This window comes from Cibotium barometz, chromosome 24 (assembly GCF_041138505.1).
Source record: "Cibotium barometz isolate CiBa-2024 chromosome 24, ASM4113850v1, whole genome shotgun sequence".
In the NCBI taxonomy this organism is placed as follows: domain Eukaryota; kingdom Viridiplantae; phylum Streptophyta; class Polypodiopsida; order Cyatheales; family Cibotiaceae; genus Cibotium; species Cibotium barometz.
In genome coordinates this window covers 50,544,662-50,616,750 of record NC_141069.1, presented here as the reverse complement: position 1 = coordinate 50,616,750, position 72,089 = coordinate 50,544,662, and the positions used below count along the sequence as shown (strand labels likewise).

Here is a 72,089-nt window from a genome sequence, read left to right as displayed (position 1 = left end):
TTCTTCTTTCAAAAATCTAGCTTCTTCTTCCTATGTTAGTAGGTCTTTGGGCTTCTTTTCTTGAACTTATGTTCCCGTGCTACTTCCCTTTCTTTTCTTCTTTCAAAATTCCAGCTTCTTCTTCCTATGTTAGTAGGTCTTTGGGCTTCTCTTCTTGAACTTATGTTCCCATGCTACTTCCCTTTCCTTGTTCCATTGGCTGGACTATCAACACCTCTGGATCATAATTTGAATGATCCTTTCCATATCTACCTCAAATAGTGACAATATATTTGGATTTTCTCTCAGGATCTACTCTTCTTCATCATCCTCCAACCTTCTAAACAATTTAATCCTTCAACATATGGAAAGGTCTAGTTTGCTAAGTTTAGTCTATCCTTGGCTTTGACAAAGACCCTCATCTTCTTTTTGCCTTCTCGAATGTTGATTTGGTCTATTTCCTAGTTATGCTTAATCTTTCCACTCCTTACCTAGTGTTTAGGGGATGAACTTAGGAGGATTATTATTTTGTCATATGATATGTAACCTTAGGGAAATCAAATGTGACTTTTGGGATCTTAGGAGAAGTTGGAATGTCTTTTGGCATTGGATATAAATCAGCAGTTATGCTTGTGCGGCGCAAGAAAAATGTAGACGGATAGAAGTCAGCAAGTTTGTCAATTTGTCGGTTGATGTTTATGTTTTTGAAGCTTTGATAGTAATGTTTATCAGTCTCATTAATGGAAGGTGTTTCTCTCTTTATAGTTCTTTGTACAATGTTGTTCATCTTTGTTTATCTTAGAGAGAATGTGGAAGTTAGAGTTTCTTGTGTCAGATCAAAAGTCAGGTTATTTGTCATCCTGTTTAATCTGCTAGGAAGTTACACTAGTTTACACTGGCGATCACGGTGCTTGTGATGGATTGTCATGGTTGAATTCATTTTCTTCTGTGAGATTGATGAATGCCAAAGTGGTTACAAAGCAGTTGTTTGGGATGACGTTTGGAATTCTTTCAGAAGTTGTATGATTCCGACGGCTATTCAGTTTCGACCTGGAGGATTTGGGAAGACCATCTCATCCTTATTTTACAAGATCAGTAGCAAGGCGGCAAAGTACACAATAGGAGGAAGATGACGAGAATCAGGTATTGCAGGAAGGAGGTGAAGAAATTAGGATGAAAAGTGATAGTTTTGAGGAAGAATCAAAGCTGGATATAGAAGAATTCGACGAAATGGAGGAGTATGGTGGTGAACCATGAAAAAGAGATGTGTTAGAGGAAAATAGGCATATAATTCCGCAATTCATAGGCGTAGCAGTATTAAAGCAGGCATTATTGGCCATGAGGAGATTGCAGTTTGATCCTTTAACAGTAGGGAGAAGAGCAGTGTTGGAAGCACCTCGACCACCATCACCGAGGTTAGCATCATCAATCATCATCAGCATATCGACACATGTAGGGCAATTATCCCCAAATACGCTTCAAAACATGGCGGCGGCTAGAGCAGATTTACGCATCAAGTTCGAGACCTTTTCGGGAAAGAAGACCTTGATTGCCATGTAGCTCAATTTGAGACAAGATGGCAGGCCAGAGGATTTGATGGAGTATATGATGAACAAGCTAAGATGCATCAGTTTGAGGCAACATTGGAGGGCAAAGCCATGCAGTGGTTGAGCAATTTTAATGCAGGACATTTTGCAGATTACAATGCATTGAGGAATGGATTTTTGAATCGGTTTCGGAAGGAGAAGACTCTGAATGAAGTGCTTTCTAAGCTTAGGGACATTAAGCAAAAGAGGATGTTTGTGGAAGATTATGCACAGAAGTTTAATCAGTATCTGAATAGGCTCACAAATGCGGAGAGACCTATGGGTGAAATGCTGGCAGGATATTTCATGAATGGGTTGTGCAAAGAGCTACGAAATGCAGTAGAGCAGGTGTGGATATTGTAGCTGGTCTGGATGCATTGGTGGACACTACCACAAGGGCAGAAAAGAGATTTGGATTATCAAATCCAAGTTCAGCACACAGAAGAGCTCCAGGGATAAGAAGAAGAAAAAGTTGAACGGGAAGAAGAAGAAGAAGTCAAAAGATGATAGCAGCGTGATGAGGATTCAGAGGAGGAGTCAGACACAGATTCAGACACTTCGGATTCGGAAGAGGATTTAGAATCGGATAGTGAGGATGATTCAGAAATTGATTCAGGTTCAGATGAAGATGGGAACAGAAAGAAGAAACACAAAAAGAAATCTAGTAAGAAGTCTAAGAAGAAGGTGTAGGATAGCTTGGTTGAAAAGATGGTAGAAAAGAAATTGAAGAAACTAGGAGTCAAGAAGGAGTCAAGCAGTAAGACAACTCACTCTGACATCTGTGAGTGATAAGGATGGCCATAAGATAAAAGGCTGTTGGTATAATCCAAATTTTAGGGGAGTAATCCCTGAAAGGATATAGCAAAAGATTCAACAGAACATGGCGCAAGCCAATGGAGTTTTTCTGGAAGCTTTAGGACAACAGAGATCATTTAACAACCAAGGATGGCAAAGGCAGCAGCAGTAGCCATATTCAAACTGGAGACCACCATTCAACTCTGGAAGGTCACCATTCAGAGGAAATTTCAATCAAGGAAGTCGACCAAGATTTGGCGGATGCAAAATTTCAGACCATCATAGGGAGGAAATTGGGGTTAACAACAGAGTTGGCCACAACAACAGAATTGGCAACAACCACCTAATTGGAATCAGTAGGGTTGGAATTTGCAGGGTTGGAATCTGTAGGGTTGGAATCAGCAAGGGTGGAATCAGCAGAGCAAGGACCTAGTGAGCAGCTACCTCAGTTACCTGCACCACCTGCGCAACAAGGAGAAAAGGATAAAGCACCACAAAGTAATTTGATAGAAGTAGAGATTCCTTAGGATCATGGGACAAATCAAGTATCGGCGGATTGTTCTCCTAAATGTGATTATTCTCAATGTTGGCTAGAGGATCCGGAAGTGATGGTTGTTACACGTGCTAAAGCAAAATTAAAACCACCTTTGGATTGGGAAGAGCAGAAGGATGTTTGTGATGAGGTAACAGAACAAAAAGAAGATCCGATTCCGAAGGGAAAGGCAAAGTTACTGAAGAAGGTGGAGAGTAATGGGGAAAAGTCAGAAGCATTGTTTCAGGAATTGCTAAATACCCCAATGCATTTCACATTGGATCAATTGCTTTCGTTGGTTCCAATATTCAAAGAGCGATTTTATTCGGCCGCTCTGCGAGGAAGTCAAAAGTTCTAAAAATTTTGAATGAATTGGAGCAAAGTGTGGGGAGTTATCAGATCAGTCCTGATGATGTGGATTTTACTGTTCCAACTATTCAACTAGAATTTGATGATCGAATGTTTTCGGATGTTTTGCTAGATGGCGGTTCTGGAGTGAATATTTTGTCAGAAACTGAATTTTTGAAGTTGAAAAATGCAAAGTTGGAACCAGCACCATTTCAAGTGAGAATGGCAGATCAACGAAGGGTCCAACCAATTGGAATGCTTAGATGCCAATCTCTCAAAGTGCATGGATTGCAGTTTCAAGCAAATTTTGTTGTCTTAAAGATGCAAGATGCAGGGAATGCCTATACAATATTGTTGGGAAAGCCATGGTTTAAAGCAGCAAAGCTCAAGCAGGATTGGGAAAAGAATGAAGTGATATTGAAAAAGGGGAAGAATTTGGTAAGATTTCCGATGGGTTGTTCTAGGAAGAAGTTGTTGATGTCATTGAAGCCGATGATGGCTCAGATAATCAATTTGGCAGAAGAAGTCGAGGATGATGAAGAGGCCTGTTTCTTGGTGGCTAATCCGACTGTAGTTCCTGTATTTGATGTTGATGTGGAATGGATTATTGATTGATATGCCTTGCAGCAGGAATCAAAGATGGTGTCTAGTCAACCTGTGGAGAATGGTTCAGCACAAGATCAGACGTAGAAGTCGGATAAGGGTGTCCAAGATAACCTAAAGGAGGGTACGGATTGTTTAGATGGAGATGTTGCACCAAAGGAGATAATCAGTCGAGCAGAGTTTTTGTATGACAAGTTGATGGACAAGGTTTCAAGAGTCAAAGAAGATGATCTACAGGATCTAAATCTGGGATTAGAGGAAAATCTGAAAGTAGTCAAAGTCAATGTCCATTTGGATGAGGAATTCAAGGAGGATTTGAAGGAATTGTTAGAGGAATTCATTGATGTGTTTGCTTGGGATTATTCTGATTTGAAGGGTATGGATCCTGAAGTGTATAAGCATCAGATCAATCCAAAAGAGCATGCAGTTCCAGTGATTCAGCAAAGGTATCGGATGAATCCGAATTATGCCAAACAAGTCAAGGAGGAGTTGGTGGATAAGCTTCTGCAAGCTCGTTTCATAAGGCTAGTGGATCAGGCAGAGTGGTTGTCACCAATTGTAGTAGTGCCAAAGAAGTCAGGAAAAATCCGTGTGTGTGTGGATTATAGAAAATTGAATGCAGCAACCATTGCAGATCCATTCCCATTGCCATTTATTAATTCAATTCGAGATGATGTAGCAGGACATGAGACGTATAGCTTTCTTGATGGGTTTTCAGCGTATAATCAGATCCGAGTGGCTGAAGAGGATATAGCAAAGACTACGTTTATTATTGAATGGGGAGCATTTGCTTATACAGTTATGAGTTTTGGTCTCAAGAATGGACCACCTTCATTTTCAAAAGCAACTTTCAAAACTTTTGAGCCATATGTGACAAAGTTGAAAGCATATGCAATGAAGCACGAATGTCACTTAAGGAAGAAGAATCAAAGAACCAAGCACAAAGTGGCAAAACAAGGAGTGCCATGCCCATATCAAAGAACCTATCAATGAGCCAAATAGCAAAGACCAACAATCTAGGAAGCAAAAAGGGATATTCATCAAGAAAAACCAAGCAAAAGCAAAGAGATCTGAAGCCAGCAGAACCATTAATAAGTAACATCAAGCAAGGAGATCTGAAGCCAGTAGAACCACTAATAAGTAACATCGAGCTACCACCCACTACCCTAACCAAAAGTATATGTTGTAAAATCCACCAAATGAGTAGGCAAATTGATATGAAAAGGTAAAACACTCGACCACCAGAGAGTAGCCAAAGTAGCATCGTGGGGGAGTGAAATTCAACCCGACCATCTCTAAAAGTAACCTATGAGCTAGAGAGTAACCAAGCCAAAGAGCCTCTGAGTTACCTAGCCAAGTTAGAAAATGAGGGGGGGTGAAAATATGTTTAAAACTCGCATCTGACCACCTTGTACTAGCCTAAAAAAATGGCATCAAGGGGGAGTGTTGAGAAATGTGGTGCCATTGAGCAGCACAAGGAAGAGGTATGGAGTGAGAGTAAGTAGCCAAGCAAGAGCAAACCATAGCATGTAGCCACATGAGCAAATGGAATTATCCCACATTGATGTACAAGCCCAAGGGTGTACCTCCTCACATAAAAGGGAACCATTTCAAGAAATAAAATCATATCACTTGCACTTATCTCAAGTTTCTCTATGTGTCCAAGTTAATCTATCTTGGAGTTTAATTAATTTGAGTGCAATTTTATTAACACACACTCTTCATCATAAGTTCACTTAGGTATCATCCACCTTAGATTAGTCATGTTAATTTTGTAGTCATTAGAGTAGGATTAGTATCTCATTAGGAAGTTGATTGTCATTAACATTGCTTGATCTATGATTATCAACACATGGGATCAATCCTGACTGGAAACCCAATGCGTGTGGACCAAAACCTCGCTTAAAACTTACTGCCAAATGGCAAGACCAAAGAGGATGTAAAAGAGTCAAAGCCCTGATCCAAGCTGCTAGGGAAAAAGAGGAAGAGACCTTATCAAGCGGCATATCAATTTGGGAATAAGGGAGTGGAGGTTAGCTCCAAGGCCACACCTAGTGTTGCCGTACACAACACGAGCCCTATGCATGTGAAAAGCCCTGTACACATGGGACCAATCTTGATTGCCAACCCAATGCTTGTAACCCAATGCTTGTGGACCAAAATTTTGCTCAAAACTTACTAACAGATGGCAGGACCACAAATAGAATGTAGAAGAAGTAAAAGCCCTTGTCTAAGCTACTAGAGCGAAAGAGGAAGAGACCTTACGCCAATCTCAACAATGATAAGTGGCCCAAGCTACACAAATTGGACAAGCCACCCAAGCCTTGTTGAGATATCGAGCTTAACTAGTGCTACGGTGGACATTGATGACCCGCTTGGGTGATAGCTTGTGCATCTACACCACTGGCATGGTTGGTAAGATTATGGATGATATGTAGCCAGTGGGATGATAGGCTATGTGACAGCCTAGTTATAACACTAGCTCATTTAGTCGGGGGTTCACATTATGGACCGACCCTTGTATGTTGTAGTAGTTGAGTACTAACCCATATAGTGTGTACTCTTATCTTTATGTTATGTTAGTTGAGTAGAGAAGAAGAAGATAGAAGAAAATTTAGCTATCCATCTCTCTCTTGTGTCTTGCTCTCTCTTGTGTGTGTGTGTGTGTGTTTGCTTGCTAGGGGTTTGAAGCTCTCCCTCTCCCCCACATTCTCTTTAAGCCTCACCGATTTCCCAGGCAACTGACAGCCTAGAGAGCACCATATCCAAGGTGGATCTAGGTATCAGATTCTTGAACACATTATTGCAAACCAAGAACAATGAATTCGATACCACACCAAGGAGACCTTGGTGTGGTGGATCTAGGTATCAGATTCTTGAACACATTATTGCAAACCAAGAACTGTGAATTCGATACCACACCAAGGAGACCTTGAGACAGACCTGGCTATATAGGCCTCATTTATGCTGTTAGCTCTGGGAGGAAATCAAGAAATCCATTTTGAGTTCCATGGGCTAGGAAGGGAGAATTTCAATGGGATATATTCAGGCTATTGTAGAGCAAGAGAGGCTTAGACAGAGAATCACCATGCCCATGCAATTTTTTATGACATAGGTCGAGACAAGTGATGCATGAGGCCCTACCTCGAGTGAGATGGGAAAACCATGAATGCCCTACTGACCCCACATAGGTGGTGATGCTTGGCTACATGAATGGATGAAGCCCTGATTGACACTATTGTTCCTCAAGGTTACACATGACTCCAAGAGTCTCCTAGCATGGGCTTCACATTCTGAGACCGTAGAGAGGTACCCACTTAAGATGCTATTAGCACAATCCTAGAATCTTTGGTATTGGGTAGTACACCACTAAGGACAAGAAGGCTATTGGATGCAAGTGGGTGTACAAAATAAAGTACAACTCAGATGGAAGTATTAGCAGGTATAAAGCAAGATTGGTTGCCAAAGCTTATGCTCAAACTTATGGCATTGATTATGAGGAGATGTCCAACCCCCCGTTGCAAAGATGGCAACAACTGTGAGATATGTTATTGTGGTGGCTACATAAAAAGGATGGGTTTTACAACAAATGGACGTTAAGAATGCGTTCTTGCATGATGAGGAGAAGTGTATATGTATCAGCCACCAGGTTATGAAGATGTCGGTAGCCTGATTTTGTATGCAAGTTGCGTAAAGCTTTATATGGCTTAAAACAAGCACCAAGAGAATGGTATGATAAGATAGCACAATATCTTATCACCATTACCTTTCATGTGGCATGCTGATCATTCACTCTATGTGCGGAAGAGTGATAAGGCTCTTGTGGTCATATCAATCTATGTGGATGACTTGATTGTTGGGGGTGATAGTGGAGAGGAAGTTTTACGTGTGAAATGTCTCCTCAAATAGAAATTTGACATGAAGGATTTGGGAGAGCTAAGGTACTTACTTGGCATTGAGGTTATTAGGATGGCTAAGTGCATATGGCTATCATAGAGGTAGTATGCATTGATGCTGTCTAAATATGGTATGGCTGGTTGTAAGCCAATCTCTATGCCATTAGATTCAAATGGCAAGTTGAGTGCAGTTGTTGCGGGTGAGATTTTGGAGAACCCCACAATGTATAGGAAGATAGTGGATAGCTTGATCTACATGAGGATCATCAAGCAAGATTTGAACTATACAATTGGATTGGAGAGTCAGTTTATGTAGGTTCCTTAGAAGCCACATTTGGATGGTGTGAGGTGCACATTGAGCTATGTGAAGTCTATAGTAGACTATGGTCTCTTTTATGAGGCTGCTGGTACACAGAGTTGCATGTGTTTGGATACTACACCGATGTAGATTGGGCTGGTAGTATTATAGATAGGAGATCTACCAGTGGATTTATATTCTCCTTTGGGAGTGGTGCTATGACATGGAGCAACAAGAAGCAGCCACAACAATTTCCTTGTCAAGTACAAAGGTAGAGTATAGGGGTGCCACAATGGCAGCATGTGAGGTCACTTGGTTGTGCAAGCTACTTGATGAGTTGGGGCTGTAGTTTGACAGACAGGTTGTCATCTATTATGACAACCTTAGTAGTATACAATTGGCGAGGACCCTAATTTTTCATGCGCTAACCAAACACATAGAGGTCCACTATCACTTCATCAAAGAGAGGGTCTTAGTAGGAGACATTGATCTCATGTATGTTAGCATAGACAAGCAGGTAGTAGCTGACATTTTTAAGAAAGCCCTGGGAGCAGAGAAACTTCATAGATTTTGGACTATGCTTGGAGTCCTAGAGATAGACTTGATCTTGAGGGAGAGTGTTGAGATGTCATTCTTACATCCATTCACATCATTCTTATATCCATTCACATCATTCTTATATCCATTCACATCCATTCAATATTTTCACATTATTTCTCAGATTTTTTAAAATAAAATACGCTCCATATTCTTCTTTTTGAATAAAAGATTCATGGGATTTACAAAATCAATTATATTCATATTTTTTCTTTTAGTGTATAAACACCAATCTATTTATCTAAATGAATTATTTTCGTAATTCTCATAAATTGAATGATGCTATAAAATTTGTGCATAACCTTCTTTATTTTTTTGACTATTGAATAATGCTCAAAACTCCACTTTTAGCATATTATGCTTGTACATATATAAAGATAAATATAACAAAAATTTCTCTTTTCTCTATTTAAGCAATTACGCATGAATACTATAAAAGTATTTTTCTTAAATGTAACAAAAATCATTCTTTTAGTATAAAAATATCTATGCCTAGAATATGATGGGAATTCCTCTTTTTTCTTTATTAAATTTATGCATAAAAATAAGATTTATCTTTTTTTAAGGAAAATTTTGCCATAGCTTTGCTGCAGCTTCTGAGAATGTTCAATTTTCTAACTTTAAATGAATATTCATAGTTGAAATATGATAAGAAATCCTCTTTTAAACTAAAATTTATTTATGTATACATAACATAATTATAATCATAATTATAAGCATAATTATGATTAAATCCCTTGTATGCATACATAACATAATTATGTTATGTATACATAACATAATTATAATCATAATTATAAGCATAATTATGATTAAATCCCTTGATTATTCTTAAATATCCATTCCTCATTTCCAAAAATGTTAGCATAACCCTCTTTCAACTTAAAAAATGAATTAATATGACTTTTCTTAATCATAAACAAGCTTAAAGAAATTAATCATCATTTTTTAAATAAAAATACCTAATCTTTTTCTCTAGCTTGTCAAGCCTAGAGTTTTGTTTAAGATGATGAGAACCATCCTTCTAACAAGGATCTAACCATAAAGATGATTAATCTTTCCAAAAAGAGAGATTTACTAATAAAAATACTATAAATAAGCATAAAGATTAGTAATAAACCATTTAAACATTATGAATCATTAGAAAGCTTGATTTCAAGAAAAAACCATTCATTTGAAAGCTTCCCAAGCATTAGAGGGGTTGGGAAGAAGAAAGCCATTGAGAAAGATAGAAAAAACCATTGGATTAAGCTTACCTTTGATTTTGGATTGATTCTTTTGGAGAGAAGTGAAGCCCACAAAGCAAGCTTTGGCCACCAAGTTGGAAAGGATGGAGAATTGTGAAGCTCCAAAGCTCCCAAAGTAGAGGCAAAATAGAGGGATAATAAAATTACACTAATTTTGAAGATAATATGGGCAAATACACAAAAATGGAAATACAAAGGAATGAGGGTCTATTTATAGGCGAGGGAGGCCACCAACCAAGTCCAACTAGGATCATGCTTTTAGCTTTAGTTTGATCCATTTTAGACAAGTTTTGGACCAGTTCAGCTCACTTTATGATCCACTTTGCAGGAGGAGAGAAGCGAGATAAAAATATCTCATTTTTTTGAATTAAAAACGCAAAGCAATGATGAATGAGTACTAACCCATATACTGTGTACTCTTATCTTTATGTTATGTTAGTCGAGTAGAGAAGAAGAAGATAGAAGAAAATTCAGCTATCCATCTCTCTCTTGTGTCTTGCTCTCTCTTGTGTGTGTGTGTGTTTGCTTGCTAGGGGTTTGAAGCTCTCCCTCTTCCCCACATTCTCTTTAAGCCTCACCGATTTCCCAGACAACTGACAGCCTAGAGAGCACCATATCCAAGGTGGATCTAGGTATCAGATTCTTGAACACATTATTGCAAACCAAGAACTGTGAATTCGATACCACCAAGGAAACCTTGAGACAAACCTGGCTATATAGGCCTCATTTATGCTGTTAGAGCTGGGAGAAAATCAAGCAATCCACTTTGACTTCCATGGACCAGGAAAGGGAGAATTTCAATGGGATATATTCAGGCTATTGTAGAGCAAGAGAGGCTTAGACAGAGAACCACCATGTCCATGCAATTTTTTATGACATAGGTCGGGACAAGTGATGCATGAGGCCCTACCTCAAGTGAGATGGGGAAACCATGAATAAGCCCTAATGACCCCACATATATGGTGATGCACATGAATGGATGAAGCCCTGATTGACACTATTGTTCCTCAAGGTTACACATGACTCCAAGAGTCTCCTAGCATGGGCTTCACATTCTGAGACCGTAGAGAGGTACCCACTTAAGATGCTATTAGCACAATCCTAGAATCTTTGGTATTGGGTAGTACACCACTAAGGACAAGAAGGCTATTGGATGCAAGTGGGTGTACAAAATAAAGTACAACTCAGATGGAAGTATTAGCAGGTATAAAGCAAGATTGGTTGCCAAAGCTTATGCTCAAACTTATGGCATTGATTATGAGGAGATGTCCAACCCCCCATTGCAAAGATGGAAACAACTGTGAGAGATGTTATTGCGGTGGCTACATAAAAAGGATGGGTTTTACAACAAATGGATGTTAAGAATGCGTTCTTGCATGATGATTTGCAAGGAGAAGTGTATATGATCAGCCACCACCAGGTTATGAAGATGTCGGTAGCTTGATTTTGTATGCAAGTTACGTACAACTTTATATGGCTTGAAACAAGCACCAAGAGCATGGCATGATAAGATATCACAATATCTTATCCTCACCATTGCCTTTCATGTGGCATACTGATCATTCACTCTATGTGCGAAAGAGTGTTAAGGCTCTTATGGTCATCACAATCTATGTGGATGACTTGATTGTTGGGGGTGATAGTGGAGAGGAAGTTGAGAGTGTGAAATATCTCCTCAAACAGAAATTTGACATGAAGGATTTGGGAGAGCTAAGGTACTTACTTGGCATTGAGGTTATTAGGATGGCCAAGGGCATATGGCTATGATAGAGGTAGTATGAATTGGACATGCTATCTAAATATGGTATGGCTGGTTGTAAGCCAATCTCTATGCCATTAGATTCAAATGGCAAGTTGAGTGCAGTTGCGGGTGAGATTTTGAAAAACCCCAAGATAATGGATAGCTTGATATACATGAGGATCATCAAGCCAGATTTGAACTATACAATTGGATTGTAGAGTCAGTTTATGCAGGTTCCTTGGAAGCCACATTTGGATGGTGTGAGGTGCACATTGAGCTATGTGAAGTCTATAGTAGACTATGGTCTCTTTTATCAGGCTGCTGGTACACAGAGTTACATGTGTTTGGATACTACACCGATGTAGATTGGGCTGGTAGTATTATAGATAGGAGATCTACCAGTGGATTTATATTCTCCTTTGGGAGTGGTGCTGTGACATGGAGCAGCAAGAAGCAACCACAACAATTTCCTTGTCAAGTATATAAAGGTAGAGTATAGGGGTGCCACAATGGCAGCATCATGTGAGGTCACTTGGTTGTGCAAGCTACTTTGATGATTTAGGGCTGTAGTTTGATAGACAGGTTGTCATCTATTATGACAACCTTAGTAGTGTACAATTGGCGACGAGGAACCTAATTTTTCATGTGCTGACCAAACACATAGAGGTCCACTATCACTTCATCAGAGAGAGGGTCTTAGTAGGAGACATTGATCTCATGTATGCATAGAGGAGCAAGTAGCTGAAATTTTTAAGAAAGCCCTGGGAGCAGAGAAACTTCGCAGATTTTGGACTATGCTTGGAGTCCTAGAGATAGACTTGATCTTGAGGGGAGAGTGTTGAGATGTCAAGCTCAACACGAGCTAGCACTTACGATATGCTTGGGTGACCATTTCCGTCACTTAAATCACTGGTGTGTTTGGTAAGATGCTGACATGATAGATCTTCGCCAGTGACTCTACAACTATACTACACTAGCTACTAGTCCACCATTGAGTTGTGGCATACTTATCTTGCTAGCTCACTCACTTAGCATGTTCACATTATGGACTACATGTACATAGTACTTTAGTACTTATGTTGTATTTCCATTATCTTTTGGTGGAACCTTTTTGTTGAGAAGAACAAGAACAACAATTTTCAGCCTCTCATCTTGTTCTCTTCTAGGGTTTGTGTGAGTGTTTGTATGCTTGCAAGAGCTTAATCTCTCTTCCTCCTCCCTACATCTTTTCATCTCCTTGGTCCTTCTCTAGTTCTCAATCTCGGTCCTCCTCTCAAAGAAGAGTGCTTTCTCCTCACTTGATGTAGTTTGGGTTGTCTTCCCTCAAATCTGCTTCTCTTATTCTATGAGTGTTGCTTCCACTCCTGTAATGGTTGGATCTAGGAGGTTCTTCAAGGTAGCCACACCAAGGGGCCATAATCCTTAAGTGTCATTATTTTTAACAATATGGCTCTATGACCATCTTATTCTAATAGTGCCCCAATGCTAGGAAATTTTGTGTTATGCTCTTCATTTTGTTAAGTTGTGCTAAAAGTGAGTCACTATTTTTTATGTCCAAGCTAAATATATATTTTTTGAATTCTTTTGCTTTGCCACAAACAATGTCTCTAGCTCATCCCAAGCACCCTTAGATGTATCTTATGATGCAATATGATGAATAAATTCATCTCCCAATCCTAATGCAATGATGGTTAATCACTTGTTCTTTTCATCCCCTTCATCCTTTGGACACTTTTCCCTTCCATTTACAATGCCCCATAGTCCATCCTTCATTAACATAAATTTGATCTTAACTTGCCATGTGTGGAAGGACTCCCCTTTAAACTTCTCAATCACAAACGAAGTAGTCATTTAGGGTTTTGAGAAGATCTTAACACTTGAGGGTCACTTAAGGTCAGTGTCTAATCTCACTACAAGACTGATTTTAATGGAATGATTAGTGCTAATGAAAGTAATTTATCATGAAAACCCAAAACCAAGCTCCCTTTTTGTTGAGAAGATGAAGAACAACAATTTTCAGCCTCTCATCTTGTGTGTTCTCTTCTAGGGTTTGTGTGAGTGTTTGTATGATTTTGCAAGAGCTTAAGCTCTCTTCCTCCCTACATCTTTTTATCTCCTTGGTCCTTCTCTAGTTCTCAATCCCGGTCCTCCTCTCAAAGAAGAGTGCTTTCTCCTCACTTGATGTAGTTTGGGTTGTCTTCCCTCAAATCCGCTTCTCTTCTTCAATGAGTGTTGCTTCCACTCCTGTAATGGTTGGATCTAGGAGGTTCTTCAAGGTAGCCACCAAGGGGCCATAATCCTCAAGTGTAATGCTTTTTAACAATATGTATATGACATCATCTTATTCTACTAGTGCCCCAATTCTAGGCAATTTTGTGTTATGCTCTTCATTTTGTTAAGGTGTGCTGAAAGTGAGTCACTATTTTTTATGTCCAAGCCAAATATATATTTTTTGAATTCTTTTGCTTTGCCACAAACAATGTCTCTAGCTCATCCCAAGCACCCTTAGATGTATCTTATGATGCAATATGATGAATAAATTCATCTCCCAATCCTAATGCAATGATGGTTAATCACTTGCTCTTTTCATCCCCTTCATCCTTTGGACACATTTCCCTTCCATTTACAATGCCCCATAGTCCATCCTTCATTAACATAAATTTGATCTTAACTTGCCATGTGTGGAAGGACTCCCCTTTAAACTTCTCAATCACAAACAAAGTAGTCATTTAGGGTTTTGAGAAGATCTTAACACTTGAGGGTCACTTAAGGTCAGTGTCTAATCTCACTACAAGACTGATTTTAATGGAATGATTAGTGCTAATGAAAGTAATTTATCATGAAAACCCAAAACCAAGCTCCCTTTTTGTTGAGATTCTGAAGATGAAGAACAACAATTTTCAGCCTCTCATCTTGTGTGTTCTCTTCTAGGGTTTGTGTGAGTGTTTGTATGCTTTTGCAAGAGCTTAAGCTCTCTTCCTCCCTACATCTTTTTATCTCCTTGGTCCTTCTCTAGTTCTCAATCCCAGTCCTCCTCTCAAAGAAGAGTGCTTTTTCCTCGATGTAGTTTGGCTTGTCTTCCCTCAAATCCGCTTCTCTTCTTCAATGAGTGTTTCTTCCACTCCTATAATGGTTGGATCTAGGAGGTTCTTCAAGGTAGCCACCAAGGGGCCATAATCCTCAAGTGTCATGCTTTTTAACAATATGTATATGACATCATCTTATTCTACTAGTGCCCCAATTCTAGGAAATTTTGTGTTATGCTCTTCATTTTGTTAAGGTGTGCTGAAAGTGAGTCACTATTTTTTATGTCCAAGCCAAATATATATTTTTTGAATTCTTTCGTTTTGCCGCAAACAATGTCTCTAGCTCATCCCAAGCACCCTTAGATATATCTTATAATGCAATATGATGAATAAATTCATCTCCCAATCCTAATGCAATGATGGTTAATCACTTGCTCTTTTCATCCCCTTCATCCTTTGGACACATTTCCCTTCCATTTACAATGCCCCATAGTCCATCCTTCATTAACATAAATTTGATCTTAACTTGCCATGTGTGGAAGGACTCCCCTTTAAACTTCTCAATCACAAACAAAGTAGTCATTTAGGGTTTTGAGAAGATCTTAACACTTGAGGGTCACTTAAGGTCAGTGTCTAATCTCACTACAAGAGTGATTTTAATGGAATGATTAGTGCTAATGAAAGTAATTTATCATGAAAACCCAAAACCAAGCTCTCTATTTTATGCAAAAAATTGCCAATGTTCAAGTGATTGATTGGCCCTTCAAATGAAGGGGTAAATTGAATGCGATGATATAGACTTGTAGAGCAACTCCCAAACTTGTGATTTGAGCTCTCACTTGCCCAAAAACACCAAGAAATGAATGAATTAAAGGCTTGTTCACAAAGAATATTTTTGAGAGCAGAGCCAGTTTTGAAATTCAATTTACAACTTGATTAGCTCACCAAATGGTATGAAGCATGCTAGGCATACTCAATTAAACAATGGAAGGATCAATTGTTACCAATGGTGAGAGAAATCTTCCACATATACTCAATTAAACAATGGAAGGATCAATTGTTACCAATGGTGAGAGAAATCTTCAATTGTACACCTTCCTACTAAGATTTAGAGCTTTTTAAGATGGATATGGTGAGCTTTTTGATGATGATGAGCTTTCCTTTGATGTTGCCTTAGCTCATAACTCCAATGTGCTTCGAATGTCTTGATTTGATGAGAACTATCTCACAATGAGCAGAGTGAAGAAGAGGGATTAGTGGTGGTGGGTAATTAGTATAAGATTAGTGATACCTATTTCACTACTAGCTTGAGATGGCATAAGTTAAGAGTAATGGATTTGATACCATGTTGGAAAATCAAGCATTATTGAGTGTTGGATATATCACCCAAATCCATTCAAAGGTTGAAAGGGGCTATATAACCTTGATTACATTACTCAAGACACATCCTCAAATGGGCGCCTACTTCAAATATAGCCTAGAGGGCATCTTGCTCATTTATGGCATACCCACATGGGGGAGATGGCATACCCACATGGGGGAGATGGCATCTTATGCTTGTAAGACATCATAGGTGATGTCATGAGGTTATGTACTACTTGCCTATATAAGAGGCTCTTGCTAATGAAGATAACAACTCGTGTGTTTCCATGTTTATGCCTAAGCCATGTCTCATTAGTATCTCCTAATCCACTCTTAATCATGTTTCTAATCATGACCTAACCATGACTATAACCATGTTTGATCCTCCTTAGATTTGCTAATCCACTCTCAACACCAAGAATTGGTATCAGAGCAGGTTTTACATCATCCAAATCTCACTTATTAGGGATTAATTAGCACTTCATTAGCACTTCATTAGCTTAATCATATCTTATCCTCTCCTATTATCTAGGCTGAAAGGTAGGCAGTCCATGGAGCATCAAGATCTCATTGCCCACTTCAAGATTCACCACAAGCTCTTAGCCAGGCATTCTCAACTCAAACACGAAGCTGCTGACGGGCAGAATTAGCCAGAGAGCGCCTGGAGCCAACGGCATTGCAGCAAAAACCGGCGCCTTTTTATTTGGGGGAAAACGCTGCCCCATCGCCATCGCTTCACCAAACTCTAATTCCTCAGAGCCTCAAGGGTTTTCGTAGGCTGCGAACACGCTGATCTGGTCAGAATTGCAAATGGCTGCGTGGTTTGGTGGCTGTAGGACTGATAGAGCTTCTGGAGCTTCAGTTCTTAACAGTAAATGAATGGGTGATTATTCCACTTAATCACCAATGTTTTGTGCTTAAAATAGTCTCAAATCACTGATATTTAAAGTACTTAAAGCATTAGATGCTTGGACCTAGGCCTCTACTTCCTTCATTTCTTTGTTATGTTCGGAACATGAAGTACATCTGCAAGGTACTTAACTTTGCTATCCTGTATAGACAATGGTACATCTCCAACATGGGCAATTGGATGAGCAGTGTCATCCTCTGTTTCCACAAAACTTGGTCTTTCAAGGTTCTTCATCTCCTTGAACCACTCCCCCCATGACTTGTCATGTGGTTCGAAAGCACTTGAATCAATGTACCATACATCATCTTTATGTGTTGCTTCAACATTTTCAGACATGGCATTCACAACAAGCTGCATAACAATCAACATTTCATTATCCTCATTGTTTCTGCTCGAGGATGCATAGTTGTTTTGTTGCAATTTTCCATTTTGCATGTCAACCTGCTTCTTATAACAATCTGCCTACACATGTCTAAGCTTACCACAGTAAAAGCATCCACGTGTATCATTATACTACCATTGCCAATTTCCACGACCTCTTTGACTCCCCTGTCTCTGAATTGGCCTCTTCCACCTACGTGTTGTTGTTGTTGTTGTTGTGAATTCTGGGACTGTTGTTGCTGCTGCTGCTGGCCATAATTCTGATTACCTGTTCGGCCACCTCCTTGACCGCGTCCACGGCCTCCTCTACCTCGTCCTCTTCCTGATTTGCAGAAAGAGGTGTATATGTTGCAGCCACCTGGTTATGAGGATGTGAGTCACCCCGAGCATGTTTGCAGGTTGAAGAAAGCCTTGTATGGCTTAAAACAAGCACCAAGAGCATGGTTAGACAAGATTTCTGAATATCTTGTCACTATTGGCTTTCATGTAGCCAATGTAGATTTCTCGCTGTATGTGAGACACGATGATAGAGGGGTTGTGCTTGTTGTCATCTATGTAGATGACTTGATCATTACGGGGGACCATGATGCAGAGATCTTTGATGCAAAGATCTTGCTTAGACAAAAGTTTGAGATGAAGGATCTGGGGGAGCTCAGATATTTCTTGGGCATTGAGGTGATTAGGTCACCACATGGTAATGGATTTTACTACAGCGACAGTATGGCTTGGGCATGTTGTCCAAGTATGGTATGAAAGGCTGTAAGCCTATCTCAGTGCCATTGGATCAGAAATTAGATCAGAATGGCAAGTTGAGTGCAGATTCAAGAGAGATCTTGGAGGATCCTACTATGTATAGGCGCATAGTAGGAAGCTTGATCTACATGATGATCACCAGGCCGAATTTGAGCTATGCGGTTGGGTTGGTGAGTCAGTGGTGAGTCAGTTTATGCAGGTTCCTTGGAAGTCGCATTTGGATGCATTGAGATGCATACTGAGATATGTGAGGTCTACTTTGCATTGTAGACTATTTTATGAAACTGGGACAGAGATATGTGAGGTCTACTTTGCATTGTAGACTATTTTATGAAACTGGGACGGAGATATGTGTACATGGGTACACAGATGCTGATTGGGCTGGTAGTATCTCAGATAGAAGATCTACTAGTGGTTTCATGTTTTCTTTGGGGAGTGGTGCTGTGACTTGGAGCAGCAAGAAGCAGCCTCCTACGGTTGCTCTATCCAGTATAGCCGAGTACAGAGGAGCTGCTATGGCAGCTGTCATGCGTTTTTCTGAGAGGTGTTTTGGGCTTGTGTACATATGGATGCATGGCATGTGTGAAGGTTTTGCTTTTGAGGGCGTTGCCAGGTGTACAGGGTGGATGGTTTTGTTCTGGGCTTGTGCAGGCCTGTCCGGAGTAAGGTCAGCTGCTCTGCAGGTGGTATCAGCTGTTCGTCAGCAGCTTGTTCGTGTACGCGTCCCTTTAAATGAATGGGCACTAGCAGGTTTTACTTGAAGGTGTGTGAAAGTAGCTGGGCAATTAATGGTTGGACAGTCAATTTAATGAGTGTATGAGTTAGAAAACCAGGGTGTGAAAGCATTGTGGTGGCCATTACTGAGACTTTAAAGGAAAAAATAAATAATAATATATATACCAAGGTGGCCAGCTTGCAGAGGGGGACGTGGAGGTTCATTTGGTTGCCAGCTCGAAGTCTAGAAGGTTGGCAAGCGTGGAGCAAACGGAAAGCGTGGGGTGCCGCCTTGCAGGATAAAAGGAGTTGGGGTACTAAGGTGATGCGGGCGGCCTTGTGAAGGGAGACCTCTCTTGTGGAGAGAGCCAACAGCGAAGGGCTGGTCGTCAGCTCGACAGAGAAGGGCTGCTCGCGGGCTGTTGGCAAGGACTGAAGAGGATTGGCACAGAGGGTACCAGAAGGTCACCTAGCGGGTGATCTGCAGGCGTAAAGAGTGGTAGAGCAGCGGCCTTGTTCGCAAAGGACGCCTGAGGGGGATCGCCTTGCAGAGGTGCTACAGATACGAGAGGCGACTAGAGGTGAAAAAGGGTGTGGCCGCCTTGAAGTTGTGGGTAGCCGAGCAGGTACTGTTGCAGCAGCCAGAGGGAGGCGAGTGTATGCTGCCTCGTATATGACCAAGGACTGAAGGTGCTGCAGTTGCAGAAGGTGCCAACGTGTGGGCTGGTAAGGTTGGCATGGAGGCACCCTGGTCATAGAGAGAGAAGAAGGCGCAAGGGGTCCGCCACCAGAGGAACTGAAGTCAGGTGGGCAGAGAGAGATGTTTGGGAGCCACTTAAGTGAAGAGTCGTGTGGCTGGTGGACGTGAGAGAGGCTGGATGCCCAGGAGGGCTCGCGACCAATGGAGGTTCGCCGTGAAGAAAGGAGAGGGAAGCGTGTGTGGAAGGCTGGCGGCTATGAGGAGGTTGCCTAGGAGACAGGGATGTGGACAAGCGAAGTGCAGAGGCTGGTGGGGCTGATAGCACATCAAAGATAGAGACAAGGGACAGGTGGTGCTTGGGTTTGTTGTGAGGCTGGTAGACGATCAGCACAGAGACAGAGAGACAAAGAGTGAGAGAGAGGTGTTTGATGTAGTTGCTCTGCTGGCGACACATACAGAAGTGATGGGCTGCAGAGAGTTGAGAGTTAACTGGTGGGGCGCCTTCTGAAGAGAGAGAGTGGCCGGGTTCTTTCTGGTGTGGTTAGCACAGCAGGCAGGCGAGAGGTTCGTGGTGATTGAGGATGTGGTGTATCCTTGGTAGTAAATCCAGGCCTGAGTGTTTTTATGGTTGTGTGAGTGAGGCTTCTGTGTCGGGAGAAGCTTGTATGAAGTGTTTTAACTGGGAATATTATTGCTGGGTGTTTGCTCTGTCTATGGTGCCCCTGTTTTGTGCTGTCTTTCTGGCGTGGGTGGTGTGGTGAACTGTGAGAAGTGTTCCAGCCGCCCGGTGGGCTGGTGGTGCCTCCATTGTGTTAGTATTTCCAAGTTTGGGAGGTGAAGGGCTATAGAGGCGTAGTTCCTTTTTCTTTTTTTCACCTCACAGCAGCATGTGAGATAGCTTGGTTGAGAAAGCTACTTACAGATTTGGATCTATCAGTGTGGATAGACAAGTTGTCATTTTCTGTGACAACCGTTTAGCAGTATACAGTTGGCTAGGAACCCAATTTTTCATGCTCGTACGAAGCATATAGAAGCCCACTACCATTTTGTCAGAGAGTAGGTCTTGGCAAGGGACGTTGACCTTGTTTATGTCAGTACACAGGATCAGGTAGCTAACATCTTCACCAAAGCATTGGGTATAGAGAAGCTCCGCAGATTCAGGGCTTCGCTTGTTGGTGTACGTGAGATGGAGTTGAGCTTGAGGGGGAGTGTTGAGATATCGAGCTCATCTGAGGAGGTGGACACTGATGACCCACCTGGGGGATAGGCCCCACACTTACACCACTGGCATGGTTGGTGAGATCATGGGTGATATGCGGCCAGTGGGATGACAGGCTGTGTGACACCCATTCTAGATACTGGCATAGTTATAGCGCCAGCTCATTTAGTTGGGTTCACACTATAGAGAACCCTAGTATGTATTTGGTTGAGTACCTTTCATATGTGAGTACTCTTATCTTTGTATATGGTGTGTTGAGTGTTGAGTGAAGAAGAAGAAGATTTTCAGCCTCTCACCTTGTGTGTTCTCTATTAGGGTTTTGTGAGTGTGTGTGTGCTTGCAAGAGCTCAAGCTCTCTTCTCCCCTGTATCTTTTTCATCACACACATAAGAACTCTCAATAGCATGCCTTCTAGAAAGAAATGGAAAGAAGAAGCAAGCAAATTAAATACCTCTCACACATAAGAGGAGCTCAAACCAACAAAGCGTCAAACACCCTAAACTATACACACACTCAAGACTCACAACAAATGAGCTCACAAGAGTGGATTCCACAACCAGGGCTAGAGGGGAATGAGACCTCCTCCCCCTACCATGTTATTATATAGCTAAGGGAGGCTATCTCCTATGCCACATGTCAAGCATAGGAGATTACCATAGATTATAACTAATAAGAGGTGGCTAATGCCCATCACCCCTCTTTCCTAAGTCTAAACCTTAGGAAATGTGTACTAAAGTATTACCAAAGGATGTGCAATGTGCCAAATTACTTGTACAATATGTGATGTACAAAGGATGTGGCATGAAGATGTGATACATGCAGTTTGTCAAAAAACATAGGGGTATTACTTTTGGATGTGGACTGCTCTCATATCTTGGCAGAAATATCAAAATCAACACAGTAGTAGAAGAAGTATAATGGTGTTATGAGCTACCACACCTCTCAAGAGGGAACTCCACACAACCACAATCAGGAGAAGCAATAGACAACAACTATCGTTGGGTACTTACCAATGCTTCGAGCTCACGTCCCTTGAGGTTCCCGACGCTCGCTTTTGGAAGCTCCACTCCTCCAATCTCCATCTCCACGCTCTCATCGCCGCGGAGTTGCTCGCACTACAATGCAAGGCCATCTACCTCTCACTCTCCCACACATGTACATAGAAGAGGAACATGCACTAGAGCACACTCACTCTCTCTCTCTCTCTCTCTCTCTCTCTCTCTCTCTCTCTCTTTCACACACACACACACACAAGACAAAGCAAGAGATCTCATAGCACAAAGGGGGATTGTGTTCTTTCATTATAAGAAATTGCCTTTTATACATATGATCCAAGTGCAAGTCCTTTCCTTGATCTGACCTCGGAACTTACGAGTTCGGTCGGATCAGTTCAATTAGTTAAGGCTCTTGACTACGTTAGAGTAAAAATATCCCATGGAAGAATCGCCCGTGCTTTCTGGGCGAGGGAAGTTTTTTCGGGTTCGTGGTTTTGGAAGAACTGAGGGATTAGTCTCTTGTCTAGATATCCGTAATAAGTGAGGCCCCGAGTGAGAGAACCTACCCGTGCAAGAAGTGCTACTTCCACTGCTAGCACCCCTGAATTCGTTGCGCGAAAAGGGTAGGGATCTTTCAGCTGGTATCAAAGCGACGAACTGACTAGTGGATCAACTGAGAAGCCAAAAATGTCAAAAATTTATGAAGTAACAGTAAAAGGTTGGAATTGTGTGATGAAATTCATACAAATTGATATTCAGACTGAAATTCATGAATTGGTAATTGGATCTTCATATGGAAGGACCGCAATTATATGGAATCCCTGACTTGCTTGAGGCCTAGACATGATGGTCTTTACCTTATAATTTCAAGGACCGTGACTATTCGTATATGCCGAGGGTATAACTGCAGCTCTTTACTGGCAGTATATACGAGTAAATCTAAGACCTTGAAATTATAAGCAAAAATTCTATTCAGATAATGAATTCGAATGTGGTTGATATGATTTTAAAATTCAGGTTGAGAACTGATGAGCTGATTTGGATTTTGATTGAAAAATGATGATTCCTGAACTTTGGTTGAAAAGCGATAAAGTGAGCAAAACCACAATGAGGATGAATCGGACGATTCCCTGTGATGATGTTCGTAACTGGAATGACGATAATGACTTCAGCAAATCACTATAAGATTAGTGGATTGTACTGACAAATTGCTACTGTTAACACTTGACCCAGTAGATCAAGTTAAGGGATGACAAATTAAAAATCTGTATAGTTGAAATTCCCATGGAGGACTGTTCAGATGGAAATTTAATCCAAAATGGTTCTCGTCCTCATGAGACCGTTAATGCTTCACGTCGTGAAACGATCACATTCTCTCCATCATTCATAGAATGCCATGTGGCATACCTCATTAAGATGGCCGCTGAGGCCGGTGGCTACTCTATAAAATCGACTTCTTTCCTTTTTTGTGCATTTTGCTTGCGCGAATCCTTCAACGATTGCATTGCTCTTGAGTGGCTACTCATCGCTCATAATTTTCCCAAGTCATCTTCGACCCGCATTATGTGCAACATCGACTTGAGGTGGGAGCTTGTGCCTTCACCTTGTTTTCTTTCTTTTTCTTGCTTTCTTTACTTTGTGCTTTGGTAGCACACAAAACACATGTCATGTTAATTCTTATGATTGGTGAAACCATTTTGCAAGTGCTCTATCTTGGGCTGATTGCCACATGTGTGCATACATTCATTTATGAAATGTGCATGAAATGCTCCCTTGTTTGCAACTGATTTTCCTATAAATTGGCCACCGGATAGTTCACGGCACCCACCTAGCTATTTGGAAAGAAGCCACATAATCTGACTCACAAAATGATGACCCATCTAAACTTTTTAAAATCAAACACGGGATTAGGACCCTGCTAACTCACAGGTCTGAAACCTGCAATTTCATGGGATTAGGACCCTACTAACTCACGGGTCTAGAACATGCAATTTCATGGGATTAGAACCCTGCTAACTCACGGGTCCAGAACGTGCAATTTCATGGGATTAGAACACTGCTATCTCACGATTTAACCCTTCTCATGACTGAACCATATCATGTAGTAACTGTCTTCATGGTTTAAGCCATCTCACGGGGTTGAACCATCTCATGTATTAAGTACCTCACAACTTAACCATCTCATGGTTTAAGCCATCTCATGACAAACATTTCACGTATTAACTGCCTCATGGCTTAACCATCTCATGGTTTAAGCCATCTCATGGCTAAACCATCTCACGTATTAATTGCCTCATAGCTTAACCATCTCACGGGTGTAAAACCCTGCTATCTCATGGTTTAAGCCATCTCATGGCTAAACCATCTCACGTATTAATTGCCTCACAGCTTAACCATCTCACGGGTGTAAAACTCTGCTATCTCATGGCGGGCAAAATCCTGCACTTCCCGCATGGCTTAACCATCTCATGGTTTAAGCCATCTCATGGCTAAACCATCTCACGTATTAATTGCCTCACAGCTTAACCATCTCACGAGTGTAAAACCCTGCTATCTCACGTATTAACTGCCTCATGGCTTAACCATCTCGTGGTTTAAGCCATCTCATGGCTAAACCATCTCACGTATTAATTGCCTCACAGCTTAACCATCTCACAGGTGTAAAACCCTGCTATCTGGCGAGCAAAATCCTGCACTTCTCGCATGTATACGTGCACCTTGTTATTGCTCACCCCCCATCACTAACACCCTTCTCATCAAACATAACACACACATACTCATTTACATATTATTATTTTTTAAAGAAAAAGAAAAAGAAAAAGAAAAAGAAAAAGGGGCAATGACCACATGCTCTCACTAGTTAGTATGACTGACTCTCTTATCATTGCTACAGATGTCAACCTCTACAACCCCAGAACCAAAAGTCGAGGAGACTCCGACTGTCACACAAGCTAGTGCTACAGGATCACCTATAGATAGGAAGAAGAGACCATCACGTGGTCCAAAAAGTGAGCTATTTGGGACAATATGCATAGATGTTCCATGGATCAATCATTAGCAAGGATGTCTAAACTACCCATGGGAAGATAGCTTTGCAGTACCATAGCCCGGAATGTTTGCAGATTTTGGAAGAATCAGAGGTCAAGGAGGACAAGCTAGAGAAGGTAGGCCTGGGATGAATGGCAGTGTCTCCCTTGCACTATCAATATAGAATTGTGTGCGGAGTATCTAAATCCCTATGACAAGGCCACTAAGAGAGGGAAAGTAACCAAAGCAGATGGAACCACTGAACAGGTCTTACTCTCATCAAAGGACTTAATCTAGGAAGCCTTATAATTACCACTGCCAAAAAAGATCCACACTCACAACTTCAAAAAGATGCCTTTGGATGCAATGCTAAAGAAAAGCTCATACAATCTCAATGGGGCTGAATATGAAAATATCAGGGATGAGGTGACAGAGAAAGCTTGCAGAGCCATGTCTCTCATTATGCACAAAAAACTTGTTGACCGTTACAATAGGGTTCCTCTTAACATAATTGCCAAGGTGCATGAAGAAAAGGAAGATGATTGGGCCTAGTATATACATAGGGAGATGGAAACTACTTAAAGGTGCACCAATCAAAGTTTTGTAACCCCTACTTACTTAGCAAGGTGCTAAGTCATGCAGCACAACTTCCCATTCCAGATCCAATGCACGAAGAATAGGAACAGCAAGCAGCATAGGTAGAACCACCAGCACTTACCTCTAGAGAGCTGCAAAAGAAGGGCAGGCATTATTAAAAGACACAAAGGAAATCATGAAGGAGCTCAAGAAGAGTAGAAGAAAGAAGACGGATAAGAAGATGAGGGGCATAATTCCTGTAGTCGTCCTCACTGAGGAGTCCAAAAGAATAGAAGCTAAACTGACCGAGGAAATTGCTTCCTTCCAACATGTGGTGGAGCAGCACAAAGCACTAGATATTGGCTCATCTAAAGCCCCAGAAAGTACAACTGCCGAATTGCCCCAACAAACACCTCTGCCTAGCCCAACACATATAGTATTCAAGAACCTATCACCACTTAGAGATCCTATCCTTTCACACCAGAATGTCTCAGCACAGCGGAAATTTGTGTAGAGCAAGCCCATGACAAAGTAGTACCACCAGAAGCTGGGAGCCTAAGAAATGAAGAGGCAACTTTAGCACAACTGGAGGCCCCCGAAGAGAGCCAAGAAGCAAACAAAAGGAAGAGGGATGAAGAAGATGCAAGCCCGAGCAAAAGACGAAGGCTGAACGATGAACATCCAATGATGTCCCTATCATTTTGGCAGGATATCGATGTTGATCATTTCCTTAAGGAAACTATGGAGGGTTTAGACAGCCTACTATAGTTGCCATTACATAATTTCAAGGGATTAGCCTCAACAAACACCTCTATATGGGAACAAGAGTAAAGAGTGTGGCAAAAACATTTGTTAACAACACATATGCTTCACGATCAAAGTGCAACACTGTGGAGACAGGTCCAAGAAGCCACAGAGCAAGTTCAAATGCTCCAAGAACACTTGGCGCAGTAGTAGAAGAAACCCATAAAGATGTGATCTTAAAAAGCTTAAAGGCTGCCGAAGACCAAGAAGCAAGGTACCAGGTACTAGAGAGCAATAATCAAGTCCTCAACCAAGAAATAATACAAAGAATTAAAGAAAATACAGAACTAAAGGTGCAAGTGGAGCAAGCCAAAGAAAAGATTCGAAAAGAAGTTGCGCACACTAAGAATAGGCCAGCATCCATGCTCAAAAGCTTCAAGAGGTACAAAGTACATTCCAAGACAAGGAAGAGGAACTCACAATAACTTGACATCTATATCTGTAGCCCTCAAAGATGCTGACCCAAAGTGCTCTAACTTTAGATAGAACGAGAACAAACAAACAAAGCAAATGCAAAGAAAGGGCCTTAAATGAGACAATCAATGCCAAATCTTTGGAGATGGAGAACCTGATCAATACCCACAAATAGGAAATACTACAGATTACTCAGCAACTCCAAGCCAGCCATGCATTGGCACTGAAAGGCATAAGAAGATTGAAGAGACTCACGAGTTGGAAGCATCAGCCACACAGAAGGGCACAAGAAGCTACCACACGAAGATTTGAGGAATTGGATGCAACCATGATGGTTAGAGAAACACCAATTTCAGATCTTCTAACAACCAAAGACTCAAGGATATAGGAACTAGAGCACCAGCTAGCTGTTCGAGAACTAAGTGAAAGACAAGAGCCTACAGACAAGTTGTGCTTGCTTTTTGAGCGAGCTTCGAAGATAGGTTCATTGCCAATGACTTTTCAGGCCCCTCCTCAAACTCTTACTCTCTTTTTGTCTACCCTAGTAAATATACAATCCATACCTTAGTGTTCCTCCTACTGAAAAATCTCAAGTAGACTGTATATTCTCTCATCTTCCTTCTCTTCCTTTAAAATTTCCCACTGACACTCTTGCCCCTGAGAAGTTACCGGCACCCCACCCGTCTCCACCATGGCCAACTCAAGAGGTACGTCACACTCTACCACAAGATAATATTCAGCCTTTTACTAATGATATTATGCTTGAGTCTTTGTCTGCTAGGATTAATCAGAGCATGCAATCCATTGTTGAAGCCAAAGTTAATGTTCAAAGTGTTGTGCAAATCACACCATTTGAACCTACCAAGCATATCTTGCCAGAAGCTTACTCTGACATAACATCTACAAAACAGCATTATATACCATATCCTCTCCAAGCAACAGTGCTCGAGTTAGAGGAATTATTGCCCGTAGATGGAGAAGGCACCTTATGGGCAAATGTGGCAAGGCATATGAAGCTAGCTAACCCTCATTTGGCAGATTTACTTGAAATACGGATTGTGACATTTATGATCAGCTCTACTGCTTCCGCCGATGGAGAAAGGAACATCCAATACATACACAAGGGGGATATACAACAATTGTCACAGATGATGCATACCCCAAAATTGAAGATTTTGGTATACAACTAGCATGGTGGCAGGAGTACAGGACAATCAGTATAGTCACCACCCAGTACATGTGTGCTCTGCCCACACAAAGAGCGGATCCATTGTATATGCCACTAAAACAAAGATTGATGCCACTGGAATTCCATGATGCAAAGCAGCGAGATTCACATATATCCTACAACTTTCCTCTATTTGTGCCAACAATCTTTTTAGATATAGGATAGTAAAGATAGTATACGTGCATGGCACCCCATCCCGGATCTCGCTATTATGGCTAGTGTCCGATTTTTGAAGTTGATCATGGTACTTATTGACCAGGCCAAAGAGAGATATGATGGATTTAAAGCAGATCAACTACTATTCGACATGAACCAAGGCCCCACTGAAAGCGGCATAATGTTATACTACCATTGCCTTAGGTGTCTACTAGCTTACATGCATGTAACATTTGAAGATATGGCAGACACCGGGTTCTGGAGATCACACTCTGCATTCAGAAGAACCCTGAAAAAGCTTGAGTCATGCCGTAACTTCTATCGTTCATGAGTTCACTGAGACCAGGTCTTTAGGCCTCGATTTTGACAGGTTTTGAGGATAGAACCTACATCAGGTAGGGGGCGATGCTAATACTATTTAGGATTAACAATTATGCTCCTCCATTTGAGGACATTGATAAGTGTCATGCAAAGGCACTATAAAAGTTGTAACATTAAGATATTGGCCACCCAAGGCCTTAGTTAGTAAGTTTTGAGCGCCCAAGAGTGAATAAGGGCCAATTGTATATAAGGTATTTTCTCATAAAATGAATGGATACAATCCCCCTTTATGCTATGAGAGCTCTTGCCTTGTCTTGAGAGAGAGTGTGAGAGTGTACTCTAGTACATGTGCCTTCTCTATGCTTGTATACTTGTGTAGAGGAGTGAGAGAGAGAGAGATTGCCTTGTATGGTGATGGAAGCTACTCTACGATGACAGCATGGAGGTCGATCTTGAAGGATTGGAGCTTCTTGAAGTGAGCTTGGAGACCTCAAGGGACACAAGCTCGAAGCATTAGTAAGTTCCCTAACGACGGTTGTGAACTATTGCTTCTTCCAAATGATGAATGCTTAGAGTTCCTTCTTGGGAGGTGTGGTAGCCCATAACACCTTGTCGGAGATCTCTATGGCATTGATGCTGGCCACTGTATCATTTTCACCACCTTTGGGCTACAAAGCACTGGAATGGAGAAAAGTGGGTGTTAACCTTTGCTGGAGACCTCTATGGCATTGATGTCGGCCACTATCATTTTCACCACATTTGGGCCACAGGCACTAGAATGTGTAAAATTCACTTGAAAACCATGTATTACATATTTTACGTGTGTGCTCGTTATTATCTATTAAAGGTGCACCATGGGAGTTTAGGTAAAGAGTACCATGTGTGGATTAGGTGTTACACAAGCTAGAGTAGTCGAATGAGCCCTAGGACCTAATTTTTAACTTTGACCACCCAAGAGTGTAAACCCTAGTAGCCACACAGAAGAGGAAAAATGTAACGCTCACAACTCATTCTTTTATGCTAATTCAATAGAGTTCTCTTCTTCTCTATCTACTATCTTATGCTATTGCTTGCTTGCTTGCTTGCTTGCTTGTGTTCTTGAGCTCTTATGTGTGCTTGCTTTCTTGCATGTACGTCAAGGGTTTAGCCTCAATTGCACAACCTCTCCACCTAACCAAGAAATATATCAATTTAGGGTTGAAGGAGTGGAGGTTAGCTCCGAGGCCACAACTAGTGTTGATGTACACACGAGCCCTATGCATGTCAAAACCCTTGTCCTCCACATGGGACTAATCCTGACCAGCAATGCAATGCCCATAGACCAAAACCTCGCCCAAAACATACTGATAGGTGGCAGGACAGAAGAGGAGGTGCAAGAAGTAGAAGCCCTAATCCAAGATCCTGAAGCAAAAAAGGAAGAGACCTTACGCCGAGCCCAACAATAATTAGAGGCCCAAACTGCACAAATTGGGCAAGCCACCCAAGCTTCACCAATTGCATAGGTGACTAACAGCCTAGAGAGAACTACACCACAAGAATTTGTTTCCAAGGTGGATCTAGGTATTAGATTCTCAGACACATTAGTACAAACCGAGAGCTGTGAATTCGATACAACCCAGGAAACCTTGACAAACCTAGCTACGAGTCTTATATATGTTGTTAACTGGGAGGAAATCAGGCAAGTCGTCTCTACTTCCACAGACAAGGAAGAGTGACTTCGGATGGTCATGGAACTATTGTAGAGTAAGAGAGGCTTAGACAAGGAATCACCATGCCATGTGACTTCCTCTGGCATAGGTCGGGAAAAGCAATGCACGAGACCCTACCTTGAGTGAGATGGAGACGCCATCAATAAAGCCCTACTTTATGAGAATATTATTACCTACTTTGGTTGTCCTTTTGAGCTAGTGAGTGGCCACCAACAGAAACATTTTATAAATGATGTAATCCGACATCTCACCACAATGTTCATGAGCTCACATCGCAAGTCCAATCCATACTACTCGCAAGCAAGCAAATGGTCAAGCTAAGAGCACCAAAAAAAGTCCTCATTTCCATATTAGCAAAAATTATTGAAGCTTGACGCAATGATTGGGAATTCAAGCTCACAGCAGCTTTATGAGCTTAGCAAACCTCTTACAAAGTTGCAATCGGTTACATACATTTAAGATGGTGTACTGGGTTGAGGCGGTAATCCCTTGGTAATTCATGATACCCAACTTAAGGGTAGCAAACTTGAGGATAACATGTTGGCCGACTAGCTGTTCATTCTTGAACAACTCGAGGAAGAAAGACAAATTGCTATGCAGAATATATTAACAAAAAAGAATCGACAAGAAAAGTGGTTTGATAAGAACCTCAAGGACAACGAAATCAATAAGGGAGACCTTATACTTATGTACGAAGTCTGCAAATGAAAAAAGAAACTAAAATATACCAGAAAAGGGCCATTTCGAGTCTGCAAAGTAACACCTCAAGATACCATACGTGTTGAAACCCCTGACAGGACAGGGTTGAAACTATTGGTTTCCTTAATGGTAGTAAATTCAAAAAGTATTATGGTCCACTTACCAAAGGAAGCCTTGTGGGTTGCACATGATAAAAAGGGAAGTGTTAACTCCATTACTCACATATAAGGGAGAACCCATAAAGCCCCTTACCAACCTTAAAGCTGGAGATTGATATGCTGCAACAAATAATAAAGGGCGCTCTTAGCCAACAAGCACTGATGGAGCAAAGTTGAAAGGGATGGTTTAAAAAAAACTACAATACGTTTCGTGAGGTCAAGGTACGATAAGAAGCAGGAATGGGAGACTTATGCTAATATCATCACTTTTACCCCCACGTTCCTCTCCTTGATAAATTTTAGGTCCAAATCAGGAGAGGGAGCCTGTTGGAAAAAGCTAACCCATGACAATATAGCTTGCACCAACATGTACGGTAATATAGCACCTATACACATACTAAAAATCTGACTAATAATAAAAATAAAAAATGATGGTAAGAAAGAGCACATATCGAAATAAGAGAATGAAGTACGACTTTATTTTTACTAAGGCTGTGAGCATGGACTTTTCATGGATTGATACGAGTGACCCTATCCTGGACCCGATTGTCTGGATTAGTACTATCAAGGGCAACTACATATTCCTCCTTTCCAAACCCACTCATAATATTTTTATGCACCACAAGGGGAGCGATGTTGTGTAGCCACTTTTGTGGACCTGTTCTACCTATAATTTCATCCCCTTACACCATGTCTTAGTTGTCAGTGTCGCATGCTGTCGTCCTACTTATGCTGGCACTGTAGAACTTATTTTAGGCGCTATGAGATAGGACTCTTACACTCCATGGTAGGAGAGACACCATAAAAACACGATGATGTGAGTGTACTTTGCCTAGTGGGAGGACCCCATCAAGTAAGGAATTCATAGGAAGAGCTTGTAGAGCAGAGGAGGAGGGGGCAAGAGCTTACGCACTTACATTATCATTCTATGAAATAATGTTACCAACTCCTTGTCCCTTCTGGAGCATGCTGGGCCATTTCCTAGATAGCTTAGCTAGCAGTAGCTACTTAGCTCACTTACCTGTAGTTACCATGACATATCATAGTAAGGATGCACTCAGCCCGTTGCCTCGTACACCAGAGGAGGCATATATATTAGAATCAAACTGTGAGCATGATGAGCTTAGCGACATTGAGCCTGACCCAGTGTGTAAGTTATGGCTATTTGAAGACGACCTGTAACGTTGATTTTTAAAGATTTTTGAAGGTTTACAGGAAGCACAAGGGAAGTTCTCAACATTACAAGTACAATTCAACAAGATCGACTTCCTAACCATACAACTAACCAAGTGTATTCTAAACCCATCCTCAACTAATGCTATTGTTTTTAATTTCAATCTTTATTATAATTCTCCATTTAATGTTTAATTGAGTGTTTGCTTGCATCGTTCTCTGTGACTAGTCTATCACTTTTCTAGTTATTACTTGGATAGCCATTCAACATTTGGTCCTAGTTCAATCCTTTCTGAGATCGACTTTAAATTATGGCAAAGGAGTATGCCAAGTACTCTACCTTCCTTAGTATGCCATGTTTAGTTAGAATAGAGCCTTCTACATGAATTGTAAAAGTGAAAGTAGTTTATACAAAAATAAAAATAAATAAAAATAAAAATTTTATAAAAAAAGAAAAATAATCGCCCAAAAAGATAACCATCACCATGTGCAATCTAGGTAGGACTTTTGGCTCTTAGTGATGGAGCCTTAGGACTGAATCCTTGATCCCCATGGGATGGGACCTTGTGACTAGAAATCTATTAGTAAAGAGCTTTTTTTTATACAAAAACAAAAAAAAAACAAACGAAAAGTTTTATAAAAAAAGAAAAATAATCGCCCAAGAAGATAACCATCACCATGTGCAATCTAGGAAGGACTTTTGGCTCTTAGTGATGTAGCCTTAGGACTGAAGCCTTGATCCCCATGGGATGGGACCTTGTGACTAGAAATCTATTAGTAAAGAGCTTTTTTTTAAAAGAAGAATAAAAAACCATTGCTATAGAGGTACTTAGCAGTTCTTAGATACTCTTCTTGAGGTCTCTCGGCCATTGCTTGGTCTTTGTAGGGTGGTGCCCTACTTTTACATTTTTATGTTCTTATTAAATTAAAAAAAATCAGAGGAGAAAGCTTGTAATAATCACTTAGCAGTTTCATTTATGAGACTAGATAATAGCTAGAGATGGTTTCACCAAAGTGATAGTGTGTAGAGACTAGGGTCATAACCCAAGGCATGCTCTTTGCTCCATCTTAGTTTAGATCGAATTTGGACCAACCTTAATATTACCCTTATCTTAACTAGAAAAATTTGACCAACCCTAGCAATATTTCCTCACTGCTTGATTAGGTGTTTGCATTAAATGCTTAAATTTCAATTATTTTCCATAGGAACACCTTACTGGTTATACCATGTTGCCTTGCAGACCCTACAAGACCTCCGACATTTCCAATGCCAACATGCATCCAACATATAGCCTTGACACATCTTCATAGACATATTCTGTGAGGACGAAATCTATATCAAGAAGGGGGGTATGTTAACCCTTACTGGAGACCTCTATGGCGTTGATGTCAGCCAACCCTATCATTTTCACCACCTTTGGGTCATAGGCACTAGAATGTGTAGACTTCACTTGAAAACCATGTATTGTATATTTTACATGTGTGCTCACCACTTGTCTATTAAAGGTGCACCACAGGATTTTAGGTAGAGATTACTATTTGTGGATTAGGTGTTACACAAGCTAGAGTGGCTGAATGAGCCCTATGGCATTGATGTCAACCAACCCTATCATTTTCACCACCTTTGGGCCGCAAGCACTAGAATGTGTAGAATTCACTTGAAAACCATGTATTGTATATTTTACGTGTGTGCTCACCGCTTGTCTATTAAAGGTGCACCACGGGATTTTAGGTAGAGAGTACTATTTGTGGATTAGGTGTTACACAAGCTAGAGTAGCTGAATGAGCCCTAGGACCTAATTTTTAACTTTCACCGCCCAAGAGTGCTCTTCTTCTCTATCTACTATCTTGTGAGGAGGGTCGAGCTTCCATTGGAGTGTGGCGACGGTGGTGGCAGAGTGGAGCTTTCGGCAAAGCGGTTGCATAGCAATATCGTCTCCTATGAGAATCCCATGTAATAAGCTTTCACAAGGTGAGTGACACACCATGACTATGCATTTGTGTGCTAGGCCATGGTAATTTGGTTTCTCGATTGAGTTTTTTATGCTCTCGACTGTGGTTGGGCAAAGCCCCATGCACGACATTGGATTGCTCCCTGCATTCTTTCTATGGTGCAAGGGCTTCCCAATGGGTTCCATGGTTTCCACCTCGACATGTGCCAACTCTACCTTCAAAGAAGTGGGTTGAGTCCATGGACACCAAACTGGAGGCAGTACCTTGTCCATGTGCAGTGGCCTTACCCATATCAAAGAAGAGCCACCCATGGTGCCAAACCCCAAAGACAATTGTGCACACACTTTCGGGAACCTGTCAAGAAACCCTAGGGCTCAAAAAGATCACCACAACCCTATAACATCCATGTGTGCCATGTCACAACACCAACTTGCCAATTGGGATTGGAAAGATAAATAGCAATCAAATACCATTAGTAAAGCAAGTGGCAGTGACATTAAGGCTTTTTTTCATGGGATGGGAAAGCGACTCTCCACCTTTGCTTGGCGAGGCCACATGGTAAGCCAAAACCTTAAACCCCATTGTACACATGTAGGATAGCAGTTCCTATTAATTATCCTTACACATATACTCGAGAATGATTAAAAACTTGAAACCTAAAACAAAACTAAAAATGGCAAAAACTCGGCACGCACATGCACATGCACCTGCATGCACACAAGACATACACACACCCATGCTCACAAGTGCACACTATTTACACATGGTTACATACACACATACACGCATGTACACACACAATACCCCTATTAAACCCAACCCCCTTCCTAAAAAACTACCCCCGTAGGCCCTAAAAATCCCCCCCTTCTTCCCCCCCCCAAAAAAAAAATTAAAACATCCCCTCCCTTTTGGAGAAAATTTCCACACATGCACACACACACACACACACACACACACACACACACACACACAAACAAATGAAAAAACTAAAAAATAAATTAAATTAAGGTTACAGGTGTCATGGGTACCTTCTAGCATCCAAAAAGTAGGTTTACGTGTGGCAATGTAAGCCACACGTAAGGTTACAGGTGTCATGGGTACCTTCTAGCATCCAAAAAGTAGGTTTACGTGTGGCAATGTAAGCCATAGATGCTATGTGGTACCCTAAAAATGATTATTTTATTTTAGAGAGAGGAAAGAAAGAGAGGAAGAAGGAAAGCAAGAGAGGAGAAGATAAAGAAAGAGAGAGGGAGGAGGAGAGAGGAGAGGAGAGAGAGGAGAGAGGAGAGAGGAGAGAGAAAAATAGAGAGAACAAAGGCAAGACAATGAGCATGAAAACCTCCCTCAAGAAGAGAATCGAGAAGAGAGCCTAATATGGGAGAAGAGCCAGCAATGCAGCTGAAGCCGACAAAATTCAAAGAATCAACCGGGCTCTGCATCTCCCTTCAATGCAGAAACCATTCCTATAACCATGCTAAAATCAAGTGAGGTAGAGATGCTTCAGAGGTCGATCTGAAGCCATGCACGCCAAGGTTGGCATTGTCTGCTATACCGACAATCTAAAAATTCACCTCGACCTCCATATTTCACCACATGCATCACATTTTTATTTTCCACATCTCACATATCATGGCACATGCACCTCCAACCAGCTTCATCATCAACACCAACCCTCTAGGTACATATCCAGATGGGCGGACCCTAGTGGCTAGCCCATGGTATGACCCATCACAACCCTCACAAGTACCTCTAAAGATCTTCAATGCATACAACCTCTGCATTTTGACTCCAATTAAAAACTAACACAACCTCGCTCTAGCCGACGTATTCGCTCTATGAAGAAGCCTAATCTCTATGCATCACACTGTGAGATCGGGATAATACTCTCATGTTGCAAACCAAGAGAAGATATGCACTGCCATCTACCCATGCAAATCATCCCATGGTGGTCCCGACACTCATTCCACCAATCACATGGTGCGGACCACTTCTACCAAATACCTAATTTTGAAGGGTCCCATCCATTTCCATAACAAAAGGAGGCCTTGCATGAAGAACTTCTACATTGCCCCTAAACCTTTCATGCCACCTCGACAAGATGCCTCTCACCATGGATACCCAAATCTTATCACACCAATATGGCCTACATCTAGTTGCATGTATCATTCTCAAACCATACCACTTAACCTTGCATGTGAACTTCATGGTACAATCCACTGTGGTACCAACTTGGATGATGCGAGGACTCGGAAGGGGAGTGTGTTACCACTCTCCACCTACCCAACCTATTGTAAGGCACTTTGCCATCTTACCCACCCAAACAGGATCTTATCTTTTGTAAGATGGTGCTGGAACATATAAAGTGGCCTTACCTTGAGCCTAATTTAAAATAGGCAAAGTCCAAGGACTTCGTGTACATACTTGCTTAAGACTAGTAATAGTGGATGAACCATTTTTTGATTTGGCCGGCCTACTAAGAAAACTAGTCATTTTTTACACCAAGCATTACACAATCATGCCTTTGCAATAGGCTACTTGTGAGCTCCCCTTTTCATCACCACTCTTGCTTGCTTATGCTTCTATTGAATCTTGCATGCTTGATGGATGCTTGCTAGATATGAATGTTTGTAGGTTTTTTGCTTGCATTAGCTTCTTCTTCTACCCTTGCCTTTTGTGAGAGAGAACCATTGCAAAGGCTATCCCTCCATCTAGGCATAGAGAGAGAACCATTGTGAAGGCTATCCCTTTTTGCCTCCATCTAGGCATAGAGTGCTCTTCCTTCACCCCATTTGGCAAGCAACATTCCGATGTGACAATAGAGAGGGATGAGATAACGCACCCACATTGCTAATTGGTTTGTGGATTGCATGCCCCATATGGTACTGCAAAAGAGACACATCCCGATTATCATAACTATGGTTGTTGGGTTGCTTGGCCAATTTGGGAGGACAGCACACTAAAAGCTTTCTTGTGGGAGAAAATCTTAGAGTTTTTGGTCATGCTCTGCTCCTTCACTAGAGCTTTGCCCAAAGATAGGGTGGCTTATTTATTGCCCTTTTTATATGAAGTTTATGGCACTATTCACTAAGTCTACCACAAATGGCGAATTCGGGCCTCAAAGGACAGTGGAAACTCCTCCTGTTTCTATGCGTTTGGAGAGATAAGATTTGATACATTACAATCGATTTAGCTCATTATTTCATACTAAAGCTCCTGGCTTGAGGTAGATGCAAAGGAGTCTTGCCTTCTTATACTGAAGCACTATGTTATTTGACAGGATCAACGGTTAGGTGGGTTTGAAGAGATAAGATTTGATGCACTGCAGTCAAATAGATTATGGTTCCAACAATTAGTCTCGATTGAGTTTGCATCAACAAAGGGTTTCTCTTTAGGGGATCGATCTCTGTGCTTCCTGAAACAAGTTTGCTAAAGCAAGTATAAATGGATTCAAAAATGTGTGTTCTACCCAAGTTACTAAAAAATATGAAATTTTTTGTTTAGTTTAAGTTTTTTGTGTTATTTTGAACCTCCTTGTTTATAAATGCTCATGTCACATTTATGGGCTCATTTGGTTGTTTATAGCTTATATTCCTTGTGGATCTCTGACCCCTCACAAAGAAGAGACAACAAGAGGTTCTATCTACAATCAAAAACAGGTCTCATGTGAGCCAACGTGTGAAAAAACCAGGGTTTATTTATTTTTCACCTTTAAAATTGAAAAGTAACAACAAATTTTACAATTAAAGTTTTCAAATTGTAGTTGAAGGTTCCAAAATTCCTAGATTTAAGAAAATTTAATTCGTTAATTTTTTTAACATTATTATCGAATCACCATTATTTCATATGTGAATTGAACCAAAGCTCAACAAAGTTAAAACTCTCTGTTTGATCCAGCCATGGCTAATGAAAGAAGTGATCCAACCATGGCTAATGAATGGCTAATGTTGAATGGCTTAATATTTCTTCTAATGAAAACTCTAATTAGGTCATCCTCAACTATAAACTTGAATCCAAACATTAGCATCCCTTTCTATAAACTTGGAATCCAAACATCTGCATCCCTTACGACTTTCATTTAAATTCAAGATTCAGTTTGTTTTCCAGCATTCTTCCATTAGCAAAGTTGAGCAAAGTCAAGTGCTATGGAGGTACATATATGATAGTGTGTTATAATGGCATGATAGGCTATAAAAAACAAAGGGGAAAGCTCTTAAGAACAACAAAGGTCACTAGACCTGCCACCCAACAAATCAAAATACAGTGCTCTCTGATTTGGACTCTACAAATGGCATTTATAGTGCATCAATAGAAGGCTCAAAAGGCATACAATACTGACCCCCGTGAACATGCATGAAGGGGTGCATGGTGGTCTGGAAACGTACAAAAAGTATCGTGTGTGATGCAAATTGGGTATGAGAGAATCAATAAACAATCTTCAAACCGGCTCCTCCAAGGTTAAAACTTGTCTCGTTTTGCCATATCCAGAGCCTTGAATATCTCTTGCAGCCTGCCCAGCCCACCATCCAATGACATCTGATCACCCTGCAAGTTCATGTTATGTATGGCCAAGAAATTCTCAGATTGTGCTCCTTGTTCTGTATTAAGTGAGCATCTTCCATGGCTGCTGACTGTTCTAAGAGAATCTGGATGCTGCATTGCCTCCACATCCTCACCTTCAGTCTGTTGATTGCTCATTTGCTTCCCCAAATATCTTCCTTGCATCTCCTTGGAATTATCATAATGAAAAAACCTATGCCCATGAATTTTGTCATGGCCAGATCTCATGCTTGGGGACAACTGCGGTGAATATCCACCTTCCAATTCAGCTCTTCCTGCATAAAAGCTGGACTGACCATCTCTTCCATAAAATCCTTTTTGCAAATGCTCTTGATAGCTTGGTGAGGAGCTGGTTGAGTCAGCAAAACCTCCCGACACCATCTTGTGTAGGTCCCTCGTAGCTCTAGCAGCATACTTCTTTGAATGATCAATAGAAAGATCTTCCAAACTTTCCACCGTGGAGCTTTCACCTGCATGTTTCCAAAAGCTCCTTGTCTGTCTATGTGGCTGGCTGCAGAGGAATGTGTGTGCCGGTTCCGGCGCTTCTTTGAGAGCTTCGGTGTCAATGCTGTAAGCCTTGTTCCGTGACTTACATGCAGAATCTTGTTTAAGATGTGTTGTATTCACATTTATCTTTGTCTTCTCTGAATTGATGCTTGCCTTCTGCCCTTCAAGATGCAATGCATAGTCGTCACAATCTGTTGCCACGTCTAGCTTTTCCCTACTGTAATGGACAACAAAAAGTTGACAGTTGTCAACATCATTGCTAACATGTAACAGAAATCTCTTGACATAGTTACTTCAAGCAAAATTCAACTTGCATGAGGGTGTTGAGTGTACATGTGCATGCCATTGTGTGTCTGAGCATGTACATGTGCATTGCGCGAGATTGTACAACTGCGTGCAATTGTGTGTGTACATGTGTGCCAGTGTGTGAATCAGTACATGTACGTGCCATTGCACGTGTGTGTGTGTGTGTGTGTGTGTGTGTGTGTGTGTGTGTGTGTGATTGTGTGTTTATGCACAAGTGTATGTTTGGGGGGGGGACCAAACCTGGTTTCTTTGTGCACTGAGTTCCCAAACCATTTTCTGTTGAAAATTTCTTTATCCAATGATGTTGCATCAAACTTGTCTGGAGAACACCAATGCTGATTAGGCCTTCGCTGACAGTTGCTTCTGAGACTTTCCCAATGGCAACACAAACAAGATGGAGATATCAAAGAGACACCATCTCCATCCATGTGACCCTCGCTCCCAAAGATCTCCGAACACCAATCCAAAACGTGATTTTCATCCCTGGCCGTGTAAGAAGAGTTGTCTTTAAACTGAGACCTGATTATGGTAAGGCCTTCTTTCCTAAGTTCTTCACTAGTCGTGTACATACTCTCATTGCAATGTGGGAAGTCCATAGGTCTAAGAGAGCTGCTTCTGTGCAGCATATCTCTGCAGTCCACCTTCTTCCTTCGCTCAATTTCAAAGCTTAATTTCTGTTCAAGCTCCAAAACCTGAGACAAAGGAGCAGCTTGCTATGTGGGCACTGGTCTTTCTTATGTTCCAATAGTATGCAGTTTTCTACATGCCAAACAATAACTTGCCTTTTCGGCCAATTGTTGTGCTCGTTGTTTCTCAGCTTTGTAATCTGCTCGTCGTTCTTGCAGCCGTGCATGGAGAAATTCAATGGTCATGGATGAAGGATCTTCATCTCTACATCATCATCATCAAAAAAGTAGCTTTAGACAAGAAATATCTCATCCAATCCTTTTATGTGTTAAGTGCAATTTGCAAAACAGGCTTCCGCGGATGCAGACTCATCACTCCATAATCCCCTACTGGCTCCAAGGAGCATCCAAAGAAAAAACCACGTCATTACCTGGCCATTCTCCTACAAGACTACCTAAACTAATCACTACCTTGCCATTCTCCTACAAGACTACCTAAACTAATCACTACCTTGCCATTCTCCTACAATACTACGTTGTGCTTGACAAAGGTAAATCCACTGCTGACATGACCTCAACATTGGTAGACAGAAATTCAATGGTCATGGATTAAAGATCTCCACCTCTACATGATCATCATCAAAAAAATGGCTTCAGACAAGAAATATCTCATTCAATCCTTTATGTGCCAAGTGCAAAACAGGCTTCTGCACATGCAGACTCATTACTCCATAATCCTCTACTGGCTCCCCGAAAAACATCCAAAGAAAAAACCATATCACTACCTTGCCCTTCTCCTACAAGACTACCTAAACTAAATGTGAGATCGATTCCTAACAATCCTAATTTATGTTAGATAATATAATATGGCCCAATGACAATTAATAATGGTACCGCATCACTCTCTGCATACTTTACAAAAACACCGAAGCTATATGTAATGTAAACCCATAAGAACTTGGGTTGAGATTGCTCTATATGTGCTCGTAGTGGGTGGTGGATGAAGCCTTTATATAGACTCACAAACTGCCCTGGAGCAGTCCGACCTGCTGTCGGCCAGCAACCATGATATAAATCGTTTATGCTGCTGGCTTTTCAACGTGTGGTTCGGTCCCCTTGGCCAACTGCTGTCCGGTCTCTGGGGCCCTGCTCCGGTGCCATTCTGAGCCTACCAAAGCCCTAACCAAATTCTAAATCCTGGCTGCAAATCTGGTTTAGCATGTCCATGTTGCCATGCACATGACAACTAAGTCTGGGCCAGCACGTCCTAGATGCCATATTTCAGCGTATCACATACATATACCGAGTCTACAATCTTGACAAAGATCGCCTCCGAAGTGCACGAGGGCTGAGCAGCTCTTGGTTGTCCCCAAGCAAGACATTTCCTAGTGTGAAAGGGGTCTGGTGGACTCCAAGACGCCTAAATATAAGCTTTGGGAATGGGGGATTATCAAATACAAGAACCAGGCACCCGGAATCAGATTATGGTGCGACATTGGACTTCCTATGCTTGATCTCTCTTGCATGTGGGAAGCATGCTCAATAGGTCCCGAGGACTTGGGAAGGACTCAGAACCGAAACAAGCTCTTTTATGGTGGTTCACACTCCCTTATGGTGTGGGTGGACAAGTTATAAAATGGGTATCTTGTATTCAAAAGGTTTCATACATGTGATAAGTTGGGCACCCAACCTTTTATGTGATGTGAAACAAAGTACTCACGAAGGCGGACATTTCGGATATTTTGCACACTATTGAAGCGTGTGTGCGTGTGCATTGGCATCATGAAGTGTGAACACACATTTGGGGCAAGTTTGTGTGAAACCTCTAGTTTTGGCAGCTCTTCTCTATTCTTGGTGGTTCACTACTCCATGGTTATGGCTCTCTACCACCTCCACACGATGCCCTAACGTTGGCCGCTCTCTTTCTCTCTCTCTGGAGGGCTACCCATGAAGCACACCAGCTGTTGGGACTATTTTGAAGGCTTCCATCATTAAGAAACCTTGAAGCAAGCTCTCTACTTGATTTGAGGACTATTTTGAAGGCTTCCATCACAAACAAATCTTGAAGGCAAGGGTATTTGATCATTATAATATGATTTTCAGCCATTGGGCATTTGTCTTTTTAATTGGTTATATATGGACAGCCTTGCTACAGCAATTGGGCATGTATTTGAGCCATTGGGCACTTGCTATTGCCACGGGGTATTATATCTCAGTCAAATTGGCTTATGGACATCTTTATGGGCTTATGATTCAACCATATGGGTTTATGGACAGCTTTGCCCGCTATTGGATAAGCCATGTTGGCCATTATCCACATGGAATTTACATATTATTGGCATTCATGGGGATTTTTTATGACAGCCCGTCTATATGAATTGTTCATTGTTATATGGGGATAAATTTGGGGCATGTGCTTCCCCAAAGCTTCTACACTCCTTGGGTTATAAAATACTCCAAGGGGGGGGGGTTGGCCCATTCCGGCCTCTATGTGGTGTCAGATGTGCACATCTCTCTTTTACAATTTTGTGGAATTAATTGGCATACGTTTAAGGTTGTGACTAATTTAAGTGTTTAATTGCATTAATGGTCAAGTGTTTGTGAAGTCCATGCCCACTCAGAGTTACATTGGTATCAGAGCTTTGGCTCTTTCACACTCTTGTGTGAATACAATCCTATCAGGGTAGTTAAACTTTGTCGAGCCTATCCATTTATGGAAGCAAACATGCATCATGAGCATGAGTAGAAGAACGTCTCGCTTATAGGGATATATGCATTCGTGTAATCTATTTTGGCAACACAGACTTCGCTTTTGTGCCTGGACTAGTTTATTGGTTATTTGGATTATTCTATTGAAGCTCATCTCTTTTGGACTAATGACTAACTTGACAAACAAGAGATAAGCACTTTTCCATTGTTGTTTTTAGCAAATATGTAGTTTGAATGCCAATGAAGTGATAGCCCAAGTGGTGAAGGTGTCCCTAGGACCAAGAGGTCTTGGGTTCAAAACCCCACAAGATGCTTCCTCGGCAACATCACCTACAAGTGGATAACATGCGCCTACAGGGGCAGTAAAAGATGGTAACTACACGAGGATCTTGGGTCTAAGGCTAGCCGAAGGGGGAGGGGGAGGAGGGAGCGGAAAGGAAAAAATATGTATTTGAATAAGCGCTTAACCTTGTATGTGTATAAAAGGAGAAGGGTGATATGTTTTCCTCGAGCTATTTCACGGAAACATTGTCAATGGTTCAAAAGCTTGGTATCTATGGTATACATGATTACCATATGGATTTATGGCTCATTTATGGCTCCCTTTACGAGGATGTATTGGATTCATGGAGCCCAATACAACTCATGAATTGAGGATTTTTCTATGGATTACTATTGACGGCCGAAATGTTGTAAAACTATTGGGTGAACGAAATGTTGTAAAGCTATTGGTGACCGAAATGCCTATAAACTACGTGTAGAAAAATGTTTATGGAGCACTAGGATATCTATCCACGTGAGTAATTCTTATCTTATGTTACACACTTGCACCCACCTCTCCTCCAAGGTGCGTGGTCAATGCAAGTGGTAGAGTGGACATGACGCATGGTTGACAAGGGACTTATGTTGTCTTGTGCACGCCCGTGCCATGGCTAATCTTTGGCATGAACGGTCTTAATCCCTGACTAGTCCAGCAGTTAGGACGGCATATAGGTGTCATCATCTTCATCATTGGTATCAACATAAGCATAAGCAGTAGCAGCACATCATCATCTTCATCATTGGCATCAACATAAGCATCATCAGCAGCAGCCCATCATCAGCACCATCACCATATTCAGCATCATCACCATCATAATCATCACTATCATCATTAGGAAGGCTTGGAACCCTGTCGCCGCAGCCAACAGAGATATTGTCGGCAGCCAGTAGGAGTTCCAACAGCAGGCAGCCAAGCGCCAGAAGGAAAAGGCACATTGTGTGGGCAGCATGGCATAAGTGCATAATTTTAAGGGGATTTTTCCTATTATTCAGGTCCACAGCAAGCTGACAGCCTCTACAACTTGTTCTTAATTAGGCTTGCTGTACTGATCTATAGCCCTAAGCCTGATTAAGAACAAGATGCTGATTTAAACATGATTAAGACAGAGGAGAAGAAGAGAGAGATTGGTGTCACGGTTTTTCTCGTGTTTAATATTGAACAATAAGGTGGCTTAATGTATGTACATGGTCAGGCCCTCGGTCAGCCCCAAAGGGGTTGACCTTTGGCCCCTTTACATGATATCTATTGACTTATATGCTAGATGAATGATGAGAAATGACTTGACTTTTGCTGAATAATGATTGATGCTTATATATGAGGTTGAGGACCAGGTCGGCCAGCTGTAGAGGCTGTCGACCTGCTGTGGACCTGAATGATGGGAAAAGTCCTCTTAAAATTATGCACTTACTGCCATGCTGCCCACACAATGTGCCTTTTCCTTTTGGCGCTTGGCTGCCTGCTGTTGGAACTCCTGCTGGCTGCCGACAGCATCTATGTGGCTGCCGACAGGGCTCCAAGCCCTCCTAATGATGATGGTGATGATGCTGAAGATGATGATGGGCTGCTGTGATGATGATGACGTGCTGCTACTGCTGATGCTACTGATGCTATTGATGCTAATGATGATGCTTCTAATGCTAGATGCTCACATAATCAGGGATTAATGCTGTTCATGCCAAAGATTAGCCATGGCAAGGGCCAAGCATGTACAAGATTTTCATAAAATACAAAGAAAACCTTGACACCAATCTCTCTCTTCTTCTCTCTCCTCTGTCTTAATCATGTTTAAATCAACATCTTGTTCTTAATCAGGCTTAGGGTTGTGGATCAGTATAGCAAGGCTTCCACGCATGCAACATATGTCTACGCCAAAGGTCATGTTGTCTGACACCTTGTTGGCTGGGGAACTTATGTCTATGCCAAGTGTCAGTAGCCTTGAATCTAGTACAATGGACGCTTGATGTTTGTGCTCAGATCTAGTGACTTTTCTACATCCGAATGTGCGGTCAATTGGTCTTCTATTTCTCGGCTTGGTGTTCGCATGTGTAAGCATGGAAGCCACTAGAGAGTAGCATGCGTTTGACATGACACTGGGGATTGGGGAACAAGGGACTGCTCTTGGTGGATTGGATCCCAACTAATTAGTCTCACCCATTTATTTGGGCCATGGTAATGATATCTAGACTTATGGGACTGATTTGCCTTGCCCATTTATTTGGGACATGATTTCGATATTGGTAATGCCCCTAATCTCGACCTTATTAGACAAGAGCTCAACCACATTATTTAGCTCGGCATCCTTTGGCTACATACCTTCTGAACATGAATTGAGCCACCGAATCTCCCCACAAGATCAATAATTCTTACATAATAGTAAAAAAACGACTCAAGGTCGCCTGCGAGCTCCGCTCTCCCCCCCCCGCTGCTTCACGCCATCGCGCCTCACCTTCCCCCCCCCCGCCAGCCCTCCGCGGTCTCCTCCGCTCTCTCCCCCGCCTTCTTCATCGCACCCCTCTACGCCGCCTCCCCTCCGCCTTCTGCCTCGCGTTCCGCCTTCACCCCCCCGCCTCCACTCCCCCGCCTCCCTCCTCTTCTTCGCTTTCTGCCTCGCGTTCCGCCTTCACCCCCCCGCCTCCACTCCCCCGCCTCCCTCCTCTTCTTCGCTTTCTTCCCCCCCCGCCCTCTCTTCCTTCGCCTCCCTCCTCGCTGCATTCCCCGCCTCTCCCCCCGCCGTTTTACTTCCTTCCCCATTCCTTCTTCCTCCGCCTCTCTTTCTTCCCTCGCCTCCCCCTCTCTTCTCTCCCTCGCCACCTCTCCCCCCTCCGCCCTCTTTCTCCTCCCTTCCGTCCCGCCCCTCCGCCCACCGTTAACTCCTCCCCGCCTCAGCTCCCCCCCCCCGCGCCCCGCCCCCGCTATCCTGTAACCCGCCGCTTCTCTTTTTTCCTCGCAGGGCTGTGTCCCTCCCGTTGGTGACCCCGGTTTCTGGCTTTTTCCCTCTGGAGGACTCCATGGAAGCCGCTCCGACTAACCCTGCCGATTCCGGTCTCCGTCTAGAGTTCACAGCTGAAGATCTTCAGTTGTTTGTTTCCACAGTTTCCGCTCTTGAGGCCTCCTCCTTGGTCTGCAAGATAGTGGGTAGCCGTCCGATGCGGAGAGAGCTTCGCGACCTTCTGCAAGGCAGCCTTGTTGGCGTGCCCGCCAAGATCGTCAGCGTGGATTTTTTGGGACGTGGCTACTATCAGGTGGATTTCGAGTCCCCACAGGCAGCTCAGATGGTGCTGGCTCGGAGCCCCATTGCCCTCCGCTCTTCCCGGGCGTTCCTGGCGCGATGGACTCATGGTTTCGACCCCGCTTCTGACCCGCTAGCAGGCGCGACAGGTTTCCCCGTCACTATCTGTTTTCCTAGACTCCGTAGGGAGTACTTGCCCCTCTTGTCATCCATTGGCAAGGCGTTCGGGCAGGTGGTGGAGACGCCTCAAACAGCGGCTTCAGTGATTGCTCGGGCAGCAGGACTCCCGGCCATTCGGGTTGTGGTTCCGTCACCGGAGTCCCTCCCGAAGACGATCCTTCTCCCTTGTCTTTCTGGAGGACATATGATACAGCGCGTGGAGTATTCGGGCCTCCCCGGCCAGTGTTACATATGTCGGGAGATGGGCCATCTCGCACGCGCCTGTCCCCGCAAGGGGGCTCATCCTTCACGTTATGCCGCCTCCGGACCCCCTGCAGGAGACCCGAGGGGTGGCCATCCACTTCAGAGACCGGACATCCCTGGCTCGTCACAGCAGGCGCCATCATCTGACGAGCAGGCCCCGGCGGAGGATGCCGCGCAGTCCCAGGAGGCTGGCGGATGGCAGGAGGTTCGTCGGCGGAAACGCCCGGCCCGCAGGGACCGTCGTCGCAGACGCCAGCAGGCAGCACAGGCTGGCGGACAGGCGATTCCGGCTGGCGTACAGGCACCTATCCGCACTTATGCTCCTGTCAGGGATAGGCGGCCAGCAGGTCCCACCCCGATGGACGAGGATTCAGACTCAGTGCCCGTTGAGGCCGCTGGTGGAGCCTCCCACGTGGAGACCCCGCTCCCACCTCCCCCCGCGGGGGGCCCCCCACCCTCCTTGGAGCAGATTCCTGAGGATCCTGGGCCGCACTCTTCGACCCCCGGCTCCCCTTCCCCTCACCCGGAGAGCACTCCTTCCACCCTTCCTTCTCCCCCCCCAGCCCCCCCTCTCCCGCCTCCCCCGGCGGCCCCCCCTGACACCTATCCTCTGGCAGATGCCTCTCCATCCTCTCCTCGCTCTCCCCCCTCCTCGCCACGAGCCCCCATCCCTCCCTCGGCCTCTCCAGGATACTTCGCCAGACCACCCACTGCCCCGGGGCAGCGCAGCTGGGTAGGCCAGAGCTCAGTCCAGCGGCTGTTCCACCGCCACTCCGGGCCGGTGGAGATGGCGATCCTCGCCTCGCCCGCCACAGAGTTCTCTCCAGCCTCCCCTGGGGGGCCCCCGCGAGTGATGGGGCTACCAGTGGATTACGGTTTTTTCAGGTGCCTCCAGCTGGATGCTGGCCCGTTCGAGACACTGGTCGCGCCCTTGCGAGTTTGCGTGGTGTGCCATCCCTCTCGCTCTCCCTCTGTGGTGAGCAGCATGGTGGCTTTCTCCTTTCCTCTCAGTGTTGCCCCAGACACAGCATGGGATTGCAACTCTGTAGAGGAAGTTTTGCGTGATCAGATACTGGAGTTTTCTCATCACTTCAGTGACTTGGGGCTCACGGACCTATTGCAGACCCGATTACACTCAGCCCGCATGAGCCTGTTTGGTATAGGAGACTGGCGGGCGGATCCGGTCCACACCTCAGTTGAGGCGGTGCTTCTGATTCTCCTCCATGCCGCCCCGAGGGTGCAGCCTACCTTTAGATACATATATGCAGAGGATTGGTCTCACGCCTATGCCCTGGACAGGGCGAAGGCGGAGTGGGGCTGGACACAGAGACAGGTCACCCTTTTTTTGGAGAGACTCCGCACCCGGACAGACAGTGATTATTCTCCCTCCAAGCCGGCGCCCAAGACTCACAGAGTGGAGGGCAGATCATCCGGGCCGGCTGAGAGGGGTGAGCCAGTGGAGGCTGCTTCACTTGCCATAGCTCATCCATGAGGATCCTCTCATGGAACATCCAGGGTCTCGGTGGACATCGCTGCTACATTGGCCGGGGCAGACTTCGCCAGGAGATCCAGAGGGCTCTCGTTGGAGGACCCATCGATATCCTTTTCATCCAGGAGCACCACCTTTCTGCTGGGCGTACCCGCACCTGCGGGAAGATCTTGCCAGGCAGGAGTCACACTTTTTGGTCACCGGCATATGGCTCCCAGGGGAACCAGGGTGGAGTATGCATCTCAGTCAGCGAGCAGCTTCTATCTGAAGTTGTGGACTCTGGCATTCTGGTCCAGGGTCGTGCGCAGTGGATCATCCTTCGGGTTGGGGAAGACCGCATTGGCTTCCTCAACTTCTACGCCCCTAATGGGGCGACCGGGAGAGCCGAGTTCTGGAGCACCATTAGGCAGTCCCTCCCCTTGGCAGACCATTGGTGCCTCGGAGGGGATTGCAACATGCTGGAGGATGCAGAGGACAGGATGGGGGGCAGCCAGGAGACCATTCATGGGCCGGAGCTAGCTGCCTGGGAGGAACTAGTGCTTCAGGTGAGAGGCCAGGATCCGTGGACTCTCCCGGAGTTTGGCAGGTTGCAGGGGAGCCTATCTTTCTCGCGCTCGGATAGACGGGCCACAGGGGTTAACCTATCCCGCATCGACAGATTTTACATTGATGAGTGGGCCTGTGATAGAGGTGGCACAGTGGGCATACTTGCAGGCTCCTCGTTTTCAGATCACTATCCAGTGCTTCTCCAGATTGAGGACCCCACGAGAGGAGAGCAGAGCCAGAGCGTCCGGATTCCAGATTGTCTCATAGAGGAGCCCGAGATTGCGATCGGTGTTGAGCAGGTCTGGCAGGAGCTGCAGTTCAGGAGAGGATCGGCAGCCAGCGATCTTGCCAGTGGCTTGCAGGAGGTTAGCCAGATGCTCAGACAGGCTGCCTTGGACCGGCTGGAGGCTTTCAGAGAGCAGGAGAGGAGCCTACGGAGGAGTCTAGCATCCCTCCAGAGACTCCAGGAGAGGGATCCTACGAGCCCTTGGATCTCAGAGCAGATGGAGTCAGCTCGCACGGAGATCAGATCCATCGAGGAGAGGAGGGTGGAGTTCCGATTCCATGCTCGGGCTTCCTTTTGGACACAGGCTGGGGACAGAGTGACTCGAGATTTCTTTGAGGCGACAGGGCCTCGCTTCAGACGAGAGGGTCTCAGGCGTCTCCGGCAGGCTGATGGCCAGGTTGTGGTGGATCCCCCCAGGGTTCGGGCTATAGCCACAGATTTTTACAGGGACCTTCTCTCTGCTGAGCCAGCAGATGACAGGGTGAGAGAGGCTCGGGAGGCAGTCTGGAGCTTCACGAGACCGGTTGTGCCGGCCCATTTACAGCACTCCCTTCTCTCCCCCTTCTCGGATACGGAACTGGAGGAGGCTCTTCAGGCATTACCTCGGGGCAAATGCCCAAGAGAGGACGGTCTTTCGGTGGCTTTCTTCCAGAGGTACTGGGGCCTCTTACACAGGGGCTTCAGATTGGCATTCCAGGAGATTATGGAGACAGGAGTCATGCCGGACAGCATGGCTGAGGGTTTGATCCACTTGATCCCCAAAGAGGGAGGAGACAGACTGGAGATTAGACAGTGGAGACCGATCACCTTGCTAGGCACGGCCTACAAGGTCCTAGCTAAGGCGATCAGCAGGCGGCTTCAGCCTCACCTTCCGGACATCATCCACTCCACGCAGACTGGCTTCATCCAGGATAGGAGCATTCTGGATAACATTTTCTCCTTCTGGGAGGCTACGGCTCTGGCTAGATTTCGACAGGAGGATCTGGCAGTGCTCCTTCTCGACTTCGAGAAGGCATATGATCGGGTGGACTGGGCCTTCTTGGAAGGCACTATGGAGAGGATGGGCTTCCCCCCTCAGTGGATCCGTGGGGTCTCTGCACTCTACTCATCGGCTCATAGCCAGGTGCTGATACAGGGCGTGCGCGGAGAGAGGTTCCAGCTCTCGCGCTCGGTGCGGCAGGGGTGCCCCTTAGCGCCCTTTCTTTTTCTTTTTGTGGCGGAGGCCATGAGCACTTTTTTGACGGCACAGGATACAGGTTTGCGGGGCCTCCAGCTTCCCATCCGTACCTCGGAGGAGCTCCTAGACTCGGAGTTTGCGGATGACACTGCTGTCTATCTTCAGGGAGGTGAGGAGAACCTCCGCCGCTTCGCCTTAGCCATGGACAGGTTTTGCAGAGCTTCGGGCGCTTTGATCAACTGGCACAAGTCGTGTGGGTTGTGGGTCAGCTCTATGCCCCCCCCCGACTTGGAGGCCAGTTGACGGTTTTCAGTGGCTGCCCCCTGGTACTACAGTGCGTTATTTGGGATGTTATGTGGGCATTGACATATCTCCGGAGCAGCAGATAGCCCCCCTTCTTCTGAGCATTCGGAAGAAGCTTCTGTATTGGAGTACCGCTCGTTTATCTCTGGCTGGCCGAGTAGTTGTGGCCAACCAGGTTCTGCTTGCTACTATGTGGTACATCACTTCCTGCTGGGCCTTCTCTCGGGCATGCATTGGCAGGTGCAGCGGCTCATCAGGAACTTTCTTTGGTCCGGTGGCGACGGGCGGCCCGCCAGGGCCAAGGTGGCATGGGCGGTGATCACTCAGCCGAGGGAGAGAGGCGGCCTGGGCATTGTTGATCCTATTTGCCAAAGCCGAGCATTGCTTGGCAAGTTGGTAGTTCGTGGCCTCCTGCCAGGCGCTGAGCCGTGGAAGGAGTTTCTTGTTTCTAGGATGCTCAGCCGCACCCCCTCTCTTAGCGGCCCCTGGAACCCCAGCATTAGGTGGATCTTTACAGAGCAGCGATCCAGAGGAGTGGGCCCTGGCTTCGAGGAGCGTTTTGCAGCTAGCCTTCTGAGGGCCTGGTCGCATCTGAGGCCGTCACTCTTCCAGACTCCTCCGGGCACCGATGAGGAGCGCCTGAGGCAGCCATTGATCTGGAACCCCTTGATTCGACTTCCCAGTGGCCATATGGTTGGATCGCGGTCTCACGTGTCGTGGGGCCCTTTGAGCTCCGGCCCAGCCCAGTCCCTGGACGACTGGATATGTTTTCAGCAGCTGCCTCTAGAGACCTAGGAGAGGAGACTCAGTGGGATGAGGGGCAGAGAGTTGATGAGACAGGACATTGAGGCGGCCATCCCCCGGGAGTGGCGGACCCCAGTACAGGACCCTCCACCTCCACAGTGGATGGGTGTCTTTACTCGGCATGAGATCCTTCTAGCGGTCTGCGGCACAGCGGAGAGAGTCGCCCCACTCACTTTCGAGGTGGGAGAGGGTGGCCAGCTTCAGAGGACACGACTAGATTTGGATGGACTCCAGGGTTGTATTCTTCAGAGGGTGCGGGTGGTCGGCTTTCATCAGAGACAGTGGCATGTAGACCCCTCACCGGCCTCGATAGGAGAGGACTGTTCTTGGAGATTATGGGCTTGGGACAGCAGGCCTCTTATTCGCCTTCAGTGGGATCCAGGTGAGTGGTTTTGGCGAGATCCCTACTTGGCCCCTACCAGCCCAGGCATCCCCTTTTTTCAGTACACAGCGAGGCTGGGGCGGCGGATTCAGAGGCACAGGATAGCGAGCACCCCGGCGGCGGCCGAGCATTGGCGGCGACAGGGGCTCTCCCCTGCCTTTCTTAGGGACTTCTGGCAGCGCCTGTGGGCCAGCTTCCGGCCCCGGAAGGTGACGCTTTTTCTCTGGCTCACAGCGCATAGAGGACTGGCTGTGGGGGCATGGCTAGCTTTTGGCAGACACCCAGCGTCCTGCCCTCGGTGCGGCCATGCACAGGAGTCGCAGCGGCACTGCTTATGGGATTGCCCACAGGCTCAGCAGGTCTGGCAGCGCGCTCTCAGGATGGTTTTTGCAGGCTCACCAGGTGAGATGCTGGTGACGTGGGGTGCGGTGGCTTGGGCCACGGACAGCGGCCCGGCCCTTGGATATGAGGACGTCCCTGGCAGCGCGACCATCCAGGTCTCTGACAGGGCGATGGCGGTGGTTCCGACGCCAGACTTCTCATCGGCAGCCCCTCAGGAGGGGGTCGGGCACAGATGGGAGATGATCAGCAGCATGACGGCTTGGCACATATGGAGAGCCCGATGCAGGGAGGCCATTGACCGCCAGGCGACTCCACCGGCGGAGGTCATACAGGCCCTCTGGGTGGACATCATTCACACCTTGAGAGGACACTGGGGGAAACTCCAGGGCGACTCGGATCGCATGAGAGGGCGCCGCAAGGCTTTCCTCCGCACTTGGCACCCTGGTCCTTTCCTCACCGCGAGGGGCGAGGATGTCACTTGGCACTACAGGCCTCCAGTCTGGCTTTTCTCACCTCCCACATGTACTACTAGGTAGCCCCCCCCAGAGAGCGGCCAGCCACGGGGGTGGAGCTCAGGAGTTCACTGTGTTCTATCCCTCCTTGCGAGGTGAGCTTTGTAGCCTTATGGCGTTTTCTCATTAACTAATAGAAGGATCTTTTTCCCGGAAAAAAAAAAAAAAATTTCTTACATAATAGTAAATACTCCAGATGAATTCATCCATATAACATGATTGCTTTTGTTCAAATCAGTCTGATCACACTACCTACTATGTGGTACAAGAGGGGCTCTCTCAAAGTTTTAATCAATACACTGATCAATATTGCCTGGGCCTCTTTCTACTCAAGACAAGGACACAAAGGGACAATCTATTGAGGGCTAGAGAGACTTTGAACAGAGGCAAACCCTACTCAGCTCTCTCTACTACGCTAGAGAGGATTGTAGGAAGAGGACCAAGGAAGTTTCTATCTTTGAGCAAGAGCGAGAAACATTTTATGTGAAAGCCCTCATCTAAAATTTTGCAAACCAAAACCAGCCATCTCTGAAGTGGTAGCTGTTGGTCAACACAGCCTACCCCACAACAGCCTCCAACCTACTACTGTAGTTACTGTTATTTCTCCTAGTGCCATAGTTTACAAACATTAGGATTTTTTGAAGTTTGAATTTGATGTTCTCTTTTCACTAAGGATTTGACTTCAGACCCCTATGTACCTTCAAGACATAATGTAGTACTTTTTGTCTCACAGACTTTTTGGTCTTCTGTAGACATTAATCTCTCTCTCACAAACCCTCCATGTGGTGAAGAAGCACGAACCCCCACAGAGCATCATATATGAGACTCTCGAGGAGGAGAAACGCAAGAAGGATAGGGCCCTCCATGTGCGAGCGCGGGGGCTGGAGGCGAGGGCTTCCCCCAAGGAAGATGCCATGACACTCTGCCAGATGCTAGGAGTGGACGGGATCGCCCACCCCTCTGCAGATACATGAAGCGCAGGCAAGGATATGACACAAGAGCAGCCCCTCATCCATAGTCACAAGGAACGGGGGATGGTAATGGGGGACGGGACGGGGAACGGCCATAAGTAGGGAACGGGGACGGGGGAGGGAACGGCACTCAAAAAATACTTTTTTTAAAAGTTTTTCTACTCTACACTTTTTCTACTTTGGAAGTACATCAAAATGAGCACAAATTTACATAAAATGGTAAGCTTTTGAGTCATATTAACACCGGATGGTGGCCGATTGTGGCCAGATAGCATGAGACGATTCTGGAGAAGGTTGGCACACTGCCAACCGGGCTACATGCATATGCGGTGAGTTATTATACACCTACTGCATATGGGCTGTAAATTTTGGGTCCGTTGCGGCGTGCAGTTTCACACCAGCCTACTTGGGGGAAGGTGCGGAGGGGGGCGTGATAGATATTAGATAGGCAAGAGAGAGGCAAGGGCAAGTGAGAGAGAGAGAGGCAAGGGCCAAGGCCCAAGGCCCCAAGGCTCAAGCCTAAAGGCCAAACCTCAAGGCAAGAGAGAGACAAGGGCCAAGGCCCAAGGCCCAAGGTCCGAGCCTCAAAGGCTCAAGGCCTCCCCAAACGGCCAAGCCAAACGGCTAGAAACGGCCCTGCAAACGGCTAGAAACGGGCAAAAGAAACCACAGAATGGCTCCCTGCTGTCCCCCCACAGGGCCGTCCCCCACAGCCGTCCCCGTTCCTACTGCCGTCCCCTTCACCGTCCCTTGTGAGGGACGCCTCCAGGGGGATGTCCATCCGTCCCCTGCCGTCCCCATCCCTGCGCCGTCCCGTTTCGGCGTCCCGGCGTTCCAAGCCTCCGTCCCCTCCGTCCCCTGTGACTACGCCCTCATCATTAGATTCCCTGATGCCACCAGCAGACAAGCCTTCTTGCGGGCTGCCCTCAAGGGCACACAGGTGTACATGGGAGATGATCTCACTCCAGCATAGGTGGCACACTGGCGTGAGGCGATGGTGACAGTTCATGAGGCCCGCAAAGCAGGCAAGTGGGCTATCTACAGAGATGGTAGGGTCACTATCACTGAGCACCATCCCAAATAGGGACGCGGGGTCTATGAGACCAAACACCTGAGGTTAGCAGTATGGAACCGCAATGGCATGCTGTGGTCGAATCTAGGAGGCTTGAGTGAGATTCTCACAGGCAGGGATGTCATTTTTATACAGAGACTCATCAGAGCCCTGAGAGGGTCTTACCATACATAGCCAGGTATGAGTGGGAGTCAGCTTTCAAAGGCGAGACCCACACATCAGGAGTAGTACGTGGCTCTGGAGGGGTAGCTGTCCTTTTTAGATCCCATCTCCGACAGATTCTCATTACCGTCCGGAAGGACGAGGATGCACGGTATCTTTGGGTGCGGCTACAGCTTAGCAGTGACAAAGTCATCCACATTGCTGTGTGTTATTTTGCACCACACCACTCCCCTTACGCCGCACAACATGGCCAGTCTCACCGTACTTACCATTATATGGGGATATCATGGAGTTCTCGCACCTGGGGGAAGTCCTCCTGCTCAGGGATTTCAACGCCAAGACGGGAAGTCAATAGGTCCCACTACTCGATCTAGACAACCTTTTTAGACTACAGGAGCTGGACATCACTGACACAGGGCTGCAACGATCATCACAGGACCGTGAGGAGGTCACAGTGTATGGGAGATTTCTTAGAGCTGGGAGCTGCACGATCTTGTTATCTATAACGGGATGTCCCGATGGCCCTCCTCCGGTGCCCTCACCTCCTTCCCTCACTCAGGAGGAGGTAATAACACCGTGGACTACCTTATGGGATCTCCAGCTTTGGCACACCTTCTCCCCGACTTCTCCATCCCACCACCCCCTTTTGAAGCTGACCATGCCTACCTCTCTTTCACACTTACTTGCACACCACCCGTCCCTCCACCACCATGTCAGAATACGCAGCGGAGATGATGACCAAATCTGGGAACACAAGAGCAAGTGCAGAAAAAACAGCAATGGAGAGAGGCGTGTAACTCTACTATATATCCACAAGATCCCGAATATGATACACAATGTGGCAAGGGGCTGTGGGGCCATTTTATATGGCCCCCAAACAGCAGTCGGCCTGCTGTAGGCAGCCGACAGGAGTCCAAATCTCCACGACTAGCATAACACCCAGTCGGCCAGCTCTGTGTACTGTCGGCCAGCATCAAGAAGATGTCCACACAGTCGGCCAGCACCAGTAAACACAGATGCAATCAGCTAAGAAATAGGACCTCTTGCCACCTCAGGGCTGCCTCCCAAGCCACAGAAAAAATGGGAAAAAATGAGGGAAAAATACGGGGAGTGAGGAAAAATGAGAACAACACCTACAAGGGCGGGCACACCCACAACAAAGGCCCTGGTGTCTACATAAAGACAGGAGATGACTTCTAACACCCCCTCTCAACTCCTGGCTGTGAAACCAACCAGATGGAGCTGGGGTGCCGCCTGAGCAAATCCTGAGAAAGCGACTTCATGAAGAGGTCCACCGTACTGTCCTCTGTCGAGAACAGAACTCTAGCAAGATGTCATCAACAACGATCTGTTCACGAACAAAGTGCCTCTGGATGACCGTGGGTTCCTCCAGTGGAAACCCAATCCTGCAATGCAACCTCTACAACCTCACCACCTCACAAGCAGCATCACAAGCAGCCCGGTACTCTGCCTCTGGCGACGACAAGGCAACAGATGACTGCCTTTTACTGTTCCATAAAACTGCTCCTAGGCCTGAAGTAGATCTCCTCGTGTCCGGATCTCCTCCCCAATCTGAGTCACTCCAACCGTGGAGTCGGACTCCATCCATCAATCCCCCTCCTGTGTAAAAGAGTCCATGATCCTTCGCATGCCGCAAAAACCACAAGATACGCAATCCTGCCTCCCAAAGAGTCATCTGCAACCATGAGCTCAACTGCCTCATCAGGAAGCTCCCGTCCAATCCGGTATCCATCAACCAAATCAATGGACCATTCTGCTTCCGAGTCTAAGAGACATAACACTGCTCACAAGGATCAACACCTGTTACGGTGGAAAGCCAAGTCCTCGAAACCTGCTGAAGACCACGCAAGGCCTTCTGAAACCTGTCAACCACCCCCTCTGAAACCGGAACCACAAAGCCTGGAGAGTGCGCAACATCCACCTCCTTCTGCAAGTAATCAACTACCACCTGCCTGGCTTTCCAAGAGGTCCCCGTGGAAAGAACATCCTCATCTACAAGAGTTTCTTTGTCCCGAATACTACGAGACATTAGAGCATAAGTTACCTGTTCAGTTTCCTCTGACTGACGAGCACAAGAACCACCAACATCAGTACTGGAAAGTTCCTGCCAACTGCTGCCATCAACTAGCAAGCTATCCTCCATCTGGTCCCGGAGAGCTTGCACCTGCAGCGTATCCACACTTAAGTGGCCATTACCAGACTGCCACTCATCACAAACCTAAGGACCTGGGAGAGAGAGTGCTGAAAGCTTGTAAACTCCATTCTCCACTCCGCCTTCCCAAACTACCTGGCCTGTTGCCTTGTCCCAGAGAGCAACAAAATGCTCATCAAACTCCACCCGTACGCTAGTCTTGCAAACCTGATGCACTAACAACGGATGAAAACCAAGTGACGGAACATAACACCTGGGAGGAATGCTTCCCCCCTTTGCCATCGGGAACTATCTCCAACCTGCCCTCATTGTGAACTGGGATAGTGGATGTATCCCCAGTAAGAATGTGACCAGAATACCTGCAGAGATCCAGTAAATCTCAACGGGAAGGGGTCATGTGTGCCTGGAAGCACCACTATCTAGAATCCACTCTCGAGTATCCGTAGCGGAGAGTCCTCCAACCTCCTCCCTGCCTGAAGAAAACGGTTGCTACTGAGGAATCTTCACCCTTCTCGGTCTTCCGCTTGGGACACTGCCTCCAATAGTGGCCTTTCTCGCCACAATCATTACAGGTCCTCTCTGCCTTTAGTTCTCGCGGTCAGCGTCGGACTTCTTCTCCGAATACTTCTCCGATGAAGCCTTCCCTTTGCCCGTGTCACGGCCTTTCGACCGTTGGCCAGTTAAGGCCTCCGAACCTCCACCCTAAGGAGGGTTCGAGGATCGTTCCTCCTGGTCCAAGACCATGGGCACAAGCTCCTCCCACGTGATGGTACTGAGCCTGCCACTGGTAATCAAAGACGAGTAAAATGCTGAGTACTGAGAGGGCAAATGCGACAGCAACGTTATGGCCATGTCCTCCGATGATATCTCCTTCCCAGCCTGGAGAACTTCCTACTGAAGAGCCTGCAGCTTGTTAATATGCTCCTGCATCGTCGACGACTTTGCAAGGCTCATAACCCGCATCTGTACTACCAAGGAAATCCTCTTCATGGGCGATACCCTATTGTAAAGAGAAGCCAAATGCTGCCATATACCTCTCACCAGCGTCATATGCTTGATATGATTGTTAACCTGCGGTGTGCAGTTGAGGAAGATAAATGAACGGACCCTGGCATTGACACGATCCCACAACTGTGCCTGTGCCTCCCAGTCCTTTCGGGTTGACGGTAACTCCCCTTCCTCTACTTCCGGCCGTGGAACCCCAACAACGATGAAATCAGCAAGGTCGTAAGACTCCAGAACAAATTCCATCATAACCTTCCATATGCCGTAGTTGTTCCCATCCAACTGACGGTCCACCGGGAACGTGGGGAGTGTAGGGATCTTCACATGCCTCTCGGCCATCTCTAACAAATCTGCCATTGCGGGGATGTACTCTGAAAAAAGGGTGGGTGGGTGGGAACAAGAAGAACTTACACCTACAAGTGGCTATCCAACAAATCAGCCCGCCGTTCTCTTGCTTCTCCTCTTCCCAAACAGTCCCGAACAGTCCACCAATCAGCAATGCAGCAATCCCCCTCTTGCTCACACAAATCCCAAGAACTATCAAGAGCCTAGGGCTCTGATACCATGTCAGAATACGCAGCGGAGATGATGACCAAATCTGGGAACACGAGCAAGTGCAGAAAAAACAGCAATGGAGAGAGGCGTGTAACTCTACTATATATACACAAGATCCCGAATATGATACACAATGTGGCAAGGGGCTGTGGGGCCATTTTATATGGCCCCCAAACAGCAGTCGGCCTGCTGTAGGCAGCAGACATGAGTCCAAATCTCCACAACTAGCATAACACCCAGTCGGCCAGCTCTGTGTACTGTCGGCCAACATCAAGAAGATGTCCACACAATCGGCTAGCACCAGTAAACACATAGATGCAGTCAGCTAAGAAATAGGACCTCCTGCCACCTCAGGGCTGCCTCCCAAGCCACAGAAAAAATGGGGAAAAATGGAGGAAAAATACGGGGAGTGAGGAAAAATGAGAACAACACCTACAAGGGCGGGCACACCCACAACAAAGGCCCTCGTGTCTACATAAAGACAGGAGATGACTTCTAACACACCAATCCCCATCTCACATTACACTCAAGGTCCTTTTTGATCACGAGCTTGACCTTGTTTACTCCAACCACATCTACCGCCAACTCCATGTGTGAAAATATACCCAAAAGGGTATTTAACCCAGCCCAAAAAGGGCCATTTTCTCATTTACATTATTTATCTGCTGGCCGACCAGCACCCTGCCTTCATATAAATATGAGGCGCCTCCTAATGATCTTCACCAACTCACGAGTACTCATCGGCTGGGCGTCTACTTCAGGACTGCCCTCAGCGTTTTACTCCTTTCTCCTGCTGGATTGATCGCCTACTTCAGGACTGCACTTCAGCATTCTTCTGCACCGGCTGCTGCTGTTGGAACAGGCCGCCTACAACAAGTGGAACCTTTCTCTGCTGCTGCTGAACTGGACGCCTTCATCTGCAGTGATCTTCTGCGTTTTTCCCACGAGTTGCTGCTGCTGGTACAGGGTGCATATATCTGCGTTTTCTCCACAGCTTACTTCTGCGTTTTTACATCAGCAGCCATCAGGACATAAGCACTTACATCTCAGCCCTACATCAGGGATACATCAGAGCTTACATCTCAGCCCTACATCAGGCATATATCAGGGCTTACATCAGGCTTACTTCGGGATTGTTATTTGCGTTTTTTGGGACAGCAGCCTTCTCTGCTCGTTCGGAGTCTCACATAGAGCTCCTGTATTGGACTTCATCATTTATATACATATCACCATTACATGCTGTGTGATTTGCTCTAATCTTTCATATATTTGGTCCTTTGGTCTCTTTTGCCCTCACATGGTATCAGAGCTATCGTGAGAAAAAGGATTGAAGACCTTGGGAGTATACAGCATGGATCATCTACCCTCGATTCCGGAGGATCAGCCTTTCATACCAGATATTGACTCTCCTTATTCTGATATAGATCACATGGAGGATGGGACTCCTCATTCACTAGAGAGACCTGTTCGAGGTCTTTCATTGGGAGACAACCAGCCTATTTTTACCCACTCACCCTCTACACCCTTGGCATATGGTTTTTCTTCTCCGAGCTCATCAGCCGTTACTTCCAGAGGAGGATACATGCCAACAGCCAGTGTGCCAGTATTGGACCCAGGTATTCAGTCCCAATTGGAGAGCCTTGCTTCTCATTCTAGCCGACAAATTGGACTTCAGTATGGGACTTTTTCTCAGGAAGGACACGTACCTCCTCGGTCGTTCGGAGATCCATCATCATCCCTGTCGGTGACTGCATCAGGTTCGTATGTGCCTTTTAGTATGTATGTTCCACCCATCCCAAGTATCTTTCACCACTATGCCCTCTGGCACTGCGGTACCACCCAGCATTCCGGGATATCAGGTGGTTTACCAACCCATCTCTGGCACTGGTATTTTTCCCAATTATGTGCCCTCTCCAGGGTTTGTGCCTCAACCATTTCTGGTTTCCCTCCTCAATACTTACACTCTGGATATGGGCACCAGCCATCTTGGACTCCCCCACCATCTTCCTTTCATGTTTCTATATCCAGAAATGCTTTCACAGAAAAGACTCGTTTTAACAGGTCTAATTATACAACTTGGGCTAATCTTATGGAACAAGTTTTCACTTCCCAAGGTTCCTGGAACCTAGTAAAGGGATTTGAACCAAAACCCCACCCTTCTCTAGCACCTCCTGAAGTCATCAGCCATTGGGAAGCTAGCAATGCCACTGCTATAGTGGAGCTCATGCAAGGCCTTTTGCCAGAGTTTCATTCTCAACTCCAGCAGTTCCCCTATGTCTATGACAGAAGGGCACACCTTGTAGAGAGATGTCGCACGTGATCACACGTGTCGCATTGATCTTGAGCATCAAATTCAAATTTTCTCTATCAAAGAAGGGGATGACTTGACCGTCAAAGTTGTTGAATATCGGCGCCTTAACGCCGAGTATGCCACCACTGGTTCTGCCATGTCCCAGGAAGATCAGGTTATCACTTTACTAAACAAGTTGCCGCCTAGCTTCTTTACTTTTGTCCCACAGACCATTAGTTTAGAACCTATGCCTAACCTATATGAGTGTGAGTGACCAATTTCATCCCAAGAAGTCATCCTCTTCCTCCACTCAAGAGGGGGCCCTTGTGTCCAATACCACCTCTACTCAAAAAGGACAACAAGGGAAGGGGAACAGCAACTCAGGAAATCAAGGCAAACCTCCCGGCAACAATACTAATTCCAAAAATCCTGCCTCAACACCCATTCCCCATTGGCAAAATATTCCCAAAAAGAATAGATTTTGCACTTATTGCCAAATGACTTGACATTTTGATGATGAGTGTGTTTTCAAAGCCAAGGAAAATAGAGGCAACACTTTCAACCGCACTACCTCCACCCACCAAAACAACCAAGGTGGTAGCAATGCCCCAAATTGGAGATCCAGAGGGGGTAGTAATCCAGCACCTACTCTGTCGGGCTCCCCTCCAAGGACCCAGCAACAAGGCAATGGTTCTGCTTGGCCGCGTTCCTCTCAGTGGCGATCCACTGGTCAGGTTCCTCAAGCCCCAACAAAGGCCTAAACGAGGCCATCCGCGGGGGAAAGCCTCTGCCTTCATTCAGATCTATCAGTTACCTGACAATCCTTATGTGCCCAGCATTCCCTATGCACAGCATTCTGTTTTTGTGTTCGGGGCGCATGTATGAATGAAAACCCAAAAATGGGCATTCATGCATGTGAAAACCTCTTGCATCTTCCAGTACCTCCCAATCCCAGAAGCCTCTACTCCGGTCTCAAATCACATGAATCCTCATCTTCGACAACCAAGGCTGTTTTTTCCCTCATCTTCTCTCATGATCCCTTTTTTGGTCTGAGAGGGGGGGTGTGAAAATATACCCAAAAGGGTATTTAACCCAGCCCAAAAAGGGCCATTTTCTCATTTACATTATTTATCTGCTGGCCAACAGCACCCTGCCTTCATATAAATATGAGGCGCCTCCTAATGATCTTCACCAACTCACGAGTACTCATCGGCTGGGCGTCTACTTCAGGACTGCACCTCTTTATTCCTTTCTCCTGCTGGATTGATCGCCTACTTCAGGACTGCACTTCAGCGTTCTTCTGCACCGGCTGCTGCTGTTGGAACAGGCCGCCTACAATAGGTGGAACCTTTCCCTGCTGCTGCTGAACTGGACGCCTTCATCTGCAGTGATCTGCATTTTTCCCATGAGTTGCTGCTGCTGGTACAGGGTGCATATATCTGTGTTTTCACCACAGCTTACTTCTGCGTTTTTACATCAGCAGCCATCAGGACATAAACGCTTACATTAGCACTTAGTACTTACATCTCAGCCCTACATCAGGGATACATCAGCGCTTACATCTCAGCCCTATATCAAGCATATATCGGTGCTTACATCAGGCTTACTTCGGGATTGTTATCTGCATTTTTTGGGACAGCAGCCTTCTCTGCTCGTTCGGAGTCTCACATAGAGCTCCTATACTGGACTTCATCATGCATATACATATCACCATTGCATGCTGTGTGATTTGCTCTGATCTTTCATATATTTGGTCCTTTGGTCTCTTTTTCCCTCCCTCACACTCCAGGATGTGGAACCTACTGTCCCCCTATCCACGCTCACATCACAGCTCACCACCATACTCCACACATCCGCCACCACTTCTGTCATCTACAGGCGGCAGTCTACCGCCAAGCCACCTTGCGGTTCCATGCCCTAGAATTGTTGGTATGATGACGAATGCCAGGCCACACGCTCCCGTCTTAAGCATGAGGTACGCATTGGGCAAATCACGAAGCGCCAAGCGCAACTGATTTCTCAATGGCTTACCCAACGCAAGAAACGGGAGTTCTATGCTCGGAAAGAGGATGAGTTATATCGACTTTACTCAGGGGCCGAACTGCAAAGAGGCCTAGAGGAAACTCCAAGAACATCGCCCTCCCACACCTATCACCTGCCCGGACACATGGCACTCCTATGCACACTCCCTCTATCATATCCCCCATCAGCCACCCCTACCCCCACCACCAGATCCTTGTCCCACCACCTCCGCCTTCTTCACAAAGGGCATGGTCCTCAAGGCCATTCATAAACTACGCAATGGGCGAGCCCAGGATCATGAGGGACTCACTGCCGAGTACATCTCGCATGCCGATGATACCCTGGCGCCCCTACTAGCCTACATGTTCAATAGAGCCCTTTGTGAAGGATTTCCACCCTCTTGGTCCACCAACACCATCAACCCCATCCTCAAAGCTGGAGATCCACTTGATCCTAATAATTACAAGATGATCATGATTGGCCACACATTGGCCAAACTCTATGGATGAGTGCTAGAGGCGGAGCTGAGTTCATTTGCAGAGAGCCAGGGATGCAGAGCCTTGGGAGGAGCTATTCGACCCTTAACCACATCTTCACCCTCCATGGCATCATCGAGGAGGGTAGGGCACGACATCAAAGGATTTACTGCTGCTTTGTGGATTTCCGCAAAGCTTTTGACATTGTACCCCGAGCCCACCTCCTACACCGTCTACAAGAGATCGGAGTCCCATCTGACATGGTTTGGAGCATCATCGCCCTCTATGAGTCCATCACCGGATGAGTGAGAGCCCCAAGAGGTACATCACAGGAGATTTCCAGCACTATTGGGGTGAAACAGGGCTTCCCTCTATCACCCACTCTTTTCGGCCTCTACATTGATGAGATCTCGAGCTTCATTGACGGATTAGGAGGGGCTGGTCCCACACTGGCAGGCATATTGATCCCCATACTACTTTATACAAATGACATCGCCCTCCTCTCAGACTCAGCCGAGGGGCTTAAGAGACAGTTGGATGCCTTACATGACTTTTGCACTCAACGGGACCTCTCTGTTAACCTTGGTAAAACCAAGGTAATGGTCTTCAATACCTCTCACCCCTTCACATCCAAATTGAGCTTCACATATAGAGGGAATCCTGTGGAGATTGTTCTCGTCCTTGTCTACCTTGGTGTCACTTTCAGTGGCCCACGCTTTACCATGGTTCCCGCAGCACATGCCAAAGTGACATGGGGATATGCAACCTTGAGCTTACTTAAGTGGCAGTGCTTCCAGGCACATTTCTAGGAGCCCAGGACGAAGGGCTGGATTTTTGACACCCTCGTCACACCAGCCTTGATGTATGGAGTAGCCTTCTGGGGGCTAGATTTATCCGATGAGGATTGGCAACGAGTTGAGAGGCCCCAAGTCATGATGTTCTCCTGTATGATCCGCAACAAACCATCAATCCCACACCAGATTATCCAGGCAGAGTTTGTTGCAGCCCCGATGGTAGTGGATGCACTCTTCCAGACAATCACATACCTCGATTGCATCAGTCACATGGATTCCCACAAGTACCCGAGGCTTGCCCTGGAGTCCTCAAGACAGCTAGCACTTGAGGGCCACTCTAGAGTATGGTACGCACTAGTTTCCACTTGGTTCTCATTATATGGGCTCCGCATGGACCGCCTACCCCCCCTTCAGTACAGTTTGGACTCCCCTTTTCTCTGGCTATCTCACGAGGATACCAACCGAGTTATCCAGTTAGATCTTCTCAGTCTCTACACCCATTGCACATGGATCGCACCTTCGGAGCGCTCCCTAGGAAGATGCACTTCTGGAGAGATCACTTCCTCACACTCACTAAGGATGGATTCATCCAGCAACTGGGCTACTTGAGTGTTCACATGTTCCATGCCATGCGGATTGTGATTGGCCAGATACGGGTTTCATCCCACCGCCTCAGAGTGGAGACAGGTAGAGCTAGCGCATCTTTAGAGCCGGGAAGCTCATACGGAGACCCAGAGAGGAGAGGATCTGCCGATTATGCCACACAGAGGTTGAGACGGAGGAGCATTACATATGAGATACGCAGGAGGTTTCACTATCTATTTCATGAGGGATTTGGTCCACTCTCCAAGATCATTGACTTCCAGGACCAACTTTGCCTAGGCCTCTTCCTGCTTGAGATCCACAGACACAGGGACACCTTCTTGAGAGAGCTTCGGCCCCAGCCACCCCACTCCCTCCCTCGCCAGCCAACCATCACCAGGTTCTTCCGGACCCAGGAGGTGGAGGACACAGACATAGTGGATCTTGTGGACCCTCCACGAGCTACTCTGGACCTACCTCGCCCGAGAGGAGTTACCTCGGACAACCAAGCCTCCGCACTCCAGCGTGCCCGACGCCCTCGGCCCCCCCGTCGACCACGATCACCTCATCAACTCCAAATCCAGGACATGCTCCACCGCCATTGAACTACCTTTCCACGTGACATAGCTGAGGGAGATCTCTAGGCCATACTCATTAGCCCCATGCTTGATATTTTGGAGAGTGGTATATCATCTACTCAGAGCTGATGTTGCTCTCATGTTTCTATGTTCTTAGTATTCCATGATGAGTTTCCATGGACAGTTTTGTATCACCCCAGTGAGATAGCTATGTTTATGTTTGCTTTCTGTTTTATTTTCCATTCCATGATGAATATGCCATGGACATTATTGTATCACTTTGGTCTCATAGGCCCATTGGGTCTTTAGTAGACGCTTGATATCTCTCTCTCTCTCTCTCTCTCTCTCTCTCTCTCTCTCTCTCTCTCTCTCTCTCCACTGGGAGCTAGACCGGCTAGCAACACCTTCTTTACTATGCAGATGGTGCTAGATGCGATAGACAGGCTACAGAATGGAAAGGCACAGGATCATGATGGGCTAGTTGGAGAGCACTTCTCATATGCACGAGACACTTTGGCTCCGCTCATCGTACATGTGTTTAATCGTGCCATTTGTGAGGGTTTCCCGACAAGCTGGACAAAGCATATCATTGTACCACTCTTTAAGAGTGGGGACCCCATGGTACCAGGCAACTACCGGACGATCATGATTGGTCATTACTTGGCCAAATTATATGGCTCTATATTGGAGTCAGAGCTGAGCCGATGGGTAGAGAGGCGTGGTCATCGAGCACATGGACAGGCTGGCTTCAGGAGAGGATTTACTACCTTGGATCACATACTGACACTTCGGGCACTTATTGAAGAGGGCAGGGCACAGAAGAGAAGGATATACTGCTGCTTTGTGGACTTCCGCAAAGCGTACCACGTGCCAGGCTTATGCACAGATTGCAGGACATTGAGGTACCCGAGGATATGCAATGGGGGATATATGCTTTGTATGAGACTCTGACAAGCAGTGTCCGAGCTCCAGGCGGACTATCTGATAGGGTGACCAGCACGATAGGGGTGAAGCAAGGATGCCCGCTATCGCCCACCCTCTTTGGACTGTACATTGATGCGGTCTCTGATTATGTAGACAGATTGGGAGGCCCAGGGGCATGCCTGGCAAGGGTGTTGATACCCATCTTGTTATATGCCGATGATATTGTTTTAATCTCAGACTCTCCGGAGGGATTACAGACACACCTAGATGCATTACACGCTTTCTGTGCGGATAGAGATCTGACAATGAGCCTTGGGAAAACCAAGGTTATGGTGTTTAACACCACACAGGCATGGGTGACGAGATCAAAGCCTCAGTTCACTTTCCGAGGGGAGCCGGTAGAGTACGTCAGGTCATATGTCTACTTGGGAGATACTTTCACAGGACCGCGTTTCTCCCTTTAGGAGGCAACAGCAACTAGATTAGCTCGAGAGCATGCAACCTTGGGGGCACTTGAGAGGCAGTGTGCAAACATACAGTTTCAGGAGCCACGCACCAAATTGTGGCTATTTGATACGCTTGTCACATCGACCCTCCTGTACGGAGCTCCAATTTGGGGGCCCAGTATACATCACACATCTCAGAGAGGGACAGATGAGGGATGGAGGCAAATGGAGAGACCACTGATTATGATGATTGCCCGCATGATTCGGATCAAATCATCAGTACCACATGAGATTGTTCGGACTGAGCTGGGTGCCCCACCAGTAGTAACCGAGGCCCTATTCCAAGCAGTTACCTTTTTACAACGGCTATGGGAGCTCCCTCAGTAGAGGTACTCCCGATTGGCATTGACCTCATCCATACAGTTGGCAGACGATGGAGATACTCATTGTTGGTACGCTCAGATGAGATCATGGTTTGCGGATAGAGGCACTACCACCCTTTCAGTACAGTCTGGATTGTCCATTTTTGGATCTCACCCGCTCAGAGCAAAACCGCGTGATCAGGATGGATATCATCAGAGTGGACACATAGAGGACATGGACTAGCCCCCTTGAGCCCTTGGGCACAAAAATGGCTCATTACAAGAGCCATTTTCTACACCTCTCACCGGATGATTTTATCACCCACCCGGTGTACATGGATGTACACCTATCACATGGGATACGTTGTGCCTCTCTGGACCTCATCACACCAGCTACGGATTGAGACAGGGCGATATGTGCATCAGATCTTGGATGACCGCATTTGTCAGCTATGCTACCAGGAGGTAGAGACAGAGGAACACTACATTTGCCGATGTACAGTCTATTATGAGATCCGAGGGAGATATCATTGCCTCTTCCGAGAGGGTTTTGGGCCGTTACGCAGGGTCATGGAGTTCGAGGACCAGAGTTGCCTGGGATTGTTTCTACTTGAGCTCACGAGACACAAAGAGACCCTCTTGGCAGACAGGAGGCCGAGCCATGATGACCTAGACAGAGGACACTGACAGATTTCTTTGGCACCAGCACCAGCAACCCAGCCCACAAACCTCCTAATACCTCCTCCATTGGGCCATCAGGGCACCGACCACGCTTCCAGGGAGTCACCACTAATAGAGCAGTTCTTATGTCGTGCTCGTCGGCCACGCCCACTAGGATCCCGACCACGGCATCCTCACCATCGCCAAATCAGAGCCATTATTGCTGAAGGCGCCTACCTCGCTTCTACGACCTCTCCATTCTAGATAGCCCCATGGCGGAGATACTTGATCTAAGGAGAGGGCAACACTTCAACTGATCAGCATACACGGATCTACTTGATATACATTTTTCAGTATTTCCCAGTATTTTCTACTCAGTATCATCTCGGAGACTTACAGTTCTATTCTTAGAACTGTAGGACAATCAGTTTATTGTACTTTTTAGTCTCATTTAGTTGTTCTCTTTGATGAGACACCAACTTCAGATGTACTCTCAGTTTTGGTCTCATAGGCCACTATGGCCTCGTAGAGACGTTAATATATCATTTCATTCTCTCTCTCTCTCTCTCTCTCTCTCTCTCTCTCAACATCTCAAAGAACACATTAGTTTTGAATCAACAATACCATGTATTTATCACACGGATTTCACCTGTAAGCCATCGAAGAACTGAAGCTACGTTCAAGTGTCTTGAAATGGCTCCTGGCTTTTCTGTAAACGGCTTTAATGAAGTTGCTTCCATTTGATGCAGAGCCTCCTGCTTTAGCAGTTATTGCAGCCGGATGCTGAGTTTGGATTTCTGGTGTTGCCACACTATCTTGGAGACTCATTTCCACAAGAACACAGGTCACCGTTGATCTGTTGAGGGAATCAAGGATGGAAAAGCAATCAGTATCATCCCTTGTCATTTGGCATGTCCAAACTTGATTGACCATCACAAGTAACCCTTTGGCAGCCTTTGGGATTGATTAATCACATGCCATTCAACTTCAGCATCAAACAACATCACAAAGACAAGTTATTTCACTTCCCTTAGTCTCCTATGTGTAATGGGCAACTAGGTCAACTGCTCTTTGATAAGAGCCTACTTTTAATGCAGAGTCATGAAAAAGTGGGTGGATTAACTATTGGGAGAGCTCAAATTTCCCTCTTATCAACTTAATAAGCCCACTTAAGGACTTAATAATACCATTTGCACATCTTATTAAATTAATAGCCCCTTATCAATGGTAAGAGGACTTGTAAGAATGACTAGGCACATCTTAGCAACTTAATAGCCCCTTAACAATGATAACAAGACTGAATAACCCATTTTATGAATGATTAGGCACATCTTATCATCTTACTAGCCCCTTGAGGACTTAATAACCCATTTTATAAAGGATTAGGCATAGTGATTAATTGACTACTAAGTATTTAACCTAATGTAAAGGAGGAGAAAAGCTTGAGCAAAAAAAGAAGAACTACATAAGGATTTGCGAGGCTACCAGGTGATCCAGCAAGAGACGTTTGGTTAGGAAAAGTCGGCAGTATAGGAAGTGGTGGAGGAAGCCATGGAAGGTTGATATGGGAAGGTTTTGCAGGCTAATCCAACAAACTAAGGACTTCTTGGAGAGATGGGTGGTTCCTCCTTGGATATATATACCCCCCCTGTCGGCCCTTCTGATGGAAAGCTTGCACATAGGCTTGAGAAATGTGTACGCTATAAAAAGATTGAACCTGGAATATTCGCACGAAAGATTGCTTCATGAAAGGGGAATCTTTCTACGTTGAGACTAGGATGGACATTGATGTGGCAAAGGGATTAAAAAAATAAATCTCTCTATTTGGTTGTTTTTTTTTTTTTTTTTTTGAGAGAGAGAGAGAGAGTGTGTGTGTGTGTGTGTGTGTGTGTGTGTGTGTGTGTGTGAGAGAGAGAGAGAGAGAGAGAGAGAGAGAGACAATTGAGAGAATATTGTTTTGAATTATTAAGACGTTTCTTTTTTGCCAAGGACATGCACCTGTTTCTTGGTCTCACTTCTTACAAAGGTAATTCATAAAACAAGTAAAGGGTTCACCATTGGGCAAAAGGGTAGTTTTAGATTTAGTTCATATTGTTATGGTAACTATTTTGTTTTTTAAAATCATGAAGCGGCAAATATACATAAATGTGTAAAATTGCTCAAATTAAGTATATGATTTTAGAGCATAAAGTTTGTTAATATGAAAATTGTGTGTGTAAGTGTGTGTGTGTGTGTGTGTGTGTGTGAGAGAGAGAGAGAGAGAGAGGGGGGGGGGGGAGGGAGGGAGGGATATGTGAAGAGAGAGAAATGGACAAAGTGAGAGACAAAAAGAAGTCTAAATAAGGTTTTTGTGAATAGAAATAATATGTATTTTTTACTTAGCAAAAGCCTTTGTGTACCACCTCTTATCACCTACCACCCCATCATAAATATAATATGTATTTTTTTCTTAACAAAAGCCTTTTGCCACAAAAAAGCAAGCATCACAAGGAAAATGAAGCAAGAATCATGGAGAGAGAGAGAGAGAGAGAGAGAGAGAGAGAGAGAGAGAGACTACCGAATTGAGCATTAAAAATGATTTTACTACAAAGGTGAGTAGCCAAATACAAATGAATGGTCCAAGCATTGAGGAGGTGAAAACAATGTGGAATGATTCAATTATAGCCAATTGTGGGGCCCCAAAATGCACTACATTACTTTTTACCCTTTTGATAGGACCATAAAGGGGCCTACTATAAATCATTCTTACAAGTGAAAGCATATCTTAAAATAGATCATATGGATTTGGTTTTGTTACACAAATTGTTACTAAGTTATAATAACGGATACAATAATTGTGCGTGAATGCCCATGCACATAACTTTTACAAAGTAGTTTGTGTTAAGTTTGTACATCCACATGCAAATAGCACATGATTTTTAACCACACCGACAAGTACATATAGGTTCATGCATATATAGAAATGCAAGCAATAATTTGTGTGATCTTATAAGTGTAGCACTTTATAAGCTATTTGAATGTGTTTCTCAATGGGCATAAAGTGTGTGTGTCTATGTGTGTGTCTGTGTGTGTGTGTGGGAGAGAGAGAGAGAGAGAGAGAGAGAGAGAGAGAGAGAGAGAGAGAGAGAGTGCACATATGTGCCCACATACACACGTGTTTTTTTAGGGTGCGGCGAGGGGGGACATTTGGAATTAAACATCATGCTTCTCAACTCTTCCACTAGCTTGCCACAAAACCATCATTTCTTATGCTCGTACCATGTATCATATATTTCATGTCATCATCTTTAAAAACCATAACACTTTCCATGCATTTTTTACTCAATTTCTATCATGCATTTCTTTCATTGATATAAGCATTGATTGTACTAGGTGTATGTGGTAAATAAACATGAAGGAATGTTTTCTCTCTTACCTTATTTTAATTATCATTTTGTCTAGAGTAGTTACTCCATCCTCTCATGTGATGTTGCACTCATCCTTCAAATTGACATGTATAAAAGAGCTCTTTGCCTCCTCATGTTTCACATAAACTTTGGTGATTATTAATGCATAAAGTTAGCCAACCTTGATTATCTTCATTACCTAATTACCATGCTCATAAACCACTATTTTTAGTAAGGTGTATAGAATCTAAAATTATATCTCTAATATTCTTAACAAGGTGCACATGGAGCTTTAACATAGAGAATATTAGTTAACATGTATTGTAATTGTGATTATTTGATTAAGAGTTTAATTAGAAAACCACTCATTTAAGTCATAGTTGTATAAAAGCATACAAGTTTGGAATATCTAGTATATGAAAGGTAATGAAGCGTTCCTTATCATGACTTCACATATATGTGATATGAAAGCATAGATAGTTATCAAACGTGAAAGGACTTCTTATTGGTGAAACCACTACCTTGTTACACTAAGCTACAAGCTCCTTTCACATGCACACACACATAGAAGCTTTTATGACAAGATTCCATTTGTGAAATTACCTCCTCTTTTAATGTTCTAAATTGCATTTTTGCATCCACATTTATGCATCACCAACTTCATTTTTGTCTTCCAACTCCTTTTACCTCTCTCATACCTCTTTGATTCTCTCATTGCCACAATCTTTTTCCTATGCCTCCACTATCCACACTAATGCGCACTTTAAAAGATAATTCTTGGTTACTATCACTTTTCATGTCAACCAAGGTAGATATACAAGCGTTATTGTTTCACATCCACAATTCTTTTGAGTTATCCATGTTATTGGTGATTTATTACAAAAGTAATTGGCATAATTAGGAATTAATCATCTAGAAATGTACTTTATGCATATTTTTTAACACATAAAATTCTTATACTCATATTGACCTTGAGTTTATGACTTAAATATTCCATTCTGTACATTTATAAATTACATAATGTTATGTGCATGCACAAGCACACATATGCACACTCTCTTGGAGGCAAAATCCCATAGCTAGGTGGGCAGCACTGCTAGAAGGTGTCCATTGGTTATCCCACATGTAGAGAAGTGTGAGTATGAAGAGGCTATAAAGGATAGGTTGGCACCTTGCTATCTTCATCCCTACTAGGCCCATTTTTTAAGGGA

The 72,089-nt window shown here is 44.9% G+C and overlaps 1 protein-coding gene across 1 annotated transcript; it reads right to left on the bottom strand.

Annotated features, from left to right (window-relative positions):
- Positions 1–37,992: 37,992 nt before the first annotated feature.
- On the bottom strand, positions 37,993–69,156 carry LOC147625416 (uncharacterized). The gene is made up of 5 exons (XM_086818753.1): positions 68,978–69,156; positions 68,142–68,348; positions 40,053–40,161; positions 39,511–39,962; positions 37,993–39,181 (listed from the first exon to the last, which is right to left on the bottom strand). Exons 2-5 carry the CDS (start codon positions 68,318–68,320, stop codon positions 38,356–38,358), a joined length of 1,566 nt encoding a protein of 521 aa, XP_086674879.1. The 5' UTR covers positions 68,321–68,348; positions 68,978–69,156; the 3' UTR covers positions 37,993–38,355.
- Positions 69,157–72,089: the final 2,933 nt, after the last annotated feature.

What these genes read in the sequence shown, in the direction of transcription:
- LOC147625416 (XM_086818753.1), bottom strand. Translation starts at nt 68,320, where the DNA reads ATGAGTCTCCAAGATAGTGTGGCAACACCAGAAATCCAAACTCAGCAT. An exon ending in AGTTCTTCGATGGCTTACAG is followed by an intron (nt 40,162 to 68,141) that starts GTGAAATCCGTG and finishes ATGATGATGTAG; the next exon opens with AGATGAAGATCCTTCATCCA. An exon ending in CACAACAATTGGCCGAAAAG is followed by an intron (nt 39,963 to 40,052) that starts GCAAGTTATTGT and finishes CCTTTGTCTCAG; the next exon opens with GTTTTGGAGCTTGAACAGAA.